Genomic DNA, 72089 nt, shown 5'->3' with positions numbered 1-72089 from the left:
TGAGCAGAAATAAATAAAATAGAGAACAAAAAAATTCAAAGAATCAACAAAACATAAAGCTGGTTCTTTGAAAAGGTTAATAGAACTGATAAACCCCTGGCCAACCTAACCAAAAGAAAAAGAGAATCAATGCAAATTACTAAAATCAGAAATGAAAAAGGAGTCATCACCACAGATAGTGAAGAAATTCAAAGGATTATCAGAAACTACTTTAAAAATGTATACTCCACTAGACAAGAAAACAATGAAGAAATCAATAGATTTCTAAACACAGTTAACCTACCTAAACTGAACCAAGAGGACATAGCAAGCCTAAATCAACCAATAGCAAACAATGAAATAGAAATGTCAATAAAAATTCTTCCATCAAAGAAAAGCCCAGGCCCAGATGGGTTTCCAGCTGAATTCTACAAAGCCTTCAGTAAAGAACTAATACCAATACTTCATAACTTATTCCAGGAAATTGAAAGAAATGGAACTCTCCCAAATTCCTTCTATGAGGCCAGTATCACATTAATCCCCAAACCAAATAAAGATACCTCAAGAAAGGAAAACCACAGACCAATATCTTTAATGAACATAGATGCAAAATTTCTAAACAAAATACTAGCCATACTCATTCAAAACCATATCAAGAGAATAATACACCATGACCAAGTTGGTTTCATCCCGGAAAACAAGGTTGGTTCATCATACACAAATCAATACATGTCATCCACAACATAAATAGAATCAAGAATAAAAACCACATCATCATAGCAATAGATGCTGAAAAAGCCTTCGAAAAAATCCAACACCCATTCATATTAAAAACACTACAGAAAATTGGAACAAAAGGAACATACCTCAACATCATTAAGGCACTATACAACAAACCCAAAGCCAACATTATACTGAATAGGGAAAAACTGCAATAATTTCCCCTAAAATCAGGAACAAGACAAGGATGTCACTATCACCACTCCTCTTCAATATAGTCCTTGAGACTCTTGCCACAGCAATAAGACAAGAGAAGAAAATTAAAGGAATTCAAATAGGAAGAGAGGAATTAAAATTATCCTTATTTGCAGATGACATGATCCTTGACCTAGAAGACCCTAAGAACTCAACCAAAAGACTTCTGGAATTAATTAACAAATTCAACAAAGTTGCAGGATACAAAATCAACCTAAAGAAATCAGAGGCTTTTCTTTATACCAACAATGAATCCACAATGAAAGAAATAAAACAATTCCATTCACTATAACCTCAAAACCAATAAATAGCTAGGAATAAACCTAACCAAAGATGTAAAAGACCTCTACAACAAAAACTATAAAACATCAAAGAAAGAAATTGAAGAAGACCTTGGAAGATGGAAAGACCTCCGATGCTCATGGATAGGCAGAATAAATATCATCAAAATGGCCATTCTGCCAAAAATGATTTATAGATTCAATGAAATTCCCATTAAAATACCAACTACATTCTTCACAGACCTAGAAAAATCAATCATGAACTACATGGAGAAAGAAAAGACCCAGAATAGCTAAAGCAATTCTCAGCAACAAGAATCACGCAGGAGGCATCACAATCCCAGACTTCAAACTATACTATAGATCAATAGTAGTAAAAACAGCATGATACTGGCACAATAACAGGTACACTGACCAGTGAACAGAATAGAAGATACAGAAACAAATCCACATGCCTACAGTCAATTAATCTTTGACAAAGGGGCCAAACTCATACGCTGGAGAAAAGACAGCCTTTTCAACAAATGGTGCTGGGAGAACTGGCTATCCATTAGTAGAAAGATGGAACTAAACCCCTATATCTCCCCATGCACAGGAATCAACTCGAGATGGATCAAAGACTTACAAATAAGACCAGAGACTGTGAAGTTATTAGAGGAGAACCTAGGCTCATCACTACAACATATAGGCACAGGCAGTAACTTTCTCAACAAAACCTCCAAAGCACAGGAAATTAAAGCAAGAATCAACAAGTGGGATAGCATCAAACTAAAAAGCTTCTTCTCATCAAAGGAAACCATCAAGAACCTAAAGAGAAAGCCTACAGAATGGGAGAAGATCTTTACCAGTCACCACTCTGATAGGAGGCTAATATCCAGAATATACAAAGAGCTCAAAAGACTCTGCACTAGCAAAACAAACAACCCAATAAAGAAATGGACAACTGAAATGAATAGACACTTTACAAAAGAAGAGATACAAATGGCCAATAGATTCATGAAAAGATGTTCCTCATCATTAGCAATCAGGGAGATGCAAATCAAAACTACACAGAGATTCCATCTAACCCCAGTCAGATTGGCAAGCATAAAGAAATCAAACAGATCCTCGCCAGCATTTACTATTGTTTGATGCCATTTATTATTGTTTGATACCATTGTTGGTGGGAGTGCAAACTAGTTCAGCTACTATGGAGATAGGTGTGGAGATTCCTTAGAAAACTGGGAATAGATCCACCATATGATCCAGCTTTACCACTCCTGGGTATTTTTCCAAAGGGGTTGAAAACAGAGAACTACAGCAACATATGCATACCTATGTTCATAGCAGCATAATTTATAATAGCCAAAATTTGGAAACAACCTAGGCCCCCATCAACAGATGAATGGTTTGCAAATTTATGGGAAATACACACAGTGGAATACTATTCAGCTATAAAGAAGAACAAAATCACGTCATTCGTAAGAAGATGGAAAGGGCTGGAAAGCATTATGTTAAGTGAGATCAGCCAAACACAGAAAGAGAAGGGACATATGTTTCCTTTAATATGCCCAAACGAGTGCGCATTGGGGATACCAGAGGGACTCCAGATAATGGAAGGGAAATCTCAGCAAAGTTTGAATGGAAAACTAAGAGAGGAAGGAGGCTGAACTTGATTGATGAGCGGCTATTTCCAAATAGGTGTAAAAGTACAAATATAGCAAGGTTAGCCTGGGTATTAAGTATCGGGAAGGGGGAAGGGAAACGAGGTGGGGAGAGGGCACCAAATACAGATTAAATGTATAACATTTACTTTCAATAAAATAAATTTTAAAAAATGGGCAAGTGAACTAAATAGACACTTCATGGAAGAAGAAATTCAAATGACCAATAAATGCACAAAAAATGCTCAACATCATTAGCAATTAGAGAGTTGCAAATCAAAACTACCCTGAGATTTCACCTAACTCCAACTACAATGGCAAGCATTCAAAACACAAACAACCACAAATGCTGGCAAGGATGTGGAGAAGTGGGAACTCTAAAACATTGTTGGTAGGATTGCATATCAATGCAACTATTTTGAAAGACAGTATGGAGGATCCTCAGAAGAATGGGAACAAACTTACCACTTCATCCAGCAATACCACTTTTGTGTATCTACCCAAAAGAAAGGCTACCATACTACAAAACTAATACATGCATATCTATGTTCATAGCTGCATAATGCACCATTTTCAAACTATGGAACCAGCCATGATGTCCATTACCAAATGAATGGATAACAAAACTGTGGGATATGTACACAATGGTATTTTACTCAGCCATAAACAAAAGCATCATTTACAAAAACAATTATATCATTTACAGGGAAATAGATGGAATTGGAGGACATTATGCTAAGTGAGATTAGTCAGTCACAAAAAAGAAAAAAAATCAGATGTTTTCCCTAATATGAGAAAGCTAGGGAGAAATGGGTAACAGGAGGAACTCTAGATGGAGAAGATCCTACAGAGGAGCAAATAAGGTGACCTAATTGAGGGGATGTGAAGGGGGAAGAGGGAAACTCTCTAATGCTCATGATGTACTTAAACAAACATATCAAAGTCAATCACTAATCCAGGCATGGGAATGAGAGATAGAGAGGGAGTAGGATGGGGATTGGGTATGGGCTAATTGGGTGATGTGTGCATGTATGTCTACACAAGTCTTTTATCCCATTAAGATGTATGACTACAATGCACCAATAGAAAAATTTAAAAAGAGCTGGGTGTAGTGGTGCACGCTTTTAGTCCCAGCACGTGGAAGGCTGAGACAGGAGCATTGCAGAGGTTCGAAGCCAGCCTCAGTTACTTAGTGAGGCTCTCAGGAACTTAAGACACCCTGTTCCCAAATAAATTTTAAAAGTGGATATGAAGGTATATCCTGGAGGTAGAATGACTCTGGGTTCTATCCCCAGTACTGCAAAATAAAAATAAAAATAAAAAATCTCAGGAAGAAGGAGTGATTTTCCTGTGCAAGGTAACTGAGAGATCAAAGTTAGAACCCAAAATGGCCTTTGCGAGCATTATTTCTCAAAGGGTTGGAGAGAAACTTTATTAGACTGTGAGAAGAGAAACTTAACATCACATATGGACAACTTTTATGCATTTGAAGAAGAAGAAAATGACAAAGAGGGCAGAAGTTAAGGGGTGGCTTCACTGGACAATAGGAAGCCATGATAATATTTAAGCAAAAAAATGAAGGACACAAGAGGGGAGATTTTGAGAATGTAATTTTCACCAAAATGTGAGAACATATGAAGTAGCAGATACTTACTTACACCCCAAGTTTTGTTGCTCTGAGTGCTTACTGTTCTGACTTACAAGGAAAGCCAACACTAAATGATTTTTTTAATTGATGCATTGTAGTCATACATCTTAATGGGGCACACAATGGTAGAGGCACAGCTACACACATTACTCATTTATCCCTTGCCCAATTCCCAGCCCATTCCTTCCCCTATTCCTCCTTCTTATGTTTGGCTTGCTGTTTGACTTTGATATGTTTGTGAATGCACATTATGTACATTAGGGAATTTCCCTCTTCTCTCTCCCACCCTCATCAGTTAGGTCACCTCATTTGCTCACCTATGGTTTCTCCTCCTTTATCTAGAGTTCCTCCTGTGACCCTTTTACTCCCTAGCTTCTGCATATTAGGGAGAACATTCAATATTTTACTTTTCGTGACTGACTAATCTCACTTAGCATAATTTTCTACAGTCCCATCCATCTGAGTATCTGCCCAAAAGAATGGAAGCCAAACTACCAAACTAACACACGCATATCTATGTTCATAGCCACACAATTTATAATTGCCAAACTATGGAACCAGCCAAGATCTTTACCAAAAGATGAATGGATTACAAAATGATGGGATATGCACACAATGGAATTTTACTCAGCCATAAAGAAGAAAAATTAATAGATTTTTTTTCTTCCTCAAGTATATGCAAGGATCTGTAAAGGTACTGGTCACTTGATACCATCCCCATCAGACGTATCCATTCTTGGCAAAAACCTGGCTCCAACAGGTCCATGCTGATGCCATTTAAGTCTCTTCACTCTCACCTGTTAGTCTTTGTTTCAAGGATTGTAGCTACCAGTGAATGGTGCTGCTGAAAAGCACCTGCCTCATTTGTGTTCGTGTTAAAAAGAATAGTACTCACAGCCCTCCGGGCACTGGGGTCTGGTTAACTGTCTACTTGTATTGGCTTCCATTAGACCTCTTCTGGGTCATCTAGAGATTGTCCTACAAAGCAACAACTGCTTCACACACCTCCTCTCCCTGGTTGTTGTGGAGGTTATGGAGTGTGTGTGTGTGTGTGTGTGTGTGTGTGTGTGTGTGTGTGTGTTTGTGTGTGTGTGTGTGCATGTGATGTTCACTAACAATAGCTGCTAATCATTGGGTATTGTCTTTGTGCATTCCTTATGTAATTTAGTTTTTGCAAGCTCTGATGTAGATTACAATCTCTGATTGATTTCTATCTCCCATTTTATAGCTGAGGAAACAATAATATGGACAAGTGACATAACTTAATCAAGTTCACAAATCTAATACATATAGGGCAGGGTATATATGCAGGAAAGTCTGCCATGAAAGCTAAGCTTATAACTACCACTCTCTTCTGCTTGGACTTTGTGCTGAAGCTTACTCTCCCCTTAAGATGTGCTCTCTTATCCTTTTCTGAAACTTGGTCACAGATTCCACTCTAGTTTTCCAGAAATAATTTTATGGCTAGTGTTATAGTAGGAAAAAATAGACTCAAGTTCTCAAACCTGTGCAAATTGGTGGGTATTAATAGTTAGACTATGGAAAGAGATGTGACTAATTCTACTCACCAGCAAGAACTGGGTCTAAAACCAGCCAGGGTGCAAGTATACCTGTTCAGCATGATACCTAATTTCTCCCATCAGGAACACAAGAGCCAGGGCTTCTACCAACACAAATATCTTGATATTTGTGATAGCCAAATATTGATATAAGCAAGGTAAGTAGGATAAACTGAAATCTTCCTTCTCAGCTATGTAAGACTGTACTAGAATGTCTGCTGTTTTTCAATCTTAAAGCAGAAAATTCTAGGCCTATAATAATCATGTTATATTTACCTTTTTTCCTTATAGAGATATTTCAAGAACAAGGATCCATTCTCTGCCTACCTATGGCTTAGAAAATCTTAAGAAGCTGAAGGCCAGGTCAACTTACAACTTAAAAAAGCTTCCTGGTCTGGAAAAGTTTGTGGCCCTTCTGGAGGCAAGCCTTACCTACCCTAGCCACTGCTGTGCCTTCGCAAACTGGAGACAACAAATGTGAGTCTTCTGTCTATCCCTGTATCCTGTGTGGGCATTTCTATGGTGTAGGACTTAGTTATCACATCTACATATCTCTTCATAAAGAGGCTTTCTGTAGAGAGAATTCCCATACTAAAGCCCTTGAGAATATTTTAGATCAAAGAGTCAGTATTGTGAAGGGTGAAGGAAGGCTGTACTCAATTTTTTAATAGATCCACAGAAACCAGGCTTGGTGATGCACACCTGTAATCCCAGTACTTGGGAGGCTTAGAAAGGTGAATCAGAGATTCAAGGACAGTCTCAGCTAGTAGTGAAACTTTCATCAACCTAGCAAGACCTTAGGTCCAAATAAAAATTATATAGTGCTGTGGGTGTAGCTTGGAAGTACAATAATGGCCCTAGGTTGAATCCCCAGTATCACACACACACAAACATACACACACAAATTGGTTCAGAAGAGAGGGCTACCCACATAGTATACCATATAATAAATATTAAAAACACATAAAAACATCAAACATAGTGCCTGACTCATGGCTGATACTTAATAATTTCCATTTTCTTTTTTATTCATTATTTTTAAATTTTTTTTATTGGTTCTTTGTATTTATACATCATAATGGGTTAAAAAAAACTTTTGTAGACATAAATGTACACATCACCCTGCCAGCCCCCCCCCAAGTCCCCACCCCAATCCCTTCACATCCCTCCCTCCCATGCTTGGCTTAGTGGTTGACTATGATATGAATAAGTACATCATGTGCTTTAAAGAGTTTCCTTCTTCCCCCTCCAATCCCCACATTTAGGTTGCCTTAATAGCTCCTTTATAGGATCTCCTTTTTAACCTGGAATTCCTCCTATGACTCATTTCACCTTAGCTTTTCATATTAGAAAAAATTTTTTATATTAGAAAAAGCATCTGATTTCTAACTTTTTGTGACTGACTAATCTCACCTAGCATAATATCCTCCAGTTCCATCCATTTCCTTGTAAATGCTGCAATTCTGTTTTTTTTTTAAATGAGTGAGTAAAATTCCATTGTGTACATATCCTACAGTTTTGTAATCCATTCATCTCTTGATGGACATCTTGGCTGGTTCCATAGTTTGGCAAGGGTGAATTGTACAGCTTTGAACATAAATACACATGCATTAGTTTGGTAGTTTGTTTTCATTTCTTTTGGGTAGGTAGATACCCAGAAGTGGTATTGCTGGATTGAATGGTAAAATTGTTCCCATTCTTCTAAGAATTATCCATACTGTTTTCCAAAGTGGTTGCAGTGATTTGCAATTCCACCAAAAATGTTTTAGAGTTCCCATTTCTCCACATTCTCGCAGTTAATCTCTTTGAGTATTTTCCCTAGCTCTGGTTTTTAAGACATAAATTCCTTCTGCTTCTGTTTTTCATGGAAGCTTCTTATTTCCCCATCTAATTTGATAGATAGTTTTGCTGGGTAGGAATTTTTGACTGGAAGCTGTTTTCTTTCAGAGTTCGGAATATGTTACTCTAGGCCCTTCTTGCTTTTGTGACTTGGTTTGGAAAGTCTGGAGTTATTCTAATTGGTTTGCCTCTGAATGTCACTTGGCCTTTTGTTTTTGTTGCCTTCAAGATTCTCTCCTTGGCTTCTACATTGGTCATTTTGACTTCTATGTAGTGTGGGGAACCTTTTCTCTGATCTTGTCTAAAGGGAGTTCTATAAGTTTTCTGAACCTTTGTATCGACCTCTTGCTCTATGTTTAAAATTTTTTCTGCTATTACTTCTTTGAAAAGATTGTTGACCCCTTTGATATTACCTTATTTTCCCTTCTCTATGCAAAGTATACTTAGGTTAGCTCTTTTAAGATGGGCTCATATTTCTTCAATGTCCAATTCCTGCTGTAGAATTATGTTTTCTAAGTTATAAAGTATACATTTGGTTTTGGAGTGATCATCTTCTAGGAGCAAGATTCTATTCTTCATGTGGTCTATTCAATTGTTTAGTTTGAATTGATGCCTTTTCTTCAATGATTGTATCCTTTATTTCTTTCAGGCTTTCTCTAAATTCTTTTCTAAAATCCTGTATTTTTTCTACAGTTACATTCCTGATTTGATCATCTGGAGATCTCTGCATTTCTGTATTATCAGGTTCTTTTATTGTGGGGTAGTGAGAGCTCATTGTTCCATTTTTGTTCCTCCTTCCCATGATTTCAGAAGTTTGTACCTATTGCTTTGGGTGCATTTCTATCAGTCTCTAGATGTCAGCTGGTATATTCAAGGGAAAATTGTATTGCATTCAACAGTGAGTAAGGAGGGAAGTGAAGGAGTAAATGGTATGAGGATATGAGTTTGGTAAGGTAATATATACTAGAGATTAGAGATAGTACAAATGTAGTAGTATTCTAGTAACTAATGTAGAGTTTCTGGTATAGTGATATGAAGTGGATTTAATACATGACAAGGGAGCAATAAAAAGAAGAGAAAGATATAAAAGGGATAGAGAGGAGAGAGTAGGAATGTACAAGGGAAGAAGCTTGTAAGAGGATTTGGGAAGAGGGTTAAAAAAAGCAACAACAAAAAAACATAAAAAACACCACAACCCCCCCCCCCCAAAAAAAAGAAAAATGTGTAAATTGTCACACACAAAAAAGAATGCCAATAACAAATTAATGCAATTCTATAAATAAATGACTATTCAGCAGTCTCTCTCTCTGTAGATACCAAGTGCCACTGGCACCTTTCCCTCAATGAGTCCAGTTCTCTGAGTCTTCTCAGTCTATGCAGATGGTTGATACCAGTGGGGCTTAATTTAATATTGAGTGAAGTGCATCCTCCACACTTTCTACCAATTTGGAGTCTAAGTCTCTCCCTGCCTCTATTTTTAGTGTATGACTCTGAGACCAAACTCAATGTAGGAGTCTCTGTTCTCCATAGCTAGAGCTGGGCTAGTTTGACTTCTCCCTGTTCACCACAACTGGGATGTCTGTGGTGTTCCCAGAGATGCTACTCATTGGGTTTAGTGTTAAGCATAAGGCTACCCCTACACTTTCCACTGATCAAAGCCTGAGTCTGTCTGAGCTTGTGATATGATCAACAGCATATCCCACTCCCACCTTCTCTGGGTTCTTTTCCATATCACCACGACTTCACTTATTGTGCTCTGGATTTCTGGAGGGTATTGTAATCTCACCTGCCACCACACCTTCCCTGGGTTATACCACAAAGTCTCAGACCCAGAGACTTAGTCATGTCTGTGCAAGACCCTGAGGGTGCCGGGCAGGGCATTTTCCCTTGGGGAACTGTGACTAGGGGGTGGTAATTTCTGCTACCAGTACTCCTTTACTGGGTACTCAGACCCAAGGAGTTTATCAAAGCTGCATGAGTCCCTGGGGGTGCAGCACTGGGATTTCCCCTTTAGGGTCACTATTTCACTTACGATTGAGGTGAGTACTCAGCTGTAGCTCTTGTTGGTGTGGTGAACTCACCGCTGCTGCTGACAATATGGCATTGATGCCATGCCCTCAGTTGTGAGGCTGTCATATTTCTTTTCTGATTTTGAGCTCTGCTCTGAATCCTTGAAGGGTGTGATGTCCTGGCTGATGGAAATTTTAACCAGTCTTTGTGCTTAAAGAACTGCTGAATTACATCTGACTGGACTACAGCTGGTCAATTCAGCTTCTTGTTTTCAGCCCTGGAATCTGGATCTGTGTGGCAAGATGGTGTCAGTGCGGCAGCCGCCACCGCATACACAGGAGGCATGTTTCTTTTCTGCTCTCTGGTTGTTCTTCTAGTCTTCTTTTTCTCTGTCCCTTGTATTTTTAGCTTTTATTTTTCTGTTGATAGTATTTTCTGGCTCTATGGAGATTGTCAGCAGTATTCTTAGATGCTGCTTTACTCGGTCACCATCTTCCCTATCTACTCCCACTTTCTTTTGTACCAGTATTAATTTATCCTTCAATTTTATACTTTGCACTCCACAAATGCTCTATGCTACTAACATCAAAATCAACTTTAGAGAAGCAAAAGTGCCATACCTGAGAGTTAGGTGCACATATATAACACATCTCGAACACCATAAAACTCTTCTAATCTACTTCCAGATCTTAGTAATGCAAGGGGAGGAAAAATATTGGGCCATCTCTTCATTTAGTCTTTCAAGAGAGGCCAGTTAAAGGAAGTGTAAATTTAAAGCACATAATATAAACATATCTAAGTCCCAGTACATGACTGGTTAAAAAATTGAGGGAATCATAGATAAAACTTGGAGAGAGAAGAAGGGCTGTGGTTTTGAAGATTATACATGTTTTTGACATTTAAAAGATCCATCAAATGTAAGAACTTATCGAATATGAGTAGTTCTCAAAGCTCCATCCTCTCCTAAACTCAGTGATACAACCCAAGTTATACTTGATCAAATGCTTCCTTTCTACCACTCTTGCACAGTATCCCAGCATTAGCGCAGCTGCCTGAGATATTATCTTCCTTTTTAAAAACCTCCTCAATTATTTCACCCTTAATATACATTGATCTGCAAATGTGGACATATTTCCCTCCAAAAAATAAACTACACATTCAGTGCAATACCCATTAAATTACCAAGGTCATTCCTTACAGACATAGAAAAATCTGTCCTTAAAATTATTTGGAACAACAAATAAACCAGAGTAGCCACAATAGTTCTCAGAAACAAAAACTGTGTAGGATAAATCACAATATTTGACTTGAAACTATACTACAAAGACCTAGTAATAAAAATACAATGCTACTGGCACAAAAACAGACACAGACAAATGGAGCAGAGTAAAACTCAGAAAAAAATTCACACACTTATGGCCAATTGATTTTTGACAAAGGGACCAAAAACATACACTGGAAAAATGATAGCCTCTTCAATAAATGGTGTTGGCAAAACTTATATGCAGAAAACCATAAGCAGAAAAATGGAAAAAAATCCCACTTCCTAACCATGCACAAGAGTCAATTCAAGATGGACCAAACACTTGGAAATCCTACCAAAGACCTTGCAGTTTCTTGAAGAGGGCATAGGTTCAACACTTCAACACATAGACACAGGTAAAATCTTTCTCAACAAGACACCAAAGGCACAAGAAATTAAAAGGTTGATCAATATGTGGGATGACATTAAACTGAAGATCTTCTGTACAATAAAAATAAACTATCAAGAACCTTAACTGAGTGCCAAGAGAAAAGGAGGTTTTTGCCACCTACTCCTCCAAAAGAGGGCTAATTTCTAGAATATACAGAGAAACTCAGCACTAAGAAAACAAATAACCTAATTTAAAAAATGGGTAAGTGAACTAAATAGACACTTCACAAAAGAAGAAATTAAAATGGCCAATAAATGAATGAAAAAATGCTCAACATCATTAGCAATCAGAGAGATACAAATCAAAATTACCCTGAGATTTTTTTTAACTTCACCTAAAATGGCAATCATTCAAAACACAAACAACAACAAATGCTGGTGAGGATGTAGAGAAGTTGGAACTCTAATACTTCATTGGTGGGATTGCAATTTAGTGCACCCACTTTGGAAAACAGTACGGAGAATCCTCAGAATAACTGAAACAAACTTATCATTTGATCCAATACTACCAATTCTGGGTAGGTATCTACCCCCCAAAATGGAAACCAAACTACCATACTAATGCATGTGTATTTGTGTTCATAGCTCCACAATTCACAATTTCCAAGCTATGCAACCAGCCAAAATACCCATCAACAGATGAATGGATTACAAAACTATGGAATATATACACAGTGGAATTTTATTCAGCTACAAAGAAGAACAAAATTACATAATTTACAGGGAAGGGCTGAAACTGGAGAACATTATACTAAATGAGATTAGTTAGTTATATAATATAAGAAAGGAGGTGTTCTTCTTAGTATGCTGAAGCTAGGGAAAAATGGGTCATAGAAGGACTCTAGATGAAGAAGGAGATACTATAGATGAGCAAATAAGGAAACCTAACTGAGGAGAAAAAGAGGGAAGAAGAAGGAAATTACTTAATGTATATGATGTACATTCACAAACATGTCAAGAAGTCAATCACTAAGCCAAACAGGAGAAGAGAAGGGGGGAGGTAATGGGATAGGAATTGGCTAAGAGCTGAATGATGTGTGCATGTATGTCTCTAAAATTTTGTACTCCATTAAGATGTATGACTACAATGCACCAATTAAAAGACAACTACAAAAAACCAACCAAATAGGTCATACATGCCTTAAAAAGTTTCAAAGAAACTGGGAACACCCCAACCCATTTAAAGAATTTGAAGAAAAAATGAGCTGCTTTTCAGAAACTGCATGCAACACTGGGAAAGTATCCAGAATCAGGCACATCTCACAGATGTGCTCAAAGGCCAGATAATTTTTTTTTTTGGTGGTACTGGGGTTTCTGGAAGCCCTTCTACCTCCGGGCTACACTCCCAGACCTATTTTTACATTTTATTTGGAAACAGGGTCTCTTAATCCAGCCTGCGTGGCTGGCTTCGAACCTGTGCAATCCTCCTGTCCCCGCCTCCCTAGCGCGGGATTACAAGTGTATGCAAACATGCCCGGCGTCATGTTCTTAATATTTTTAGATGCTCTATCATGTGGGTAGCCTTCTCCTGTGAACCCGTGTGTGTGTGTGTGTGAGAGAGAGAGAGAGGAGAGAGAGAGAGAGAGAGAGAGAGAGAGAGAGAGAGAGAGAGAGAGAGAGAGAGAGAGAGAGAGAATGAATGGGGTTCTATCAACCATAAGTGAAAACCTTACATTGCCTCCCAACAGAAAACCTTCCCTGACCCCTGTAGCCTACTTAGCTCTCACCCCTCTAGGCCCCTGGTATAACTTACCATCAAGACCTGAGGGGTTTCTGCAAGGGGAAATTCCATTTATTTCACAACATATCAAAATATGGATGTTGGTTTTTTTTTGGGGGGGTGGGTCTGGGGATAGAACCTAGGGGCATTTGACCTCTGAGATACACCCCCTGCCCTATTTTTTTATTCTTAATTTTGAAACAGGGTCTCACTAAGTTATGGAAAGCCTCAATAAGTAGCCGAGGCTGTCTGCAAACTGCGATCCTCCAGTCTCAGCCACACAAGTACTTGGATTACAAGTGTGCATCACCATGCCCGACTAGATGTTGGTTTTTACATTTAATGTCTCTCTCTCTCTCTCTCTCTCTCTCTCTCTCTCTCTCTCTCTCTCTCTCTCTCTCTCTCTCTCTCTCTCTCTCTCTCACACACACACACACACACACACACACACACTAAAATTATCATGATTTTTCAGAAGAGAATCTCAGGGTTGTTTTTCTAAAATTTATGCATTGTTAAAATTATAAACCATTGGAAGTATGGTTTGGTGATGAGGTTCAAGTTTAAAGTGATGCACTGTGTCATAGGGTTCTAAGTGAATACACAGAGCTGAGGGCCCAATAAGAATTCAATAAGTACTGCCATTCATCATTCATCTTCACATTGCTGACATTTGCTGAATATTTATTGCAGGTATTATCTCATTTAATATTACAAAGGTAATATTGTTGACATTATTCCATTCTCACAGAGGCAGTGACTGAGACTCAGAGATAGATATTAAAAAACCTGATCAATGTTGACCTAACTCAGGTCCAAGCCCTCAATTATGTTTGAATCCAAAGCCAGATGTTTTGTGATGCTCAAAGTCGAAGCTCTGGGATATTATAAGCATTTGTTTATTGATTAATCAGTGTCCATAAGTACTATATTTTAGGTACTGGGGATGGAACCCAGGAGAATTCTACCTCCAAGTTATAACACCAGCCCTATTTTTTTTTTGAAACAGGGTCTCAATGATTTGCAAAGGGCCTCACTAAATAGCTGATTCTCTTGCCTCAACCTCCCAAATTCTGGGATTACAAGTATGCTCACAAGTTCTATTTTTTAAACTGACCCTAAGCTGAATTCCAGACTTTTAATATACTTAGGATTTCCCAAGGTACTGCAAAGGCAAGACTTTACTTCTCTTGCCTACCACCATTGTTTTTCTTCTCATCTCAGAAACATACATTGCTTGCCTTGCCCCACTACTACCTTATGTCTGTGTGTCACTTCTGTATCAGGAAACAGAAGCATCAATATTTAGAATATAGTGGCTGCAGCAGGAACCATCTGCATAGCCACAGAAGCTGATTATAAACCCTAGGAAGTGAAAGCTGTCTCTAGATGGTTAAGTCAGGTCTCATTCCAATAAACCAAATTACAATAAGCAAGCACCAGGTTACTTACTGTCTATTCCTAGGACTTGGCTACAGTTAATCCAGTGACAGGACTCAGGAGTCACAAGTTAGACTAGGAACCACAGAATAGCCCTCATGTCCCCTATATCCCCATCCCAGAGATTGCCTCCCCTTTGTTGTAAGATTACTTACTAATCCAGATTTTCTGCACTCCAGTCCCACTCACTTTTACCTACCTGTATGTTAATTGTTTAGCTTCATTAGTGAAACCTATTACTGAATTGAGAAGCCCTATCACCTTTTAAAACAAAAGATGAAGCCAGGCATGGTGGCGCACGCTTGTAATCCCTGCACTTTGGAGGCTGAGACTGGAGGATCACACACATTCAAAGCCAGCCTCAACTACTTAGTGAGGCTTTCAACAACTTAGAGAGACGCTGTTTCCAAGTAAAATATAAAATATGTCTGGGAGTGTAGCCTGGAGGTAGAATGCCCTTGGGTTTCACCCCCAGTACCACAAAAAATAAATAAATAAAACAAAAGATGAAAGAATCCCTTGGACCAAAGAAAAAGGGTTTCCTGACAATTCATTTTTCAGAGATTAAAGAGGTGAGTTTTTTTCCTTTAAAAGTCCCTCTCACTGGGGCCAGGAAGGAAGTTCAGCCATGTATGTAAAACACTTAGTAAGCACTTGTCCTTTAGAAGCAAATAGAGGCTGTACCTCCTGCATTCCTCCAGCCACCTGTCTCCTTCTTGAGGGCTTTCAAAAAGTTTTAGTTACTATTATGTTCCAACTTCTGAGATTATGTTAATGTTGGAGAAAAATTATTATTAAATGTTGTGAATGTACCTCATTGGGAGAGAAAGAGGGTGTGTGTGTGTGTGTGTGTGTGTGTGTGTGTGTGTGTGTAGATTTTCTTCCACTCAAAAATACTTCAAATGTGAGCTGGGTGTGGTGGCATACACTTGTAATCCCAGCATTCTGGAGGCTGAGACCAGAGGATAGTATTTCGCAGACAGCCTCAGCTACTTAGTAAGGCCATCTTCAACTTAGTAAGACCCTGTTTCACAATAAAGAATTAAAAAAATAGGGCAGGGGTGTAGCTCAGAGGTCAAATGCCCCTGGGTTCCATCTCCAGACTCACACACACACACAAATACTTCCGATGTGAACCCTATCCATTCCTCAAACCTTTGCTACATAAGTATTACCTTCTGTATGTACACACAAAGAATTGGTAGAACATTTATGTGTTTATGCATGGGATGAACATTTATCATCTGGATTTCATTCAAATCTTTCTTCAAAAGTGCCTCCATCCTATTGGCAAAGTCAATGGTTTGGATCTAGAAGGAAAATCAAGATAAGAGAGTGAGCCCAAGGAAATCCAGAGTCCCCAGATGTTATAGTCTTGGAACAAAGTACATTTTTATAACCCCTTTGAAACTTTCATTTTCTCTCTTGGGCATCCACTCAGGAATTACTTACTATGAGACAACCAAGCTTACCTTGAAGGAAAAACTCATGCCCTTTGCTGTTATGGTTTGAAATGGTGGGGGTTATTTTTCTTATTCAACTAAGGTTGGTTGAATAGAAAAATTAAAACTAACAGGCAGCTCAGTGTAGCTTTAACAAATCTTTATTACAAAATTAGTAGGAAATAGATATGTAGAAAATAGAGAAGAGAAGGAATAAGCAGCATTCTGACCTGTATGCTGGAGAGCCCGAAAATGGAACTCTGGCCCCTTTTGAGGACTCGAACCTTTAAATAGATTTTGTATTGGTATCTTTCTCATCAGTGCTACCAAGGCAATGGGCTAGTTACTTATTCCTTAGCCAGGTGGTGCCTCTTTGTCTCCAGACAATGCACTTACTAAGTGCAAGGGTCAAGAATCTACCTGGCCCTCGGCTCTATTGTATTGAGCAGTATTAGTTGCTCATCAACTAGGGTGCTTTGAAGCCACACACAAAGTTTACCTTTCCTATGCCCAAGCTAGATCCCAGAGGAGAGGAGGTAAACAGAGGCACCAGCTGCCTCTGTTGTAATTTTAGGGCTAAAGGCTTCAGTTGACTCTAAGGCTTTTACTATAGGTTAATGATTAGAATGAAGGGCAAAAACAAAGAGGAACTCTGAATTGTAATCGCTGCAGCCCCCTCCCTGCCTGAGTGCTTGCACAGCACCTAAGCTCTGACTATATTTTACATTTTGGAGATTATAACAGCAATTTTCCAATACCAGCAAATTGATACATTTTGATGCCTCTTCCCCGTACTGTTACATTTACTACTTATAGACTCTTGGGAATGAGTAATAAAGAACAGGACCCATGCATAACATTTCAGGCAAATTAGCTGGCTTCCCTCTAGCCTGAGTACCAACAAGCCAAACAATGAGGCTGGCTGAGAACTAACTGTAGACTCTGATTCTCTAATTTGTGTACATAAAAGAGTTCTCATTTGTGTCAGAGAACAGACTGGTCTTCCAATAATTGCAGCAGAGTAAAAAAAATAAAGGAACATGTCTTTCCCAAGCATATTAATAGATAGCTGAATGGAGACTGAGAAAGGAAAGAGGTAGAGATGCTACCAGATCTGTTAATTATTTGCACTTACCAGCAAAATTTAGCTAGTTCCAGGTGCCTTCCTCCCCACATTCAGGTTGTGGCCAGATGGTTTCCCCCATGGGCCATCCGACTCTAGAAATGTTATGTTCATTTACAGTAAGTTGTTATGTTCATTTACATTAAGCAGCATTAGCCCATGAGCTCAGCCCCAAGGGCAGACAAGATGTTAGAAGAAGGAAAAACAATCTCAGGAAGAAACTCCATTATTTCTACCCTGTGCAAAGATGGTAATGTATTTGCCATTCCATATTCAGAATGTTGGTTGTTGATTCTATTCCTTTTTCATTTTTTCTAGCTCTGAGCTTCATCCAATTTGCAATAAGTCTATTTTAAGGCAAGAAGTTGATGATATGACTTTGGCCATGGGTCAGAGAGTACCTTCAACAGAAGATGATGAGTCCGGTTACAGTAGAAGATTTGACATGATGTACAGTGAATTTGACTATGACTTATGCAATGAAGTTGTTGATGTCACCTGCTCCCCTAAGCCAGATGCATTCAACCCATGTGAAGATATAATGGGGTCTAGCATCCTCAGAGTCTTGATCTGGTTCATTAGCATCCTGGCCATCACTGGGAACATCACAGTGCTGGTGATCCTGACTACCAGCCAATACAAACTCACGGTTCCCTGGTTCCTTATGTGTAATCTGGCCTTTGCTGATCTCTGCATTGGAATATACTTGCTGCTGATAGCATCAGTTGATATTTATACCAAGAGCCAGTACCACAACTATGCCATTGACTGGCAAACTGGAACAGGCTGTGATGCTGCTGGCTTTTTCACAGTGTTTGCCAGTGAGCTATCTGTCTACACTCTGACAGTCATCACCCTGGAAAGGTGGCACACTATCACCCATGCCATGCAGCTGGACTGCATGGTGCAGCTCCATCATGCTGCCAGCATCATGGTTATGGGCTGGATCTTTGCTTTTGCAGTTGCTCTCTTTCCTATATTTGGCATCAGCAGTTACATGAAGGTTAGCATCTGCCTGCCTATGGATATTGACAGTCCTTTGTCACAGCTGTATGTCATATCCCTCCTTGTGCTCAACATTCTAGCTTTTGTGGTCATCTGTGGCTGCTACACTCATATATACTTCACAGTGAGGAACCCTAACATCATGTCCACCTCTAGTGACACCAAGATTGCCAAGCGCATGGCCACACTCATCTTCACTGACTTCCTGTGTATGGCGCCCATTTCTTTCTTTGCTATTTCTGCCTCCCTCAAGGTGCCCCTCATCACTGTATCTAAGGCAAAGATTCTGCTGGTTCTGTTCTACCCTATCAACTCCTGTGCCAACCCTTTCCTTTATGCCATATTTACCAAAAACTTTCGAAGGGATTTCTTTATTCTGCTGAGCAAGTTTGGCTGTTTTGAAATGCAAGCCCAAATTTATAGAACAGAAACCTCATCCAATGCCCACAACTCGAATCCAAGGAATGGCCACTGCTCTTCAGTTCCCAGAGTAACCAGTGGTTCCAGTTACCTACTTGTCCCTCTAAGCCATTTGTCTCAAAACTAAAACACAACATGAAAATGTATCTGTATGTTGTCTGACAATTAAGTCTTGTAGGCCAAGGAAGAGCTGACTGTGTTTCTATATATTTCTATATATATTTAAGTTAATCTTTCTAGCAATTTGTAAACCAAATTGATCAGGAACCATCAATTTCATGTTGATGCATTAGAAAACTGAATTACTTTTTAATCTCTTTTTCTTCCCTTCCCCTTTCCGTAGACCAGCTCCCTGGCTCCACTGAAGAGGAAACTGAATTATTAATAATAAAAATAAAATAATACAACACTACACATTTGTTTTATACTTTATAATATTCTAATTGCTCTTGTTCAGATTTTATCAACTAATCTTTATAAAAAGTCTCATTTAACAGGCAGGGAAAGGAAATAAGGAAATAAAGATTTAAAAAGTTCAGTGACTTGTTTAAGATGTTTGAATTATAAAAGTTAGAGCCAGAATTAGGTGTTCTGACTCCCAGAGAACTTTCAAGAGAAGTTCTCACAGTATTCATTCATTTATTCAACAACTTACTGAGAACCCAGGCAAGGCCTGGTTGCACTCAGTACTTGGGAGGATGAAACAGAAAAATTACAGGTTTGCATCCAGCTTCAGAAACTTAGTGAGAATCTGAAAATTAGTGAGAATCTTTTCAATATAAAAAATAAAATAGGAATGTATAGCTCAGAGGTAGAATGTCTCTAGGTTAAAAAAAAAACACACGACACTCTTGTAAATGGTCAAATTGAATTGGCTGAACTATATTTCCCATGATTCCCTCTCTCATGTGTTTCCAGTTAGAGTGGGTCGCAGGGAAAATTTGGGGGAAAATAAGAAGTCAGAAGAAAGTGACAAGCCAGGTATGGTGACATATACTTGTAATCCTAGCATTTTGGAGGCTGAGACAGGATTATGATGGTTTGATGACAGCCTCAGCTACTACTAAGTGAGACCCTTTGCAACTCAGTGAGATTCTATTTCAAAATAATAAAAATAGGGCTAGGGGTATAGGTTGAAGGAAGAATGCCTTTGGGTTCCATCCCCAATACCACCAAAACTAAAAAGAAGAAGAAAATGATAGCCATTTTGTAACTCAACATATTTTGTTCCTGATGCTGATTCAGTTTATCTCTGTGAAGCTGTGTATGCAATCACTCCACCTTCCCCTGGGTCCTCCCTCAGCTTTTCTGACTCCTGGGTCATGGGTGTGGGTTTAGGTCTATGATGGACCTATTCCTGCAGTATGCTTTCATCACCAAGGTCAGAAGCAATGAGAATGAACACAGTGCTCTGTTTGTCTCCTTGGGGTTGCACATTGTTCTTGTGGCCCCCAGAATGTTCATGATCTTCCCTGTATGATTTTCTGCCCTAAGGACTTTAAGCTACAGCATCAGGAATACAAACAACATCCTTACAGAAACTGCTCAGCCAGTCCCTAAACTGCACAAGCCATTTTTCTGTATTTATCACCTACATGTATGTATATATATATATATATATATATATATATATATATATATATATATGACTAATTTTGCTTCTCTGGTTTAATAACAGAAGATATACCTATTATTTGATAAGATTTTTATCAGACTCCATAATAAGCCAAGACTCAACCTCTCTAGGCTGTTTATTTCTTTATAAACTAGTGGGTTATATAACTAACTTTTGGGCTCATTGTAAAGAGTAGACAAAAAAAAATGATTATAAAGTGCTTAGTTCTGTAACTGAATTGGTATGTGTTATTTTGTTTGCCTCCTCCAAAACCAATGCATGGACTAGTAACAGCTTTCCTCTCCTCAGTCTAGCACTCCTTCTATTAAAGCATATTGCTCCTGATAAATAAACATACTTCCTATGTCTTCTCTCATAAACAACCCCATATGAATAATTGAATGACAAATACCCACCATAAATTTCACTGAGCACTGTGACTTGGCCAGCCCATAAAGCTCTGAGGCTCCACTCTGAATAACTTCTTTCAGTGTCAAAGACACTGAAAAGCCAACATTTCAAAAGTTCATTTCAAATGCATTAATAAAGTTTTTATAAAGCCAGAAGAAAAAGCAGGGAGACTTCTGGGAAGATGGCGACGGAGGAAAGCGGCACTTACAAGTCCCGCTAACAATCGAACTTTACCACAAAACCAGTGCCTTTCAGAGCCAAAAACACCACCAGCAAAGAAATAAAAATGGTAAATACAAGGGACAGAGAAAAAGGGCTGGAAAAACAAGACACCAGAAAAAACCAGCCCGAAGTGCCGCGCCCGCTGTGGCACGGAGCGGCCGGAGCAGCCGGAGCGGCCAGAGCCACAGTGCAGAGCAGTCGGAGCCATGGCGCTAAGCGGCCGGAATGGCCGGAGCAGCCAGAGCCACAGCACGGATTGGCTGGAGTGGCTGGAGCCGCGGAGCGGAGTGGCCGGAGCAGCCGAGCAGAGTGGCCAGAGCAGCCGGAGCGGAGCAGCCGGAGCGGCCAGAGTGGCCAGACCCGCGGTGCAGAGCAGCCAGAACCGTGGTGCAGAGCAGCCAGAGCCACAGTGCAGAGTGGCCAGAGCGGTGCAGCCCACATCTCGCCTAGCAGCACCAGGCTCCAGAGAGGAGGGAGACTCAAAACAGAGCTCAAATCCAGAGAGGAGGTACTCTGGCCTCACGGCCTAGGATGCAGAAGCAGCGTCTTACAGCTGGCGGCATCGGCGAGTTCACCGGACGGCCCTAGACCAATCCACTCAAACAGCCACCAGGCACCTGAGAGGAGGCATGGACAGCGAGCCGAGGTGAACAGGTGCTGAACAGCCCAGCAGCAGTCAGCAATTTTGTTGGCACAGGGAACATCTAAAGCTCCCAAGGGTCGAGCACAGCACAACTGGCAAGGACTCAGAGCGGAGCTCAAAACCAAAGAAGAAATACGCCGCATCATGGCTGAGGGCGTGGCAGTGGTGCCATATTGCCAGTGGCGGCAGCAGCGAATCCACCGAATTGACTACAGCTCCATCAGCGCACCCAACAACTGTGAGTCAAATTGCAGCCCCTGGGGGAGAAATCCCAGTACTGCACTCCCAGGGACTTGTGCAGTCTCCCTGGGTTGGAGATTTTAGCAGGGCAGCCCAGTGGGGGAGTGGCAGTGGCAGAGATATCATACCATAGTCACAACTCCCCACTGGAGAACGCCCAACTTGGCACCCCCCACGGTCTAAGCAGCCTTGATTGACTCCCTGGGTCTGAGACTTTGTGATACAACCCAGTAAAGGAGTAGTGGTGACTGAGATACCACAGACTCGAGATCCAGAGCATCTTAATTGAACTCATGGTAACTCAGGGAAGAACCCAGAGAGGGCACAAACTTCCAAAATCATGGGAAAGAGAAATAACAATGGAGCAGTGAATGCCAACAACCCCACAACATCAGAATCTGATAACACAGAAATCCAAAGATCTCTAGAAGATCAAATTAGGAAAATAACTAGAAATAATAGAGGATTTTCGAAAAGAATTTAGAGAGAGTCAAAAAGAGATAAAGGATGCAATTAATGAAGTAAAGGCCTCAATTCAAAGTATAAACAACAGATTAGACCACATGGAGAATAGAATCTCACTTCTTGAAGATGGTCATTCCAAAAATAAACGCATAATTTCTAATTTAGAAAAAAAAAACCAACAGCAGGAATGTGACATTGAAGAAATATGGGCCCATTTCAAGAGAGCTAACCTAAGAATAAATGGAATAGAGGAGGGAAAAGAAGGTGAAACCAAAGGGATCAACAATCTCTTCAAGGAAGTAATAGCAGAAAATTTTCCAAACATAGAGCAAGAGGTCGATACACAGGTCCAGGAAACTTATAGAACTCCCTTTAGACAGGATCAGAGAAGAGGAACCCCACGCCACATAATTGTCAAAATGACTAATGTGGAAGCCAAGGAGAGAATCTTAAAGGCAACAAAAACAAAAGGCCATGTAACATTCAGAGGCAAACCAATTAGAATCACTCCAGACTTCCCAAACCAAGTCATGAAAACTAGAAGGGCATGGAGTAACATATTCCAAACTCTGAAAGAAAACAACTTCTAGCCAAAAATTTCCTACCCAGCAAAACTATCCATCAAATTAGATGGGGAAATAAGAAGCTTCCACGACAAACAGAAACTGAAGGAATTTATGTCTTCAAAACCAGCACTAGAGAAAATACTCAAGGAGATTAACTGCAAACAGGAAATGGGTAATACACGCCAGAACCAAAGAAACAAGAATTCCCATCCAGCAGACAACTAAGCAAAGAAGAATACACAGTATCTCAAACAGAAATAAGATCTTAACATTTTGGGAATTAAAAATTATCTCTCTATAATCACACTGAATGTAAACGGCCTCAACTCCCCAATAAAAAGACATAAAGTGGTAAAATGGATTAAAAGCCAGAATCCATCCATCTGCTGCTTACAAGAAACACACCTTACAAGTAAAGATAGAAAAAAACTCAAGGTAAAGGGCTGGAGCAAGGTAATCCATGCTAATGGTACTCGAAGACAAGAAGGAATAGCAACTATGATATCAGACAAGTTAGACTTCAAACCCAAACTTATTAGAAGAGACAAAGAAGCTCACATTTTCCTGATAAAAGGAATAATCCAGGAAGAGGAAATAAAAATAATCAACATCTATGCCCCAAACATAAGTGCAGCTACTTTCATAAATCAACCTCTTTGTGACATGAAGTCACACATAAATCCCAACACAATAATACTGGAAGACTTCAACACACCTCTCACAATACTAGACTGATCTTCCAGACAAAGGGTCAGTAAAGATGTCTCAGAACTAAAGAACACCATTAACCAAATGGACCTGTTGGACACATATAGAATATTTCACCCAACTACAGCAGAGTTTACATTTTTCTCAGCTGCTCATGGAACCTTCTCCAAAATAGATCACATCCTGGGTCACAAAATGAGCACTAGCAAATTTAAAAAATGTTACATACTTCCCTGTGTCATTTCAGACCATAATGGAATGAAACTAGAAATCAACTATAAGAAGACACAGAGAAACAACATAAACATGTAGAGACTGAACACCACACTTCCGAATGAAGAATGGGTCATAGAAGATGTAACAGGTGAAATCAAGAAATTTCTAGAAACAAATGAAAATAAAGAAACAACATATCATAACCTCTGGACACTTTGAAGGCAGCATTAAGAGGAAAATTTATAGCACTGAGTGCTCACATAAGAAAAACAGAAAATCTTCAAATAAATAGCCTTATGACCCACCTAAAGCCCTTGAAAAGCAGGAACAATTGAATCCCAAAGCCAGCAGAAGATGGGAAATTATTAAAATTTGAGCAGAAATTAACGAAATAGAGAATAAAAAAAATACAGAAAATCAACAAAACCAAAAGCTGGTTTCTTGAAAAAATTAACAAGATTGATAAACCACTAGCCACCCTAACTAAAAAAAGAGAGAATCAACCCAAATTATGAAGATAAGGGATGAAAAAGGAGACATTACTACTGACACTGTAGAAATCCAGAGGATTATCAGAAACTACTTTGAAAAACTATACTCCAACAAAATGGAAAATCTGGAGGAAATTGACAACTTCCTAGATAAATTCAACCTTCCTAAACTGAGTCAAGAAGATATAGAAAATTAAACCAACCAATAACAATCAAAGAGATTGAAACAGAAATAAAGAGCTTACCATCAAAGAAAAGCCCAGGACCAGATGGTTTCCCAAGTGAATTCTATAAAACCTTTATAGAAGAACTGATCCCAATACTACTCAAACTATTTCGGGAAATAGAAAAAACCGGGACTCTCCCAAATACATTCTATGAAGCCAACATCACACTAATATCCAAACCGAATAAAGACAGTTCAAGGAAGGAAAACTACAGGCCTATACCTCTGATGAACTTGGATGCAAAACTATTAAACAAAATACTAGCAACACGAATTCAAAACCACATCAAGAAAATCATTCACCATGACCAGGAAGGGTTCATCCCAGGGATGCAAGGCTGGTTCAATATACAAAAATCAATCCATGTAATTCATCATATAAACAGAATCAAAGACAAAAACCACATGATCGTCTCAATAGATGCTGAAAAAGCATTTGATAAAATTCAACATCCATTTATGATAAAAACACTGCATAGAATTGGAATAGAAGGAACATATCTCAACATTATTAAGGCAATCTACAATAAGCCCACTGCCAACATCATATTAAATGGGGAAAAACTTCAAGAATTCCACCTAAAAACTGGAACGAGACAAGGATGTCCACTCTCACGTCTCTTCAATATAGTACTAAAGACTCTAGCCAGAGCAATAAGGCAAGAAAAGGAAATCAAAGGAGTACAAATAGGAAAAGAAGAACTTAAGCTTTCACTATTTGCAGATGACATGATACTATATTTAGAAAACCCAACAAACTCAACCAAAAGGCTTATAGAACTGATCAACAAATTCAGCAAAGTATCTGGATACAAAATCAATCTTAAAAAATCAGAAGCTTTCCTGTACACCAACAATAAATCCACTGAAAAAGAAATTCAGAAAACACTTCCACTCAGGATCTCCCACAAAAAACTAAAATACCTAGGAATAAACTTGACCAAGGAGGTAAAAGATCTCTACAAAGAAAATTATAAAACACTGAAAAAAGAAATCGAAGAAGATCTTAGAAGATGGAAGGATCTTCCATATTCATGGATTGGCAGAATAAATATCATTAAAATGGCCATCCTCCCAAAAGTGATCTACAGATTTAATGCAATGCCCATTAAACTACCAAGATCATTCCTCACAGACATAGAAAAATCAGTCCTTAAATTTATCTGGAATAACAAAAAGCCCAGAATAGCCAAGGTCGTACTTAGCAACAAAAACTATGCAGGAGGAATCACAATACCTGACTTTAAACTATACTACAAAGCCATTGTAATAAAAACAGCATGGTACTGGCAAAAGAACAGATATATAGACCAATGGAGCAGAATAGAAGACCCAGAAACAAGTCCACACACTTTCAACCAATTGATTTTTGACAAAGGGGCCAAAAACATACACTGTAAAAAAGATAGCCTCTTCAACAAATGGTGTTGGCAATACTGTTTAACCATATGCAGAAAATTGGATGTTAATCCCACTTTTTCACCCTGTACAAAAGTCAACTCACGATGGATCAAAGACTTGGAAATTAAACCAGAGACTTTGAATCTCCTTGAAGAGGGCATAGGTCCAACACTACAACACATAGGCACAGAAAAACATTTCCTCAACAAGACCCCAAAGGCACAACAAATTAAAAGGAGAATCAATACATGGGATTGCATGAAACTGAAGAGCTTCTGTTCAGCAAAGGAAACTATCAAGAATCTCAATCGAGATCCAACAGAATGGGAGAAGATTTTTGCCACCTACACCACTGATAGAGCACTAATATCTAAAATATACAGAGAACTCAAGAAACTCAACACTAAGAAAACAAAGCATCCAATAACAAAATGGGCAAATGAACTAAATAGACACTTCACAAAAGAAGAAATTCAAATGGCCAATAAATACATAAAAAAATGCTCAACATCACTGGCAATCAGAGAGATGCAAATCAAAACTACCCTGAGATTTCACCTAACTCCAACTAGAATGGCCATCATTCAAAACACAAACAACAACAGATGCTGGCGAGGATGTGGAGAAGTGGGAACTCTAAGACATTGTTGGTGGGATTGCAAATTAGTGTAACCACTTTAGAAAACAGTATGGAGAATCCTCAGAAGAATGGGAATAAATCTACCATTTGATCCAGCATACCACTGTTGGGTATCTACCCAAAAGAAAAGAAACCAAACTACCAAACTAATGCATGTGTATCTATGTTCAAAGCTGCACAATTCACCATAGCCAAACTATGGAACCAGCCAAGATGTCCATCAACAGATGAATGGATTACAAAACTGTGGGATATGTACACAATGGAATTTTACTCAGCCATAAAAAACAACTCAATTACATCATTTTCACGGAAATGAATGGAACTCGAGGACATTATGCTAAGTGAGATTAGTCAGGCACAAAAAATAAGAAATCAGATGCTTTCCCTAATATGTGAGAGTTAGGGAGAAAAGAGGAGCAAATAAGACAACCTAAAGGAGGAGAAAGGAGGGGGGAAGAGGAAAATCTCTAAAGCTCACAATGTACTTAAACATATAGAAATCAATCACTAAGCCAAGCAAGGGAGGGAGGGACGGGGAGGGAATGGGGTGGGATTTGGGTAGGGGTTAAATCAGCGATGAGTACATGTTTGTACACACACGTTTTTTCCCCAATAAGTTGTATGAATATAATGCACCAATAAAAAAAATAAAAAAAGAAAAAGCAATTATCTCTGTCCATTATGAACATCCAGTGAAAAAGAAAATAATTTCCATTTTAAAAAGTATAGAGCTTCACCTTCTTACACAGTAAACACTAGCCACATGTGGTTATTGTACACACAAAATGTGGCTAACCTAAATTTATATGTGCTATAAGTATAAAAAATATGAGATTTAAAATACTTGATACAAAGGAATAAAAATATATAAAATAGCTCAATAATTCTTATACTGATTACTTATAAGAATAAGACTGTTTGAAACATATTGGTACAAATGTAATACACTTGAAATTAGTTTCACCCATTTTTTACATTTTAATGTGGTTTCTGGAAGAATTTAAATTGCATATGTGTTATGCATTTGTAAATTGCATTACACTTCTGTTGGAGAGCAATGGTCTGGAATTCCATAAAATCAAAGGGCCTCCAGCATGTTCATGATCTTCCTTATATGGTTTTCATGTGGCACAATCCTCCCAAACCCACACACTCTACTTTGCTGCGCTGTTGAGCTGACCTAGCTCCATTTGCAGTCAGTCTCTTCCTCATTGGTGGTTTGTGGACAGAGACAATATATTTATGAATCTGGACTCAAAAGCATGTAGAAGCTAAATTATAAGTATGATCAAGTAGTAACTATCTCACAATGGCTTCAATAGGCAAGAATATGTTCAGATACAAACACATATCAAGAGAAGCTTAGAAGACATTTCTCCCACCATTCTGTCACTCTAATATTTCTTGGTAAGAGTTAAGACACTTTGTAAATAAGCAAATATATTTGGGCATCAGCTAAATTCAGTACTCCTAAACCCATAATACAAGTCTCAAGAGAAAGAAACATATCCTACAGCTCATGTATCAGAACAAAAAACACTGGAATCCAGTATATCAATTAATATTTCCCTAGGAGTGATAATTTGATTGTCTCTTCAAAGATGTGACCCCAGAGCAGTCACCAAAATGGAAACTCACACAATCAAAAAAAGTTTCAAGAGAATATAAGTTTCTTTTTTATAAAAAGCTTTTATTCTAAATCTCAAACACCATAAACAGGACTAATAACAATCTGAGATTTTTTAAATATACATATCTCCAAGGGAAAAGATATTAAGATATTAGCTGCTGGTACAGCTCAAGCACTAATTTCTCAGAATAGATGCTGGTTATGAGCATTTTACTTAGTCATTATGGTACAAACTAGATAAAATGCCATCCCTGTATGTTTCCCTTCCACCCTGACTTTACTCTGGACTGATCTCAGGTCTCATTCTTTAAACATTAGCCTTTGTGTTCCTCATTTTCTTATCTCTGACCAAAATACCTGACAAAGACAACTTAGAACAGGAAAGGCTGAGAGGTTTAGAGGTTAGTCCATGGTAATTTGGCTCCAAGGCAGAAATATCATGACAGCAAGAAGTGGTGGAAGAAAGCTGATCATCTTATGTCAGCAGAGAACCAGAAAGAGAAAGGGACCAGGAATGGATATAGGCCCCAAGGCCATCCCCCCAGTGACCTGCTTCCTACAGCCACACTCCATGTGACCACAGTTACCAACCAGTAAATCCATTCAAATTATTAAACCATCAAGTTGTTTAATCCACTGATGGGGTTAGAGCTGTTATGAATAAATTATTTTACCTCTTAACATTGCTCCATTGTGTGGTTTGGGGGAAGTCTCTCTCTTTCTCTCTCTCTCTCTCTCTCTCTCTCTCTCTATATATATATATATATATATATATATATATATATATATATATATATATATATATGTAATCAACTCTCATAAACTTCTTCAGCTCCATTCTGACTGGACTCTCTATTACCTTACTTTTGTCTATACTTTCTCCATATATTCATTTACTGAATCCCAAGAAGGAGTCAGACAAGGTAAAATTCATCTTAGAGGTGTCAGAACAAAGAGACAAAGTTGGTAAATTCAGAAGCTTTTCAGGGGGCAAGAGTGAAGAAATGAACTGTATCAGACACCTCTGGCAGCAAGGCAGGTGGGCATGGACCAGCTATCATGTGTTCACACAACTGGTTCTCAGTGGTCATGCTGTCACACTGATAGTGTGAAAAGTCAAATAAATAAGGGAAATGGAGTCGCAACACAGTCTGGCACTAAGGTGAACAGCATTTTTACTAATTTTCTTTAATGCCATTTTTCCTCCTGACCAGTAAAGGGCCCCTTGACAGTCATGTAGCTGAGTTCAGCAAAAGTCAGGTAGAGAGAAAACTAAAGTCCATGAAGCAGGCATTAGCCCAGGAAAGCCTAACTCATGGGCCAAACTTGGCTGTGGGCCAATGTGGTTAAGAGTGTATAGAGTACTACCACTGCAGGCATTAGTGGTGGAATTCATGAGGGGTCCAGGGAACTGGTGCCTTCCCGTTTCCACTGCTGAGATAATTACTCCAAGAACTGCTGAAAACTCTAAGGTGTTTCCTCAAGAGGAACACTTTAAGTATATCTTTGCTTAACTCTGCAAGAGCCCATTTCCTGAAAGAGAATAGGCCATAGCTGGCCTTGGTCATTTTTACCGCTTCAACCAGTCATTTCACAAATGAATGCTGGTTATTAATAAAGTAACACAACAGCAAAAAGGCTCTCAAAACTGAGACACCATCCCCCATGCTGTAGAGGCCTCTCTATAACCCTCCCCTGCAATGATAGTGCTTCAATAAAACCTGCCTAATACTCAAGGTTGGCCTTGCCCTCCCCCAGAAGGACTGCACTCTAGTGTGCACATCATAGGCTGAAGGATAGCTACCTTCAGGGTGTTGACAGAGCTCTGATGCAGAGTCTAGAAAGGCCCCATGAGTCCTGTATGGAGTTATGGTGGAAGAAAGGAGTGCTTCAAGCCAATACTTCAATTCTACCTTTGCTTGAGTCCAGCAGGTATTAGTGGCAAAATTCATGAAGGATCCAAGGAACTGGTGCCCTTTCATTCCCGCTGCTGAGACAATAACTCCAGGCACTGCTGGAAGTCTTGTGTTGTCATTGTCATTTAGGACACGTACATGTTGACCCTGCTCTGCTATCAGATCACCTCATCATATTTATTTCATTCAATCATATTTACCTGCCACGCACTATACTTTGGATCTTGAGTGTCCCCAACAGCTGGAGTGATAATGGCTTTTGGGAAGTTGTGACAATTTTAAGAAGTAGAGCCTAGTGGGAGGTCTCTGGGGAATGCATGGGAAGGTAACTGTGAAACACTAATTCCCTCCTTTTTTTTACCTCTGCTGCTTGGCCACAAAGTGTGAGGTGTTGCTCCCTCCACATCCTCCCCCCATGATGTACTACCTTTCCACAGGACTAAAGTAACAGAACAAGTCAGATTTAGATTTTTATTATATCTATTTCTCACCAGAATGCAAACTCCATTTGGTTCTTTTCTATTTTATATATAGCTGTATTCATAAAGTCTGGCATAGTACTTAGTAAACACTGTAAGTTCAATAACTATTCAATGAATGAATGAATAAAATCTTGCAAAGTTATAAGTTAAAATAAACCTCTTTTCCTTATAAGTTGATTATCTCAAATTCTTTGTTAATATTGGCAAAAAGCTGAGAAACACACTTTGACACATGAATCTCCATGTCATTCTGACCTTTTGCTGAAGGATGCTGAAGTGATCTCAGCATCCTTTGGCTAGCTTTGTGACTTCAGCTTTACAGAATTTACTCATTCCTAGAACCTTATGCTTTTATGGACTTTGGCAATTTGTCCATATCCTGACCTTGAGGGTTGCAGAAATAGTACTCCCTTCTAAAGAAACACACTCCCTAAATCTCTGGTTACTCTACTGCCTCCTCTGGAAACATGCCTTGTCTTTCATGCTGCCCTGTGTTTGAACACAACATGCCCCCTGTTTAGAGGGTCCTTCCTACATTTGCTACTGGGAACACCTTCCTCATTTATAGAAACAGCTAAAACATTACCTTTTATTCAGTATACATTTATTGAGAACCTAGCAGGAAGTAGCAATATAGACCTTAGTAGAACGTGTTTCTTCTCCCACAAAAAATTAGCTCAGAAATAGCCCAGAAAAGATGCCTTTGACCTAAAGAACACCATAAACAAAATGGACTGATGCAACACATAAAAATATTCCACCCAACTTCAGCAGAGTTTACATTTTTCTCAGCTGCTTACAAAACTTCTCCAAAATATACCACATCCTTGGCCACAAAATGAGCACTAGGGAATTCAAAATATGTGACATGCTCACCTGCATCTTTTCAAAAAACAATGAACTAAAAGTAGAAAAAATATATAAGACTCAGAGTAACCACATAAACACATTGAGATTGAATACCACACTGCTGAATAAAAATATGGGTCATAAAAGAAGTAAGGGGTAAAATTAAGAAATTCCAACTAGGCGTAGTGGTACATGCTTGCAATTCCAGTACTTTGGAGGCTGAGACAGGAGGATTAAAGTTCATGGCCAGCCTCAGCTACTTAGTGAAGCCCTTCACAACTTAATGAGAACCTGTTTCAAAATAAAAAATAAAATATAGGGCTAGAGATAGAGATTGGAGGTAGAATGCCCCAGGGTTTCATCCTCAGTATCAGAAAAAAATTGCAGAAACAAACAAAAATAGAGACACAACATAAAAACACCTCTGAGACACATTGAGGGCAGTATTATTATTGAAAAAAATTCATAGCATTGAATGCCCACATAAGAAGAACAGAAAATTATCAAATAAATAATGTAGTGAAAGACATCAAAACTTGAAAAACAGGAGCCAACTAACCTCAAAAGCAGTAAAATATAGGAAATTATTAAAATCAGAACAAAAATCAATAAAATTGACAATAAAAAATAAAGAAATTCAACAAAACCAAAAGTTCCCTTTTTTAATACACTACTGGAGATGGAACTCAGGGGCATCTACCTATGAGCTACACCTCCAGCCCTATTTTTTATTCTTTATTTTGAAACAGAGTCTCACTGAGTTAAATATGGCCTCACTAAGTAGCTGAGGATGGCCTCAAACTGGAATCGTCCTGTCTAAGCCTCACAAACTCTAGGATTACAAGCATGCACCACCATGCCTGGCTTGGTTTCTTGAAAAAAATAAACAAATTCATAAACCAGTAGGCAATCTAATAAAAAATACTACTAAAATAATAAATCTAATCTAATAAAAATACTAAAATAATAGATTATAAAGGAGATATTACCACTGACAAGGTGGAAATCCAGAGGATTATCAGAAATTACTTTGAAAAAATATCCAAAAAAATGAAAAATCTGGGAGTAATTGACAACTGTCTAGATAAATACAACCTTCTTAAACTGAGTAAAGAAGATATAGAAAGTTTGAATCAATCACTAGCAAAAATATTGAAGCAGAAATAAAGACTCTACCATAAAAAAGGCCCAGGACCCCAAGAAAATTTTTATAAAATCCTTATAAAAGAGCTAATACTCATACTCCTCAATGTATTTCATAAAAGAGAAAGAAATGGGACTCTCTCAAATACATTCTATGAAACCAACATCGCATTAGTACCAAAACCAAATAAAAACAGCTCAAGGAAAGAAAACCATAGGCTTCTATCATTGATGAACTTAGACAAAAACTGTTAAACACAAAACAAGCAATACACATTCAAACCACATAAAAAAAATATGTTTCACCCAAGGGATGCAAGGTTGGTCCAACACACAAAAAACAATCCGAGTAACTTGTCACATAAACAGAACTAAAGAAAAAAACCACATGAACATTCCTGTAGGTGCTGAAAAAGTATTAGACAAAATCCAACATCTATTTATTCTAAAAGCACTGCAGAGAAACAAAACAGAAGGAACATAAGGACAAAATACAATAGGTCCACAGTCAACCTCATATTAAATGGGGAAAAACTGGTAAAATTTTTCCTAAAAACAGTAACAAAACAAGAATTTTCATTATCACTTGAGAATAGATCTTGAGAATCTAGCCAGAGCAATAAGGCAAGAGAAGAAAATAAAAGGAGTAAAATAAAAAGAAAAACTAAAACTATGGGTATTTGCAGATGACATAATACTATACTTAGAATACCTTAAAAATGCAAACAAAAAGCTTATAGAACTGATTAACAAATTCAGCAAAGTGTCTAAATACAAAGTCAATCTTTAAAAAACCAGAATCTTTCGTTGGGTGTGGTGGTGCACGCTTGAAATCCCCACGCTTAGGAGGCAGCAACAGGAGTATCATGCAGGTTCGAAGCCAGCTGCACTGGCTTAAGAGACCCTGTTTCCAAAAATATAAAAGTATCAAATAGGTCTGGGAGTGTAGCCCGGAGGTAGAAGGGCTTCCAGGAACCCCAGTATCACCAAAAAAAAAAAAAAGAATCTTTCTGTAAGCCAATCATAAATCTACTGAAAAATAAATCTGTAAACACTTCCACTCAGTATATCCAGCAAAAAAAGAAATTAAAATAAAATACTTAGGAATTAATCTAACCAAGGAGGAAAAAGACCTTTATCAAAAAAAATTATACAGCATTGAAAAAAGAAATCTAAGTAGATCATAGGTGGCAGAAAGATCTTCTATGTTCTTGGATAGACAAAATAAACTTAGCAAGATCCTGTTTCAAAATTTTTTATTGGTGCATTATAGGCATAGTAGTACATGTCCAGTCCTTGGGAGGCTGAAACAGGAAGATTGGAGGCTTAAGAAAAACCTCAGCAACTTAGCAAGACTACAATTTAGTGAGATCCATTTAAAAATAAATAAAATGGTGCTGTAAGTGTAGCTTAGAAGGTAGAATCTACTTGAGTTCCATCACCCATACAAAAATAATAATAATGACAGCATTGCATGACTGGCAAGTGGCTACAATAGACTTTCCTTATTCAATCATTCACCTATTTGATAATGTAATCATTAATTCATTTGATAATTATTGAACTTACAGTGTTTACTAGGTATTATGGCAGACACCATGGATACAGACATATACACAATATACAAGACCCAGATAAAGCTTGCATTCTTGTGGGAAAGACATATAATAAAAAACTAAGTCAAGAAAGATTCAGTATAACAGATTGAGCAGTGCTATAAATAAAAGAACAGATGAATGTAATCTACAGGATCTGAAAAAGGGATGGATGTTATCTGAGACAGGCTAGTCAAGGATCTGTCTGATTGCAAACCACAGGTCTTTCCATAATCCCTTCTGTTCCTCCCATGTCTCTTTGAACTTTACTGGCACCCAATTCTGGTCCCATGTATTCTACCACTCATTTTAAGTCTACCAAATGTTTGCAAACCTTACCATTGCCATCAGCTTTTAGATTCTTTTCCTAAGTTTATGAAAAATTATATAATGATCCTCAGGCTCAACAGAATAAAAAGGGTGTCTATGCATATATTGATTCATGACCAAAAAGAAGAGGTCATAAGGAAATTTTTGTGTAATGTGTGCTTTGCTGACTCTGGTAAATTAATTAGGTCACTGTGATCTGCAGATTGTGTGAGTATGCAGAATCATCCTCCCAATTATGTACTTTGAAGGAGGTTAAGACTTACTGTTCCTCTTCTTGCCTCTCTTTCTTATTTCAAATCCAGACTCTACTCTCTATTATTGTCCTCTGGAACCTGAAATTCCCACCTCTATTAGTAAGTTTTCAGTCACTAAAAAAATACCCAACACAATCAACTTAAAAAGAAAAGGCTTATTTGGGCTCATAGTTCCACCCCCAGATAAGATGACACCATTTCTTTGGGCCTTCGGTAAGAACAAAGCACCACTGTGGGAGAGTGTGGAAAGAAAAATGCTTGCATCACAAGCCAGGAAGCAAAAAAGAATGCAGAAGAGATGGAGGTCCCACAGTCCCCTTTGATGGAACAACCCCAATAACCTACATACCACTTCCTAAGATTTTCATTATCCCCTAGTAGGGGACATTCAACACAAAGGTGGAATGGCACTACCCTATTAAATGCATGGTAATGGGAAGAAAAGAAATCCATGCCTCCAGTGACTTACTTTAAAATTTGTGCTTTATCCCTTACATTTCTTGTGACTTTGAAGAAACCATGTAATGTCAAAAATTTTCATATTCTCTTAGGATAAATTGGGGGAATGCCTCTCATAAAAATGATATGTGATTTAGTGTATTAAAGATTATCAGAAACTACACAATTATAAATACTAGTCCAATTGAAATAAAAAGCTGCTTAGAAAATGCATGTAACTAATGTGATTTAATGAGCTGAGATCCTGCCACTTTCTGTTGCTTTACTCTTAGAAAATGAGCACAAAGGGTTGGTGTGGTTTGGAAAAGAGAGTCAAGGTGCTAAGAATTATGATGGGACTGCATGAAGTTAGAGCTATATGGACAGTCATATAGGAGCATTGGGATCATAGGTGCTTGAGGGGAACAGTCCAAAGAAAATGAAAGAGCACTGAAAATATGCCCACACAATGTCATAGAACTTGAACTTCTCTAGTGGCAGAGTCCCAAAAGAAAGCCAGTGTCCAAGGTGAGTCCTGGTATAATAGTCATTACTAAGGATACATTAACAAGGCATGATTACCAACAGAAATATACTTAGAAACACATGACTACCATCCTAGAATGCACAACTATAAACTCTTTATGCAAGCATGTGGAGTATAATAATTGAGAGTTGACTGGCCCAGACCTGAGAAATAAATTCATAGGAAAATGGATAATATTCAAAACACTAGTAAGCACAGAAACAACTTATAAGTAAATGTAATAAACTACTGATGCTTAAAAATAACTGCCTTTCAGTTGCTTAAAAAGAAAAAGTCAAGCCATATAAAACATTAAGACTTTAGGGCGTTTTAGATGAGAAAAGAAAGGTAAAACAGTTTTAGATGTAGAAAATTTAGTTAAGAATTTATGCTAAAAATTAGCCAGGCTTGGTAGCTATAATCCCAGCTACTTGAAAAGCTAAAGTGGGAGGATTACACGTTTCAAGGGCAGTCTGAGCAATTCAGTGTGATCTGTATCAAAGTTTTAAAAATATAAAAGCTGTGGATATATCTCAGTGGTAGAAGACTTCTGAGTTCCATCGCCAACACTACAAATACATTAAAAATATAAAGGAACACGGGCTAAAAATTAAATAGTAATCACTAAAGAGAAACACTACAAAATAAAAACAAGAGCTACAACTATAAAAACTTTTAAGTTAAACAGAAAATTGTCCTTATGACCTTTGGTAAGCCAAGCTTTTCTAAGCACGGATGATTTTTAAAGATAAATTAGACTTTATCAAAATTAAACATGTATGTTCACCAAAAGACACATTAAGAAAATAAAGAGGCAAGACAAATCTGAGGAAAATCTATCCTCAATTCACACACCTGATGTTGTACTTATATCTATAACACATAAAGAATGTCTACAAATAAACACAAAAGAATAAACAATACAACCAATAAAAATGGGAAAGCAGCACATCTATTGTGTGACCCAGAAACTCCACTTCTTATTTACACAAAATAAATTCTAAAATATATCACAAAAAATGTATTACATATATAGCAACCTTATTAATAGAAACCAAAATTGGAAACAATCTAAATGTCCATGAGGAGGTGAATGAATAGTTTGAGGAATAATGAAATTCTATTCAGCCATAAAAAAGGAATGAATTGCTGTTATATACCACAACAGAGCTGAATAAGTTTTAATAATATTAAGTGAATAAAGCTAGATATAATAATAGTAAGTGAATAAAGCTAGATATACAACATTATATACTATATAATTCTACCTACATTAATTTAAAAATAGAAAAAGTAATACATAATAACAAATTCAAAACTGGTTGTCTTAGGGGTAGAGCATTGATTGAAAGGGTAGAATTTTGTGGTGATATAAATATTCTACATCATGTGTGGTATTTATTTAGATGCAAACAATGATAAAACTTACTCAAATAAGCATTTAGGATCTATTCACTTTATTACATATAAATCATGTCTATTTGTTAAAACACAAGGGTGTATTCATTTTGAGTCACCCCCTCATGTCATTTTGGCATGGGGCTGTATTTCTATTTTCTGTATTTCTATCTTTTAATAAACTTCTTTAAATCTTCAGCAACTGTCCAAGCTATGCATATTTATTCTTACCTTAGGACAAGAACCCGCAGTTTTATTTCTGTTTTTGGTTGTTTTGGGTTTTGTTATGGGTTGGGGGCAAGTGTTGAGGAGATAGAAAGGAAATAGGCAGATAGGGAAAAGGCCTTGGTAGAAAAAGTTAATTTCCTGAGTTCCCTGAGGGGCAACAAATGCCTGAAACTCCAAAGGCTCAGAGATAAGAAGACCGGAGCTTCACAAAGCCATCCTGAGTTTCCTGAGAGACAACAGATACCTGAAACTCTAAAGGTTCAGAGATAAGAAGGTCAAAACTTCACAAAGTCATCCTGAGTTTCCTAATCAACAAACCCACCGAGCAAGTCTGGCATTCCTGAAAGGAGACCCTTCAAAGAACTTGCAAATGTCTAATGCAAATTCTCCTTGGAATCCCAAAGTCACCCTAACCACAAACGGACTTGCAAGCGGTCAGGCATTGGCCAGTCAGATGGCAAAAGTGGGGGACTTCCCGCTAGGGACCCCCTCCCCTTTTGGGGAGCTGTTCTCTCTCTCTCGCAGGTCAGGTCGTGTTGGCCCTGAGAGAAGGTAGAGTGCATCTGAGGGCACGTGGCTCGGGCGACTCTCGAGTAGTGACCTGAAGGCCTCTGCTGGACATCATGGCTGACCAGGCCCCTAGGGGTGACCTGTACCTCTTTTCTGGCAGATCGCGTGGACTCTGGGAGAAAGTAGTTTGCAACTGATGGGCACTTGGCTCGGGCAACACTCGGGTAGTGACCCTGAAGGCAGCTGCTGGACCCTGAGTTCCAGCCCCTTTGGGGGTGCTCAGCCACCCTTGCCCCATTCCCTGCTGCTTCCAATAAACCTTTTACTCCCCTTCAAAAAAAAAACACACAAAAGTAGTCTAATTATGTTCTCTTTCTAACATTAGAAATATAGTAAAGGAAGATGGTGGCTGCCAAACAGAACAAGCATTTCTCGGGGAAGCCCTGGACACCAGATTTTGGTGTAATATTAGGAATTGGGCAGCTTAAGGACACACTTTCAACTATGACTTCCTATCTAGAATACAGGAGAGGGAGTGGATAATGGTGGAATTAGAAGCAAAGGGACAAGAAAGTGCCCAACACACAAGAAAAGAAATTTTAGTAAAACTTCCCAGAAGAGATCAGAGAAAGGACCACTCCAGTTGCGCATGCTGGGGTCTCTTATCAACACACCTCATAAGAAAAATGAGCCAGGCATGGTGGAGGGAGCCATGCAGTGCCGGGCAGGGAGCCCAGTCACGGTCCCGGGACTTCAACGTACCTGGCCACCCTGCTCCGCAGTGCTGCACCGGGGCTGTGGTATGTCCTGATCAGCAGACCCTGCTTTATACGGTGAGGCTGTGGCCTCCAATCTTGAAAGGGATATAATTCATTGCTCTTGAGTGCTCAAACCCACAACCTCTTCAAATCACACATACTGTCTTCTGTTTAAAAAAAAATATTGGAGAGGGGCCAAGATGGCAGCGGCAGCAGCCAGGACTCAGGAGATCCAGACAAACTTTAACCAATTCACTTGGAACCTTTAGAACTAAAAACCCCACAAAGGGGGGCTGACCCTGCCACTCATGCTTAAGAATTCTGGACATTATATCATGGAAGGAACTCAGGGAAGAACCAGGGGAAAGGTGGCTCTGATGGAGTTGCGCAGGCAGGGCAGAAGAACTGCCATGAGGCAAGGCTGGTGCTGGGGTCAGCGAGGCCAGGATCAGAGCCTGCTATGAGGCAAGGCCGATATCGGAGCCTGCCGAGGGGTGAGGCTGGTGCCCCGGGCCAGGAAGGCTGGAATCAGTGCCTGCCATGAGGCAAGGCCAGTGCTGTGGCCTCTGAGGGCGGGATCAGTGTCTGCTGAGGGGTGAGGCTGGTGCTGGGGTCAGCGATGCTGGGATCTGAGCCTGCTGTGAGGCAAGGCTGGTGCTGGAGCCTCCAAGGCCAGGATCAGAGCCTGCTGAGGGATTAGGCCAGTAGCGGGTCCAGAGAGGCTGGGATCAGGGCCTGCTGTGAGGCAAGGCCAGTGCTGGGGCCTCCGAGGCCAGGATCGGAGCCTGCTGAGGGGTTAGGCTAGTGCTGGGGCCAGCAAGGTCAGGATTGGAGCCTGCCATGAGGCAAGGCCTTTGCTGGGGCCTGCAAGACTGAGATCAGGGCCTGCCAAGGAGTTAGGCCAGTGCCAGGGCCAGCAAAGCTGGGATTGGAGCCTGTGGTGAGGCAAGGCCAGTGCTGGGGCATTTGAGGCCGGGATTGGAGCCTGCTAAGGGGTGAAGCCAGAGCTTGGGCCACCGAGACTAAGAATGGGGCCTTCCATGAGGCAAGGCCGGTGCTTGGGGCCATCCAGCAAGGCCGGGATCAGAGTCTGCTGGGGGTGCCAGGCAGGCACCGGGGCCTTCAGCAGCAGGATCAGAACTTACATACATAGAGAAACATCACAGAAAATAGAAAATCAAATGCTTTCCCTAATATGCAAAACCTAGGAAAATGGGTAATGGGAGGAGATCTCATTGTAGAAAGGGCCCCATGGAAGAGCAATCAAGTTGACCAATCAGAGGATATGGGATGGGGAAAGATGGAATCTCTTTTAAAAGCATGATATATGTAAACAAATGAATGAAAGTTAATCACCAAATCAAGCATGAGATCCAGGGAGGGGGAGGGAATGGGATGGGAAGAGAATGAGGGCTAATTGGATGATGTGTTCTGGTATACCCTCACAAGTCTTGTATTCCATTGTGATGTTTGACTACAATGCACCAATAATTATATGTATATTTAAGAGAATATTCAAAAATATAGTAGAAGAGAGGAAAAACTAATAAAAACTACTAGATGCAAGGAGCAAATATAGGAAAAGAAAGAAGAAAGGTGAGACTCTAATAAAAATATAAGTTTATTTAAAGAAAACCTGTGATGAGGAAGACAGTGATAGAGTAAGACCTGTAAGATGAACTTATCTTTAACTCATCTTGGAAACTCTGAGTGGATCAACATCCCACATCCCAGACTTATTTCATGAAAGATGGTAACTTAAGACAGAAAAATTCAAGAATATCTACAAGGATGCTTTTAAACACCAAGGCTAAAAAGAAAAAAGAAGCAACAAATCCCTGAGCAAGTGGAGTCACAAGAACAGTGGCCTAAATTGCTGACCATCAGGAACTTTGGAAACCCCAAAAACTTATGCCCAGCAACCTGAGACCTTCTATACAGACAGTGAAGGCACCAGACACAAAGTTGCACAGCCTCCTGGCAGTACCAGATAGAAAAAGATGACAAAATTCACCATCTTGTCCATTCTTATCTCCCTGGACTCACTATGCATCCAGCAGCAGAAGTGAGTGTACATTCCACAGGTAGGTGAATGCATGCCCTACAAAGTGAGTAACTGAAAAAAGACTAAAAAGAGGAGGTGGGAATAGTCAGACCTCAGTTGCATGCTGCATATAAGGTTCTGAGAGAAACACTACAATTAGGAGTAACAGACTAACCCAGCCTTTTCTTTGGCGAGTACAGATTCCCCATGCTTGCTTCAGAATAAGCCCCTGTGCTTGAGGCCCCTACTCAACACTCACACAGAGAGAGACACTGATCCAGGATCTTGCCAGAGGCCCTAACACTGAGGCTACAAACTGCTTTTTTATAGGTTTCTGTGCAAGCAGGAACACTTGGAGCATGTTCAGGAACCTACAGAAATAAGTGGGGCTTAAACAGATAAAAACATCCCTACAGATTCAAGATGCCAAGTACAAAAGTTTTGCTGTTGTTTTTGTTGTTTGTTTGGAGTTGTTTCTTTGTTATGTTTTTGCTTATTTGGTTTTTTACATTTGCTGTGTTTGTAGGTTTTTTCATTTTGCATTTTTCTCTCTTTCCTCTTTTTTTATTTCAGGGCTGAAGATTGAGCTAAAGCCCTAATGAACACTGGATGAGTGCCTAAACTACACCCTAATTCCCCAACCTAGAAGAGCCTCTTTTCAGCAGCCAGCAGTTAGGGACAACCCCCTCTCTGCTCCTCTAACCACCTCTACCTTATTAACAAAGTAGAAAATCCAGCATGCAGGTGAGCAGGCTTGAGCCAGAGTTTTGAAGCAGCATTCACATCTCTTATGAGCAATCCTCAATTCAAGAAGAAATAAAAATCAGTAATTAACTTTCCAAAGCCACAAAGGGATTCAGCTGTTCTCCAAAAAGGAAATTTTACTAATTCTTAAAGAATTCTTAAAATTTTTCTTTTTTACTTTCCTTTTTTTCCTTTCCTCTTGTGTGCATGTGTGAGAGATGATCCATGATTTGTTTTGTTTGTTTAATTCCCAATAAACCTATTTGCCTGTGCCTTGTAATTTTTCAGGTTTTATCACTATACTGTTTATGAGAATTTTCCTTTATTTTCAATATATGTTTATTATCCTTTTCTAACCTCTTATTCTACTTCATTATGTTTTCTACTTTACTCTCTTCTTGCATCTCTCACTCTATCCTCTTCTTTCACACTCACATTCACCATTGTTTATAATGCAGTTTGCCCTTGTATATACCAGATGACTCCTCTAAATCCCTACTGCTAAGACTGGATCTGATAGGTGAACCAACAGGATGAACTTCCTGACACTAATAGGAGCTGAAAAACAGAGACATCCAGCACCCCACACACAGAAGTTTAAAGTTGCACAGGACCCAAACTGTACTGGTTCACACCTCAGAGACCTACAGGGTCCTGATTTTTAATAACTGTGATTCATCTGCACCATCATCACACCAGACAGAGTCCTGGAGTAGCTGCAACCTAGTGCTGGTTATCTGTAGGCAAAATAAAATAAAGCACTGTATGGTGATAAATACTTAATATAAAGCTGAAAATACCTATATACCTGAGGATATCCCATGCTCTTGAATAGACGGAATAAATATCATCAAATGGCCATCCTTCCAAAAATGATGTGCAGATTTAATGCAATTCCTATTAAAATATTATGGTAATTCTTCACAGATATATAAAAATCAATCCTTAAATTCATTTGGAACAACAAAAGACTCAGAATAGCCAAAATAGTTCTCAGGAATAATAACTATGCAGGAGACCTCACAATACCTGACTTCAAACTATACTACAGATCCAACATAATAGGACCAACAATTCCAACATATAATCATAGGCAAAAATTTCCCCCAACAAGACCCCACAAGCACAATAAGTTAAAATGGGGATTAATACATTGGATTGCATTAAACTAAAGAACTTCTCTGCAGCAAAGCCTCAAGAGAGAGCAGACAGAATCAGAGATCTTTGCCAGCTAATCTTCCAATATAGGACTAATATCTAGAATATACAAAGAACTCAAGAAACTCACTGCCAAATAAACAAATTAACACAATATGAGCAAGTTAAATAGAAACTTCAAATGGCCAAGAAATACATGAAAAATATTCAACATCATTAGCAGTCAGAGAAATGCAGATCAACACTACTCTGAAATTTCTCTAACCCCAATTAGAATGGCAATCATTTTGGCAAACAGTGTGGAGGATCTTCAGAAGAATTTGAATGGATCTACTATATGACCCAGATTTACTACCCCTAGGTATCTACCCAAAAGAATTAAAGCCAGACTACCATAGCCATGCATAAATATCTGTGTTTATAGCTCCACAATTTGAAATGTCCATCAACAGATAAATGGATTACAAAATTATGTGATACAAACACAATGGAATTATACTGGAGATTAGTCAGTCACAAAAAAGAAAATGGTTGGATGTTCTCCTTCCTCTGTGGAAGTTAGGAAGAAACTTAGACACAGGAGGGACTTCAGACAAAGGAGGAGAAACTTTGGTGAAGGAGAAGGTCTAGCCAAGTGAGATTGGAGAGAGAAAGACTTGAAGAGAAAAACACCTTAATGGACATAATGTACATACACAAACTTATGGAAATCAATCAATGTTTTGAGAATGGGGCAGAAGGGAGGAAGAGAAAGCTGGGTGGGAACTTGGGGGTCACTCAAGGAGTACTCTGTGCATGTATACCTCTATCACCCTGAACTTTGTCAAGAAGTATAATTGTAATGAACCAATAAAAAAGAAAACCTAAAGAAATAAACAAATAAAACATCTATCTATCTATCTATCTATCTATCTATTTATCTATCTATATTTCTGTTTCCTTTCTTTTTTATTGGTGAATTGTAATCATATCTTAATGGGGTACAAGATGGTAAAGGCATACATATGCACATTACTCATTTAGCTCTTTCTCACTTCCCACCTCAATCCCTCTCTTATTTCTCCTTCTCATGTTTGGCATAGTGATTGACTTTGATATGTTTGAGAATGTACATCATGTACATTCGAGAATTTTCCTCTTCCCTCCTCTCATTCCCCTCAGTTAGGTCGAGTTTTCAATATTAAAGGATAACAATTTATACCCACATCAATGTGTAACTTGAATGTAATTTCAACATAATTAAAAACTTTAATTCATGAGTAGAAGCTTATGAATATTTTGAGAACATTTTAGCTATGACACATCATAGATTTACAATTTCCACCTTTAGAAATGTGCCCAAAGGAAAAGCTTTACTCTTCTGCATAAAAAGATATATACAAGAATGACTATTTTAATATACTTTTCTTGGTACATTGTAGTCTCACATCATAGTATGTGATATGGACATACATGCAACATACTTCCCCCTGGATCCCTCCCCACTCCCTCCACTTCCCCTACATGATAGAAAAAACACCAATAAATACATGAAATACTTTTAATTATTTCCTTCTAATATATACTTTGGTGTTTTTAGGCATCACATCATAATGTAGTTGAGAACCATAGGGACATACATGCACACAGCACTTGGTGAGCTTCCAGCTTCATCTCCACTTCCCTTTCTTTCTCCTACATAATATTAAGATTGGCACTGATAAAATCACATATGTATATAATGTCATTGAAAGTGTTTTCTTCATTATTTCTCCTCCCCACCACCACCTTCATACCTGAGATCCCCTTCATCACTTCATTGGGTTTTCTCCTCCATTATCTAATGTCCCTCTTATAACCTAGCTTCCACATATGAGAAAAATTTATGGTTTTTTACTTTTTACATCTGGCTAATCTCACTTAACATGATGTCCTCTAGATTCATTAATTTTCCTGTAAATGACATAGTTTTTTTTTAATTGCTGAGTTGAATTTCATTGTGCATATATCACATAATTTTGTACTCCACTCTTCTGTTAATGGATACCTAGATTGGTTCTATAATTTGGTTATTGTGAATTTTGCTTCTATAAACATAGATATTCATGCATCATTATAATATTCTGATTTTAATCCTTTTGGAAAGATGCCCAGGAGTGGTACAGCTGGATGGTATGATGGATCCAGCTTTTAATTATTTCTGATTTCTGATTTCCTTTCTTTTAGTTGGAGAACTGTTCTATATGAAGTTAGATTTTAGGGATTTAATGATAATTTTTTGTGGGATAATGTGAAATTTAATTTTTTAAAAGTCAGTCTATTTTTAAAGTAACCATTATAAACTCAAAATAATACCCATTCTGTGCTTCTTCATTATTTCTTCACCTTTATTCCTAGACCCATTAAGTCCTCCCAAATTCATTTTACTTCTAGTTAGACTATATACTTCAAGAGTTCTTTCAAAATAATTTCTTGGTAGTAACTATTATTAGATGCTGTATTCCCAAAGATTTCTACATTTAAACCTCATATTTAAAAAATTATTTTGCCTAATATAAAACTCAGTACGTGGTAAATATTAATTCACTGCTTTACCAAATATAGTATAGCTATTGAAAAGTATTAATGATTTCCTTGTTCCTTTGGGTTTATATGCTTTTTATCTTTGAAAGCATGAAGAATTTTTCCAGTGCATTTTAATAACAGTCCCAGAATTTCAGTCTACTAATATATTTTTAGTGTATCCATTCTTATATGTAGCACATCCAAAGGAAGATCTTTATTTTAGCAAAAAAAAAAAATATATATATATATATATATATATATATATATATATATATATATATATATATATATATATATATATTCTCCCATTTGTTCCTATTCATATTTGCTTCTGCCTGTTTTCTTTTTCAATATTCTCATTTCTCTTAGCCTACCTAACTGAGGGGATGGATGGGATGGGAGGGGAAAGAAGAAAATTCTCTAATGCACATTATGTACATTAACAAACATATGAAAGTCAATCACTAAGTCAAACATGAAAAGGAGAGAATGGGAGGGAATGAGTTGGGAATTGGGTAAGAGCTAGTCAGGTGATGTGTGCATGTATGCCTCCACTATCTTGTACCCCATTAAGATGTATGACTACAATGCACCAATAAAAATTTTTTAATATTCTCATTTCTGTATCAAAGATTAATTACTATGCTTATTTTAAATTATTATTCAGCCAGGTGTGGCAGTGTATCACAAGTTCAAAGAAAGCCTCAGCAACTTAGTAAGGCTATCATAAACTTGGAGAGACCCTGTTTCCAAACAATGAAATAGGGCTGGGAGTGTAGCTCAAAGATAGAATGCCCCTGGGTTCAGTTCTTGCACTATCACCAAAAAAAAAAGTATTGTTCATTCTGGTCCCTGTTTTCTTTGGTTCTTTGGCTTATTTATTTTGTTAAGTGTCTCCTATAAAACTTTTATTCCTCATATAGGTCACTATTGATTAATAGTGAACTTGCAATTTCATCTTTTATGCCCTTATATTTATCAACTGCTTCTGCAAATAATATATACCTGAGGAAACAGTAATACTTCAGCTTTGTTTGTTCTCAAGTTAAGTTCAAGGATGATGCTTTTGAGGTAGAAAGTTTCAGAGGTTGCTTCTTATGTTCTTATAAGAATGGGTAACTTCTATTGTAATTGATACTGAATTGGAGGAGAAGGCAGTATTCAAGTATTGTCTCTATTGGTTTCTCACTTCCTCCGCTCCAGAGCAGCCCTGAGGCTACTCTTCTACTTCTTCCTGGTATAGTCTCTTTTATTTTCACAGAGACAGACAAAAAGTCAGGACCCACAGTAATGTAAGAAAGAACACACTAGTAAGCTCTCAGCCAGACATCCCAGGCTTGTCTTTTTTCCTGCCCATCATTCTTCTCACCCAGGGCACCAAACATATTTGTCTTCTTGAAGGATTTCACATTTTTATGTTATCTAATAAAAAATTGCTGGGATTTATTGATTTTACTTTGTTCCCAAATGACATCTGTATTGTTGGGTTCAGAGAAGAAAACTAATACCATGCGAAGACTGAGTCATGTAGGACTTCAAATGTACTAACTTCAAGAAGAGAAAATTTTTAATTAAACTATGAGACAAAGGTATATGTGACTGAATACAGGGTTAGTTAATGTAATAGTTATCAATTCAAGGTATAGAGCTTTTCTAATCATTCTTCAACCTAATAAAAATTTTCAGAATGAATTAATTTGATCAAAGATCACCATGGACAATAGAGAGAGAATATTTGGCTACTTTTAATAACTATTCAAAGGCAGTAACTCTTGAAAGGACTGGATTATGTACCAGTATTGGGAAGAGGCTTCAAAATGTATTAATGTGACAGTATTGGGAAAGATTTTCAATTTTCAAAATATATCTTTGGATTAAAAAATAAAAGCCAGGAACTTCAGGGAAAGGGCTGCAGGATTCCAGGAATGGAGGGTGATTAGCAAGACAACAGAGATAGTCCCTGGCCTTTTTTTCATTGTAAAGATAAGATTTCCCAAGGATTTGGAAGGATACCTTGAACCTTCAAGAGATCCTAGACTTTGATAATCATGGGAGGATGCCATAAGCCTTCAAGAGATACCAGAATCTGATTATCAATTAACACATTTGGAGCATAACAAAAGGCATGGGGGTCTGTGCCAGAGAAAGTGCTGGTCTATCAAGAGAACTTCCCCCCTGACCCAGAGAAAGTGGCAGGTCTATTTGGGTTAGAAGACTCATTAAAAAGTACTCTGTCCAGTCATCTTCAGTGACTTCATTTTGGGTCATCCCAGTATGTCACTTTGTGGTATAATGCTTTATCTTTCCCTCTTTCTAATGGCATCACTTTGTTTCAGGCCACCCTCCTATACTGTGATAATATAGGGCTTTAACAGTATTTTTTTATTTCTATCTTTTTAATAATGAACTCATTTAAGTCTTCAGCAAGAGTTTGGACTAGTGTATATCTATCCTAAGTCTGGACAAGGACATGCATTTATGGGAACAGTTTCGAGGAGCCTAACAGAGGTCCCCAGGAACAGTTCCCCCAAACTATAACAGATTATATCCCATAAGACACTATTCTTGCCTTCATTTATCTTTTCTTGGTGCATCTTTCCAAGCTTCCATAGTTCTTGATCTGTTATTTTCCTTTCCCGAAATATCAAATTTTAACTTGTTCTAATTTTATTTGTTCTATTCCAGCTAGAAAATATAGACAATAGTTAGGATAAAACATTGCCATGAGTTTTATATCAGAAAAGTTATAACCTAAGTTCTTCGATGAATGCTGGGTAATCACTAATCACTCTGAGATTGAGCTGGACACTTCTTGTCAATCAGTTATGGAAATTCAGGATTACAAAGGATATAATCCAATTCCTTTTCTAAGCCAAAGGCAACTTGGTGTTTGCAAAGTATCTAGTGAAGAACTGTTGTAATTTGACTCTTCTAGAAATTTACCCTGCTGGAGACACTATTTTCTCTTAGCAAAATTTCACATAGATTTTAAGCCAAATTACCTCCAGATGAATGAATAAGGTATCTCACATGCAAAGCACTTTGATTAAGCATTAAATAACAACACTGTCATTATTAATTCTACTGATGATAAGATTAAAAATAAGCTCTGAAAACTGAATAAAGCCATATCTCAAGAACTTCATTAAGTTTCTTTGTCGCAAACCAGCTCAGTCTAATTGGGGCGCGAGTCCACTCGCGGTCGAAAACCTCAGCAAAGATGGGGAAGAATTAGAGTGAAGTACTGCAGCCTCTTCTCTTCAGCGATTCTTACCCTTCTAGGAACTAAGAGTTTCTAGTGACGGTGCTCTCTAGAAAGAATCTGACATGGACAAAGGCTTCTTGAGCCAATGACACTTTATTACAAGAACCCCCCAAAATTTATACCCTTCACCAGTAAAGTAATAATAAGGGAAAAGGGAATAAATGCAATCACTGTGAAATAATAATGAATGACATGTAAACAAAGGTAATAAAACTAGTCCTTCAGCTGGCTGTTGGCCTTCGAGAGATTAACTCCGGATTCTTTCCCAGGTCTTGCAGATGAGCAGTTCCAAAGGGCGACCTCCCAAAAGAAACAGGCACGCCCAAGGCTTGGAGACTTCTCGGGGAATCTTCTTTAACTTTCTTGGAACTTTCCATCTTTTGGGCTCATTTCATATAGTGAGTGTGGGGAGATGTGGTGATTCAGGTGGATGTGATAGGGTTTCTTCAGGTGTTGGCATCTTATCTTCTAAATCTGAAAGCTTAAGCAAACTCACAACACAGTTTGGCAGACAAAACACCACAAACAACACCACAAAGTTCTTGGATTTAATTGTCAGATGTATTTCCTTAACTGCTAAACACTCTTCTTTAGACAACGAGCCTATTAAAAGCCTATTCATCTTTAATAATCCATTTCCCTGTCACAAACCCTCTGCAACCTGCTTCTAGCCTTCTAATACCTTTCTTTCCCAGTTGGGACGTTCTTATGATAAGCTCTTCTCCATGCAAAAATGCTTTTCTTACTCTTATGGTATTTCCTTTCCTTCATACATATAAATTTAGAATGCCTGTCCTTTATTTTGTCATATTCATTCCTAACCATGCGGCCAGTCTCTCTGTCTCCGGGAATGCTCATACTGGGCGTCAAAGTCAACAATCTTTTTCCTTGGCTCTATTGTATTTGGGCAACTAAGTTGTTCATCAACTAAATTGCTTCAAAGTCACACACAAGGTTTTATCTTCTCTGTCTCTAGGCAGGATCTCAAGGGTAAACTAATGGCTTAACCTAAGTTAGTGATAGGAATGAGGGGAAGTTAATGGCTTAACCTAAGTTAGTGATAGGAATGAGGGTCTGAGACCATTTGTGATTGCTGCAGCTGGAATGCTTATCACAGCATCTGAGTTCTGGCCAGTTTTTCATTATTATTGAGCAGAGCCAAGGACGTTTAGACAAATTTTTAGAGAATTTATTTCCACGGACTCAATTTCTTTCGTAGTCCTGATCTCACATCACCAGAGCAATTCGTGTAGAGAGTTAAAAGGAATCATTACCAAGAAAATAATAGTCATGAAGGGTATCTAAAAGTGGGGGGTACTTTGGCCAGAGACGACACCTCTTTCTCGGGGCTTGTGGAGTGGGGTCTCAACACATAGATGCCGAGGCAGCAGGCATCTCGGCATTTCTTGACTATAAATTTGGGACATAAGGCTATCATTATGGTTTGTTGTAAGGATTTAGTGACAGTTAAGGGTATCCTGATCTATCAATATTATTAACATAATTCCCAATGATAATGAGCATTTTATACTTATCCACCTTTCCAGGGCTCTAGACCTAAGAAGACAGGCACAAAGATATACACCTACCACAATATCATTATAGAACTTTCCTTTGTCCCCTTCTATGTTTCTAGCCAATAGCAAAGGCTCAAACTCATAGTTTTCTCAATGTGAAAAAATGACTTCTAGGAAGAAAATTATTAAAATCAGAGAAGAAATAAATGAAATAGAGAACCAAAAAACAATTCAAAGAATCAACAAAACAAAAAGCTGGTTCTTTGAAAGGTTAATAGGAGTGACAAACCCCTGGCCAACCTAACCAAAAGAAAGAGAGAATCAACTCATGTTATTAAAATCAGAAATGAAAAAGGAGACATCACCAAAGACAATGAGGAAATTCAAAGGAATATCAGAAATTATCTTGAAAATTTATACTCCAATAGACTGGAAAACATGAAAAAAATTGATAGATTTCTAAATACATATAACCTACCTAAACTGAATTAAGAGGACATAGAAAGCCTAAAAAAAACAATAGCAAACAAAGAAATAGACAGCAATAAAAATTCTGCCATAAAAATCCCAGGCCCTGATGGGTTTCCAGCTGAATTCTACAAAACCTTAAGTGAAGAACTAATAGCGATACTTCACAACTTGTTCTGGGAAAGTGTAAAAGATAGAATTCTCCCAAATTCTTTCTATGAGGCCAGTATCACATTAATCCCCAAACCAAATAAAGATACCCCAAGAAAGGAAAATTAAAGACAAATATTCTTAATGAACATAGACGCAAAAACTCTAAACAAAATACTAGCTATACACATTCAAAACCATATCAAGAGAATTGTAGATCATGACCAAGTTTTATCCCAGGAAAGCAAGGCTGGTTCAACATATGCAAATCAATACTCATTATTCACCACACAAATGGAACTGACAATAAAAACCACATGATCATATCAATAGATGCTGAAAAAGCATTTGACAAAATCCAACACACATTCATGTTAAAAGACACAACACTTCAGAAAATTAGAGTAAAAGGAACATATTTCAACATCATTAAGGCAATATACAATAAACCCAAAGCCAACATCATATTGAAAGGGGAAAAACTGCAAGAATTTCCTCTAAAATCAGGAAGAAAACAAGGATTCTCACTAACACCACTCATTTTCAATATACACTTCAAGACCCTTGCCACAGCAATAAGACAAGAGAAGCAAATCAAAAGAATTCAAATAGAAAGGAATTAAAACTATCTTTATTTGCAGATGACATGATGCTTTACCTAGAAGACCCAAAGAACTCAACCAAAAGACTACAGGTGTTGATTAACCAATTCAGCAAAGTTTCAGGATTCAAAATCAACCTAAACAAATTAGTTGCTTTTCTTTATGCCCAAAATACATCCACAACAAAAGAAATAAAGAAAACAACTCCATTTACTATAACACCAAAACTAATAAAATACCTAGGAATAAACCTAATCAAAGATGTAAAAGACCTCTATGAAGAAAACTATAAAACATTAAAGAAAGAAATTGAAGACCTAGGGAGATGGAAATATCTCCCTTGCTCATGGATAGGCAGCTTAAATATCATCAAAATGGCCATTCTGCCAAAAGTGACCTATAGATTCAATGAAATTCCCATTAAAAAACCAGTGACATTCTTCATAGACCTAGAAAAATCAGTCATGAATTCTATATAGTGAAAGAAAAGACCTGGAATAGCCAAAGCAATCCTCAGCAATAAGAAACATGCAGAAGGCATCACAATCTCTGACTTCAAACTATACTATAGAGCAATAGTATAATAACGTAGTAAAAACAATATGGTATTGGCACATCAGGCAGATTGACCATTGAAACAGAATAGTAGATACAGAAACAAACTCACAAACATATAGTCAATTAATCTTTGACAAAGGGGCCAAACTCATATGCTGAAGAAAAGACAGCCTTTTCAACAAATGGTCCTGGGAGAACTGGCTATCCATTTGTAGAAAGATGGAACTAAATCCTTACATCTCACCATGCACAGGAGTCAACTCAACATGGACCAAAGACTTAGAAATTAGACCTGAGACTGTGAAGTTATTAGAGGAGGGCATAGGCTCAACACTCCAACATACAGGCAAAGGCAGCAACTTTCTCAACAAGACTTCCAAAGTACTGGAAATTAAAACAACAATTAACAAGTGGGATAGCATCAAACTAAAAAGTTTCCTCATATCAAAGGAAACCACCAAGAACCTAAAGAGAAAGCCCACAGAATGGAAGATCTTTACCAGCCACCACTCTGATAGAGAGCTAATATCCAGAATATACAAATATCTCAAAAGACTCTACACTAGCAAAACAAATAACCTAATCAAGAAATGGGCAACTGAACTGAATAGACACTTCACAAAAGAAGAGATACAAATGGCCAATAGGTACATTAAAAGATGTTCAACATCATTAGCCATCATGAAGATGCAAATCAAAACTACACTGAGATTTCATTTAACTCCAGAGTGGCAAGCATAAAGAAATCAAATAACAACAAATGGTGGTGTGAATGTGGGGAAAGAGGAACTCTTTTACACTGTTGGTGGAGTGCAAACTAGTTCAGCTGCTATGAGGATCAGTGTGGAGATTCTTTAGAAAACTGGGAATAGATCCACCATATGATCCACCTATACCAGTCCTGGGTATTTGTCCAAAAGGGTTGAAATCAGAACTCTACAGTAACATATGCATACCCATGTTCATAGCAGCACAATTCATAATAGCCAGAATATGGAACCAACCTAGGTCTCCAACAGATGAATGGATTACAAAGTTATGGGAAACACACACAATGGAATTATATTCACCTATAGAGAAGAACAAAATCATGGCATTCAGAATAAGATGGAAAGATCTGGAGAACATTATGTTAAGTGAGATCAGCCAAACACAGAAAGAGAAGGGACATATGTCTTCTCTAATATGTCCAAACTAGAGAGTATTGGGGATATCAGAGAGACTCCAGAAAATGAAGGGGAAATCTCGGCAAAGCTAGAATGAAGGATATGAGAAGAAGGCTGAGGTTGATTCATGGAGGAGCTATATCCAAATATGTGTAAAAGAATGAATATAGCATTGTTAACTTGGAGATGCATTGTTGAAAGGGGGAAGGAGTGCAGGCGCGGTAGGGAGAGGGCACCAAGTACAGTCTAAAAAGATGCCATTTTCTTTTTTTAAATTTTTTATTGGTGCACTGTATTCATATATCATAATGGGATAAAAAAACTTGTGTAGACATACATGCACACATCACCCAGTTAGCCCCTACCCAATCCCCACCCCATTTCCTCCTGATCCCTCCTTCCCATGCTTGGCTTAGTGGTTGACATCTAATATTATAGCAATTTATCCAAAATTAACAATGATAATCTCACATAACAGATTCATTTGTTTGATATCTATCTTTTGATGACTTAGAGATAACATTTCAATATTTCTTTTTGCTTTCTTTCTTAACAGAGGATATTTTTTTCTTTTTTTAAGGTGAATCTGTCATACATTTATTTATTTATTTTTCAGAAAAAATCCATTCTACCATGAAATATGAACTCTAAATGCCCAAAACAATCTCAAAAAAGAACAAAGCTAGAAGATGTACATTTTCTGATTTCAAACCTTATAAAGCTACAATAATTGAAACAGTTTAGTACTTCTATAAAGGCAGATATATAAACCAGTGGAATAAAATAAAAAGCCTAGAAATAAATTCTTTCATATATGGTCAAGTTCTTTTTGACAAGGTTTCCAAGAACATTTGGTGAAGGAAATAATCTTTTCACTAAATATTGTTGAAAAATAATAATTACATAAAAAAGAATAAAATTGGACCCTTACCTAACACCATATACAAATATTAACTCAGAATAGATAAAAGACCTAGATGTAGATCTTAAGACTATAAACTTTTAGAAGAAAACCTGGGTGATAAAACTTCACAATATTGAAATTGGCAGTGATTTCTTGGATATGATTTCAAAGGCACAGGCAACAAAAGAATAAAGAAACAAGCTTCCTAAAACATAAAAAATATTGTACATCCAAAGACAATATAAACAGAGTTAAAAGTTACTGATAGAATGGGATAAAATGCTATATCTGAAGGTATATTAATATTCCAAATAGAAATCCTAAAATTTAGCAACAATAAAAGCAAATAATGCAATATAGAAATAGGTAAAAGACTAAAATAAATAATGAATCGCCAAAGATAACCAATCTTAGTTGTCTGCTGGATGGAAAATCTTGTTTCTCTGTTTCTGGTGTGTATTACCTATTTCTTCTTTGTAGTTAATCCATTTGAGTACCTTCTCTAGCACTTGTTTTGAAGACATAAATTCCTACAGTTTCCGTTTGCCATTAAAGCTTCTTATTTTCCTATCTAATTTGATAGATAGTTTTGCTGGGTAGGAAATTTTGGGCTGGAAGTGGTTTTCTTTCAGAGTTTGGAATATGTTACTCCATGCCCTTCTGGCTTTCATGACATGGTTTGGGAAATCTGGAGTGATTCTAATTGGTTTGCCTCTGAATGTCACTTGACCTTTTGTTTTTGTTGCCTTTAAGATTCTCTGCTTGTCTTTCACATTGGTCATTTTGACAGTTATGTGGCGTGGGGGACCTCCTCTCTGATCCTGTCTAAAGGGAGTTTTATGAGTTTCCTGGAGCTGTGTATCGACCTCTTGCTCTATGTTTGGAAATTTTTCTGCTATTATTTCTTTGAAGAGATTATTGATCCCTTTGGTTTCACCCTCCTCTATTCTGATTATTCTTAGGTTGGCTCTCTTAAAATGGGCCCATATTTCTTCAATGTCAGATTCCTGCTGTCAGATTTTTTTCTAAGTTATAAATCATGCATTCATTTTTAGAGTGATTATCTTCTAGAAGCGAGATTCTATTCTCCATGTGGTCTAATCGATTATTTATACTTTGAATTGAGGTCTTTGCCTCAATGATTGCATCTTTTATTTCTTTTAGACTCTCTCTAAATTCTTTTGGAAGGTCCTGTATTATTTCTACAGTTATATTCCTGATTTGATCTTCTGTAGATCTCTGAATTTCTGTGTTATCGGGTTCTGATATGGGGTTGTGGGCATCATTGCTCTATCACTGTTCCTCTTTTCCATGATTTTAGAAGTTTGTGCCTTACCTGGGTCACTACAACTTCAATTAGGGTGCTCTGAATCTCGAGTCTGTGGTAATCTCAGCTGCCACTACTCCTTTACTGGGTTTTATCGCAAAGTCTCAGACCCAGTGAGTTAATCGAGGCTGCGCGAGACTGTGGGGGTGCCGGGCTGGGTGTTTTCCCACGGGGAGCTGCGACTAGGGTGTGGTATCTCTGCCACTGCTACTCCTTCACTGGGTTGGATTGCAAAATCTCAGACCCAAGGAGATTATCAAAACTGCGCAAGTCCCTGGGAGTACAGTACAGGGATTTCTCCTTTAGGGGCCCCAATTTCACTCACGATTATTGTGCGCACTGATCAGGAGCTATTGCAGGATGTGGTGAACTCGCTGTCACTGCTGGCAATATGGCACCACTGCCATGCCCTCGGCCATGAGTCTGGTGCTGCTGACAATATGGTGCCACTGCCACGGCCTTGGCCATGAGGCTGGTGTATTTCTTTTCTGGTTTTGAGCTCCGTTCTGAGCCCCTGGAAGGCATGATGAGTTTGGCCACTGGGAGTTTTAGGCATTCTTTTCGCTGAAAGAACTGCTAATTGCACCCAAATGATCAGCAGCTGCTCACTTCAGCTCTTTGTTTACCTTTCCTCTCTGGTGCCTGGTGCTGTGAGGGAAGATGATGCCGGTGTGGCTCTGCTGCCACATTGCTGGCTTGATCTTTTCTGGTCTCTGGTTGTTCTTCTAGTCTTTTTTTCTCTGTCCCTTGTGTTTACATTTTTTATTTCTTTGTTGCTAGTGTTTTCTGCCTTTGAAAAGCACTGATTTTGTGGCAATAGAGATCGAGTTTTATCAGGTCTCATAAATGCTCCTTTTCTCCATCGCCATCTTCCCATTTTTACTATGTTCCACATATAAATTAAGGGTAATATTTTTAAAATGCACAATGACTAACAAAGATTCTTTGTTGCTTTCTTTCTTATTCTAAGGAAACAGAAAACCTCTAACTCTTTTTATATCACTGATGTAACAGAAGATAATTTTGAGGGAAATTGTCCCACACAAAAGTTAAGCATCATGACACAAAAGTTAGGTATCATCAACCATTTTTATAATGAAGATATTGAAGCCTTTGGAAGTTAAATGTTTCACCATATAGACCTCAAGCATGTTGCAATGGGTAAACTAGAATGTAGGTGCTATTTTTTTCTAAAAAAAAAAAATAATAGTATCCCCATCCCCCAAACTATAAATTTTTAACAAGATTCTCTATTATTCCAAATTCATCATAATTTGTACAAATTAATCAGAAGAACACTAATACCCTTCAATTTTTATTAGTTCAAATCTCATTAACCATCTTATTTCAATGTAAAAAATCTTCCCATTTCAACTACACAACGCTGACCTATGCCATGCAGTGATCAATTCACCATGCCAGTACAAGATCTTCATCTAGTGGTAATAGTAGTAACTGCAGGCTACACAGCACACTGCTTTTAAATTGGTGCATTGTACTCATATATCTTAATGGAGTGCAGAATGGTAGAGGCATGTCACTCATTTAGCCTTCCCCAACTCCCACTCTCTTCCCTCCCTCATCTCTTCTTATGTTTGGCTCAGTGATTGACTTTGATATGTTTGTTTAAGTACATCATGTACAGTTTTCTCTTCCTCCCATCTTCCTCAGTTAGGTCACCTTATTTACTCATCTATAATTTCTCTTTTTCCATCTAGAGTACCTTCTATAACCCATGTTATCTCTACCTTCCACATATTAGGGATAGCATCCAATTTTTTACTTTTTGTGACTGACTAATCTGACTTAGCACAATGTTCTCCAGTTCCAGCTATTTCCTTGTAAGTGATGTGATTTTGTTTTTCTTAATGGCTGAATAAATTACTTTGTGTACATATTACATAGTTTTGAAATTCATTCATCTGTTGATGTACATCTTGGCTGGTTCCATAGTTTGGCAACTGTGAACTGTGCAATTGTGAGCATAGATATGCATGTATTAGTTTGGTAGTTTGGTTTCCATTCTTTGGGGTAGATACCCAGAAGTGATATAAATGAATTACACAGTAGTTTCATTTTTATTCTTCTGAAGAGCCTCCATACTCTTTCCAAAGTGGTTGCACTAATTTGCAATCCCACCATTAATGTATTGTAGTTTCCACTTTTTCACATTCTTGCCAGCATTTGTTGTTGTTTGTGTTTCGAATTATTGCCATTCTAGTTGGAGTTAAGTAAAATCTCAGGGTATTTTGATTTGAATGTTTCTGGTTGCTAATTATGTTGAGCATTTTTTCATACATGTATTGGCCATTTGAAGTTCTTCTTTCTTGAAATGTCTATTTCACTTGCCCTATTTCTCGGTTGAGTTATGTATTTTCCTACTGATGAGTTTCTTGAGGTCTCTGTATATTCTAGCTATTAGTACTCTATCAGAAGAATAGTTGGCAAAAATTTCCTCCCATTCTGTCAGCTACCTGTTAAGTTTTTTTGTTTTGTTTTTGGCAGTACTAGGGATTGAACCTAGGGGCATTCTATCTCCGAGCTACACCTTCAGCCCTATTTTGAAACAAGGACTCACTGAGTTGCAAAGAACCTCACTGAGGCTGGTTGTGAACACAGATAATCCTGTCTCAGACTCCCAAATGCTGGGATTACAAGTATGTGCTGCCATGCCTGGCTCCTTCTGTTGAGGTTCTTGATAGTTTTCTTTGTTGTATAAAACTCTTCTTTTTAATGCAATTCCACATATTGATCTGCCTTTAGTTTCTTGTGCTTTGGAGGTCTTGTTGAGAAAGGTTTTACCTGTGCCTGTGTGTTGTAGTGTTTCTCTTCAAGTAGCTGCAAGGTCTCTGATCTAATTTCCAAGTCTGTGGTCCATCTTGAATTGACTATTGTGCAGGGAAAGAAAGTGGGGTTTATTTCCATATTTCTGTGTATGGTTAACCAGTTTTGCCAGCCAGCATCATTTGTTAAACAGGCTATGTTTTTGACCCCTTTGTAAAAAATCAATTGGATGTAAGTGTGCAGATTTCTTTCAGCATCTTTTATCCTGCTCCATTGGTCTATGTATCTGTTTTTGTTCCAGTAGCATGCTGTTTTTATTACTATGGCTCTGTAGTATAGTATGAAGTCAAGTATTGTGATTCCTCCTGCATGGATTTTGTTGCTGAGAACTACTTTGGCTATTCTGTTTTTGTTGTGGTGGTGGTGGTAGTGGTTGTTCTTGTTGTTGTTGTTCCAAATGAATTTAAGGACTGATTTTTCTATGTCTGTAATGAATAACCTTGGTAATTTAATGAATATTGCATTGAATCTGTAGATCACTTTTGGAAGTATGGCCATTTTGATTATATTTATTCTGCCTATCTTTACATCTTCTCAGGTCTTCTTTGATTTCTTTTTTTAGTGTTTTAAACTTTTCTTTCTAGAGGTCATTACCATCTTAGTTAGATTAATTTCTAAGTATTTTATTTTTTATGGAAATGTTTTGTTGGAAAACTTTTGAGTGGAAATGTTTTCTGAAATTTTTTTTCAGTGAACTTATGGTTGGCATACAGAAAAGCTTCTGAATTTTTAATATTGATTTTGTATCCAGACACTACTGAATTTGTTGATAAGTTCTATAAGCCTGTTGGTTGCATCTGCTGGGGCCTCTAAGTAGAGTATCATGTCATCTACAAACAGCAATAGTTTTAGTTCTCTTCATATTTGTACTCTTTTGATTTCCTTCTCTTACCTTATTGCTCTTGCTAGAGTCTCAAATACTACATTGAAAAGAAGTGGTGATAATTTACATCCTTGCCTTGTTTCTGTTTTAAGAAAAATTTCAATCAGTTTATTCCCCATTTTTTTTGTTAGTTGACATGACATTAATATGACATTGCCTGTGTGACTACTGTCTTTCTGATGACTATTGTCTTTTTGATGATGAGGTATGTTTCTTCTATTCAAAATCTCTGCAGTGCTTTTAGCATAAATGGGTGTTGGATTTTTTCAAATGCTCTTTCAGCATCTATTGAAATTATCACGTAAATTTTACCTTTGTTTCTTTTTATGTGATGAATTACAATGGATTAATTTTTGTATGTTGAACCAACCTTGCATCACTGGGATGAACCCTACTTGGTCATGGTGTATGATTTTCTTGATGTGGTTTGAATGCATGTTTCTAGTTTTTTGTTTAGAGGTTTTGTGTCTAAGTTCATAAAAATATAAAGGCCTATAGTTTTCTTTCCTTGAGCTGTCTTTATTTGGTTTTTGTAATAATATAATATTGGCTTCATAGAATGTACTAGGGAGAGTCCTATTTCTTTCTATTTCATAAAATAGATTGAGGTGTATTGAAATTACCTCTTTTATAAGGGTTTTATAAAATTCACTTGAGAAACCATTTGATACTGAACTTTTGTTTGATGTTAGGCTCTTTATTGCTGCTTCAATCTCTTTGATTGCTATTGGTTGGTTTAAATTTTATATATCTTCTTGACTCAGTTTAAGAAGGTTGTACTTATCTAAAAAGTTGTCAGTTTTCTCCAGATTTCCTATTTTGTTGGATTATAGTTTTTCAAAGTAGTTTCTAATAATCCTCTGGATTTCTATTTTCAAATTTGGATTGATTCTTTCTCTCTCTCTCTCTCTCTCTCTCTCTCTCTCTCTCTCTCTTAGTTAACTAGTGGTTTGTTTATCTTGTTAATTTTTTCAATAAAACAGTTATTGGATTCCTGTATTTTTAATCTACCTCATTAATTTGTGCTCTAATTTTAATTTCCTGTCTTCTCCTGAATTTGGAGTCAGACACTACCTGCTTCTCAAGGGCTTTGAGTTGTGTCATTAGGTTATTTTTTGGTAATTTTTTGTTCTTATTTAGGCACTCAGTGCTATGGATATTTCTCTTAATACTGCCTTCAAGATGTCCCAGAGCAGTGGAAGTCATGTGGGTGCTGGAGCTTTATCCAGGCACTTCACAAATGACACGAAACTGCTTCTGCTCCCGAGAAAGATAGAACAAAATGAGTATTTTCTGTCATCAAGCCCACAGGGATACCCCACCTGGATAATTACCTAAGAACCATCAAGAACTGTGTGAAGTTACAAGATGAATACAGCACAGTGTTGTAAAACATCAGTTGTACATTTGGACCTTCACTCCATCACCATCACTCAAGACCCCAGCAGAGCATCCCCAGCATCCCTCAAGACCTTCAACAGAGCATCCTGGATGTGACTGCAGCTCCCCTTGCCTGCAGGACAAACCCAGAGAAAAGCATACTTTTCCAACAGCCCCAGGTGTCTGAATATGCACAATTAAATTGAATCCTTACCTGCATAATCACAGTTCTTTGATTACAAGATTTACACCAGTGGAAGGAAAAGATGGCCAAGAAAAAGCAGGATGGGACAGTGGGCCTGGTCACATACCCCCTACTCCAAGCAGCCAACATTGTGTCCTACAAGGACACACACGTTCCTGTCAGGGAGAATCAAGTCCAGCACATGGAACTAGTCCAGGATCTAGCACAAGGTTTCAACAAGAAGTATGAGAAGTTCTTCCCAGTGCTCAAGTCCATTCTCACATTGATGAAAAAGAATAAATACCTCCATGACCCTTCTGCTAAAATGTCCAAATCAAACCCTGATAAACTGGCCACCATCTGAATAACAACAGACAGCTGGGAAGAGAGACTGTAGAAGTTCCACAAGGTGGTGACAGACTTCACCTCCGAAGTCACCCACCACCCCATGGACAGTGTTGGCATCTCCAACGAGGTTACAATCCAGCAGTGGTGACTGGGCACGTGGTGGAGGAGGTGGTATGCCGCATTTCAGGCCTCAAAACCACCTGCTACAAGCTCCTGATGGCCAACATTTTCATCCAAAAATTTGCTCCCATTAAGAGTGAGATTGAAAAACTGAAGGCAGACAAGGTACATTTAGAGAAGGTTTTATGACTTGGGTCAGCCAAAGCTAAAGAATTAGCATATCCTGTGTTTCAGGAGGTGAAGAAACTGGTGGGGATTCTATAGGAAATGTTAGGTGGTCACAGCAGGCTTTTGTGTCTTGCAGTCTGGGCACTCCAATAAAACCAGATGTCCTTCAAAAAACAAATATATATATATATATATATATATATATATATATATATATATATATATATGTATATATGTATATATGTGTGTGTGTGTATATATATATATATATGTATACATATATAGAGAGAGAAAGTGATGATAGATGATAGATAAATAATCATATACACACACATCTATGGTATAGCTGATCACTGGCTTCATTTGTTGAATAATGATGCTTTGTAGCCTCACTCAAATAAAGAAATGCTCTAAATCTCCTCAAAAAATACTGTTATCAGAATCAAAACAAAACATTAAAGAAGGCATAGCTGTCACAATCCTTGAACTACATGTATCTGTACAAGTGTGATTGAGGTGAGCAGTAACTTGGGAAATGGGATATGATGTGTGCTCTTTCTGGAATATTTACTGTAACAGGTGTTCACTTGGTCTACCTTGATCTATTTTTTTCTCCTGTGGTGCTGGAGGTTGAAACCAGGGGCTTTCTGCCTCTGGGCTACACTCCCAGACTCCTTTATATTTTATTTGGAAACAGGGTCTCACTAAGTTGATGAAGGCCTCAATAAGTAGCTGAGGCTGGTTTTGAACCTGCACAATCCCCCTGTCTCAGCCTCCCAAGTACTGGAATTATAGGTGTGCACCACCATTTCCAACTAACCTTACCTTTTTAAAAGCAGCATATAGAGATCTGAGGTTTATAATCTCTTGGATGCTATTTGATCCAATTTGTATTCTCATCTTATAAAAAGAGGTTGACTATTTGTCACTAAGGTGGTACCTTCTTTAATATTTAAGCTCTTGTTTCTTAAGGAACCAGAAAACTGTTCAGCAAATTATTTGATTTTTAATTAACAGATATAGGACACAATCTTCTGAAAATGTTGTATTATTTCAATTTGATTTATTAAACAAGAGCCCTGAATTGTGGGGGTTTTTTCAGTATTAGAAATCAAACCAAACCCAGAGCCCCACACAAACTGGCATGTGCTATCACTGGGCTACACCTCTAGCCCATGAATTATGTTCTTAGTCACATTTTTGCATTTTTTAGTCTCATCAACCTCCTATGAAATATAGGAAATAAATTGCTGGTTTTTGTAGTACTGAGGATTAAACCCAAGGGCCTTCTACCTCTGAGCTACACTCCTAGCCTGTTTTTTTTATTTTTTTAAACAGGGTCAGGCTAGTGTGATGAGAGTCTCACTACTTGCCAAGGCTATCCTCAAACCTCTAATCCTCCTGTGTCAGTCTTGCAAATATTGAGATTACTGGTATACATCACCATGCCTGACAGGAATTGCCATTTTACACATGAGAAAATTTGAGGCTTAGCGAGTACAATTAGTTCATACAATATCACTCACTAGGAAGAAAATTCAGGACTAACACCTTAATTCTTTCTTTCTAGCAAAGTTTTTTGTTTTGTTTTTTTAATATCTGCACAAAGCTTTGAAAGGCAGCATGTTTGAGTCTCCAAACACTCTGATTTTGAAGAATCCAGATTAAAACGACTTTCACTTTTAGCCTATGTGTGTCCTTAAAGCATTTGTGGGCTTCTTGTTTGCAGCACACACTTGGGTATTATGTTTTATCCATTCAGCCACTGTATCTTTTGACTGGAAATTTTAATCCATGTATACTCAAGGTTATAATTGATAGGTAAGGACTATAGAGAATTATCAAGTCACAGAGGCATATAACAAGATAAAAGTAACAAAAGAGCTACAACAACCAGAAAGTTGATGTTTTAATATCAGTAACTCAGCCAATATCTGCCTGTTTTAAATTTAGATTCCTCTATTTTTAGTCACATTTTCCCCTCAAAACTGCAAAGGCAGGTCCCAATTTCTCTCTTCTCTGCTTATTCCAGGAATTGAAAAGTATATTCTGCCTGACTCCAGTAGGAGTAAAGCCTAAAACAACAGATATCCCCAATGAAGGGAAGCTCTTATTTCACCTGTACCTCATTCTAAGAACAACAAATCACCCAACACCTACCTTCTCTGCACTTACCTTTCCTGCATCTGAGAATGAAAATGGTAACCCTGACCACACACCAGGACCTGATAGATTGATTTTGTGAGTGAAATTGCTTGTAACTTTTTTTAACATTAAGTATCATAGTCACCACTATGATGTTGGGCAATGAATTTTTGCTTGTACTAGGAGGAAGATCCCAGAACCCAAATTAAAAGATCCTTTTAAGGATTCTTAGAGCTAGGACAGTGCATAGGAAAAAGAATTCTCTCTCTCTCTCTCTCTCTCTCTCTCTCTCTCTCTCTCTCTCTCTCTCTGTGTGTGTGTGTGTGTGTGTGTGTGTGTGTCTTTCCCTCCTTCAAAGGAACCTTATCATGAATACTAGAAAATGTCAAAATTAAAGATGGATCTATCAAATAAAAAATGTTCCAGAGGTTTTGATATGTTGTATCTCTATTTTTATTTTTTCTAGAAATTTCTTGATTTCATCCCTTACTTCTTTTATGACCCCATTCTTCCTTCAGCAGTGTGATGTTCAGGCTCCACATGTTTATGTGGGTCTTCTTATAGTTAATTTATAGTTTCAATCTACTGTGGTCTGAAAAGACACAGGGAAGTGTGTCACATATTTTGAATTTGCTAGTGCTCACTTTGTAGCCCAGCATGTGATCTATTTTGAAAAAGGTTCTGTGAGCAGCTGAGAAAAAATGTGAACCCTGCTGTAGTTGGGTGGAATATTCTATATATGTTTAATAGGTCTACTTGGTTTTTGGTGTTTTTTAGGTCTGAGATATCTTTACTGACCTTTTGTCTAGAAGATTGGTCTAGAGGTGTGAAAGGGGTGTTGAAGTCTCCTAGTATTAAATTTTATGTGTGACTTAATGTTACAAAAAGTTTGTTTTATGAAAGTAGCAATACATATGCTTGGGGCATAAATGATGACTATCATTATTTCCTCTTGCTGGACTGTTTCTTTTACCAGTAAAAAAAAAATGACCTGCTTTGTCTCTTCTGACAAGCTTGGGTTTAAAGTCTAACTTGTCTGATATTATAGTTGCTACTCCTGCTTGTCTTCAAGTTTCATTGGCATGAATTACCTTGCTCCAGCCCTTTACCTTTAGCTTGTTACTCTTTATACTTAAGGGTGTTTCAGGCAGAAGATAGATTGATTCTTGATTTTAATTCATTTTGCCACTTTATGTTTTTTTAATTAGGGAGCTAAGTCCATTTATATTCAGTGTATTTATTGAGAGATAATTTTTAATTCCTAACATGTTGAGTTTTAACTTCTGTTTGAGGTAGTGTTTGTGCTTCTTTGCTTAACTGTTTGCTTGATGGAAATTATTATTTCTTTAGTTCTGGTATACATTACTTATTTCTTCTTTGCAGTTAATTGAGTATTTTCTCTAGTGCTGGTTTAGAAGACATAAATTCTTTCTGTTTCTATTTGTTGTAAAAAAATTTTTATTTCCCCATCAAATTTGAGAGATAAGTTTGCTGGGTAGAAATATTGGGCTAAAATTTGTTTCCTTTCAGAGTTTGAAATATGTCATCCCAGACTTTTCTGGCTTTCATAACTTGGTTTGAGAAATCTGGAGTGATTCTAATTGGTTTGCCTCTGGACGTCACTTGGTCTTTTGTTTTTATCGCCCTTAAAATTCTCTTGTTGGCTTCTACATTGGTCAGTTTGACTATTATGTGGTATGGTGAACCTCTTTTTTTATCGTGTCTAAAGGGGATTTTATAAGTTTTCTGTATCAGTATATTGACCTCTTCTTCTATGTTTGGAATTTTTTTTTTATTTGAAGGAAAGACATCAATACAAACTATAAACAACAAATTAGACAACATGGAGAATAGAATCTCAGTCTCAGAAATTGATCACTCCCAAAACTGAATGCATAGTGTATACTTTATTTTTATTTATTTATTTATTTTTGCGGGTCTGGGGATGGAACCCAGGGGAATTCAACCTCTGAGCTACACCCCCTGACCTATTTTTTTTTTTTTTTTTTTAATTTATTTTTTTATTTTATTGGTGCACTGTATTCATACATCATAGTGGGATACAAACTTTTGTAGACATACATGCACACATCGCCCAGTCAGCCCCCACCCCATTCCCTCCCCATCCCTCCTTCCCATGCTTGGCTTAGTGGTTGACATCTAGTATTATAGCAATTTATCCAAAATTAAAAATGATAATCTCACATAACAGTTTCATTTGTCTGATGCCAAGCTTTTGATGATTTAAAGATAACATTTCAATATTACTTTTTGCTTTCTTTCTTACCAGAGCATATTTTTTTCTGTTTTTTTGGTGAAACTATCATATATTTATATATTCATTTTTCAGAAAAAAATCTATCCTAATATGGAATATGAATTCTAGATACCCAAAACGATCTTGAAAAAGAACAAAGCTAGCAGATATATATTTTCTGATTTCAAACCATATAAAGCTACAATAATTGAAACAGTGTAGTACTGTTCTAAAGGCAGATATATAAACCATTGGAGTTAAATACAAGCCTAGAGCTAAATTCTTCCCTATATTGTCAAGTTATTTTTGACAAGGTTTCCACGAACATTTGGTGGTGGAAATAATAATCTTTTAACTAAATATTGTTGAAAAATAATAATTACATGGAAAAGAATAAAATTGGACCCTTACCTAATCCCATATACAAGTATTAACTCAAAATAGATAAAAGACCTAAATATAAATCTTAAGACTATAAACTTTTAGAAGAAAATCTGGGTCATAAAACCTCACAACATTGAAATTGGCAGTGATATCTTGGATATGATTTCAATGGCACAGGAAACAGAAGAATATACAAACTCCCTAAAAAATAAAAAAAAATATTGTATATCCAAAGACAATGTAAACAGAGTTAAAAGTTACTAATAGAATTGGATAAAATATTTCCAAATGCTATATCTGAAGGTATATTAATATTCTAACTAGAAATCCTAAAAATTAACAACAATAAAGTCAAACAATACAATTTAGAGATAGGTAAAAGACTAACATAAATAATGAATCTCCACAGATAACCAATCTTAGTTGTCTGTTGGATGGAAAATCTTGTTTCTCTGGTTCTGGTGAGTGTTACCTATTTCTTCTTTGTAGTTAATCTCTTTGAGTATTTTCTCTAGCGCTGGTTTTGAAGACATAAATTCCTTCAGTTTCTGTTTTTCATGGAAGCTTCTTATTTCTCCATCTAATTTGATAGAAAGTTTTGCTGGATAGGAAATTTTTGGCTGGAAGTTGTTTTCTTTCAGAGTTTGGAATATGTTACTCCAAGCCCTTCTGGCTCTCATGACTTGGTTTGGGAAGTCTGGAGTGATTCTAATTGGTTTGCCTCTGAATGTCACTTGGCCCTTTGTTTTTGTTGCCTTTAAGATTCTCTGCTTGGCTTCCACATTGGTCATTTTGACAATTATGTGGCGTGGGGATCCTCTTCTCCGATCCTGTCTAAAGGGAGTTCTATAAGTTTCCTGGACCTGTGTATCAACCTCTTGCTCTAAGTTTGGAAAATTTTCTGCTATTACTTCCTTGAAGAGATTGTTGATCCCTTTGGTATCACTTTCTTTTCCCTCCTCTATTCCAATTATTCTTAGGTTAGCTCTCTTAAGATGGGCCCATATTTCTTCAATGTCAGATTCCTGCTGTCGGATATTTTTTCCGAGATTAGAAACCATGCGTTCATTTTTGGATTGCTCATCTTCTAAGAGCGAGATTCTGTTCTCCATGTGGTCTAATCGGTTGTTTGTGCTTTGAATTGAGGCCTTTACTTCATTAATTGCATCCTTTATCTCTTTTTGGCTCTCTCTGAGTTCTTTTCGAAGCACCTCTATTATTTCTACAGTTATTTTCCTGATTTGATCTTCTAGAAATCTCTGATTTTCTGTTTTATCAGGTTCTGATGTTGTGGGGTTGTGGGCGGCATTCATTGCTCCAGTATTATTCCTCTTTCCCATGATTTCGGATGTTTGTGCCTTCTCTGGGTTCTTCCCTTGGGTCACTATAACTTCACTTAAGGTGTTCTGGATCTCGAGTCAGTAGTATCTCAGACCTCACTACTCCTTTACTGGGTTTTATCACAGAGTCTCTGACCCAGGGAGTCAATAGAGGCTGCTTTAAACTATGGGGGGTGCCAGGTTGCACGTTCTCCTATGGTGTGGTATCTCTGCCACCACCACTCCCTCACTGGGTACAGTGAGTACCTCAGTGAGGTACAGTACTGGGATTTCTCCTCTGTGGCCCACAATTTGACTCACTGTTCTTGAGTACGCAGATGTAGCTGTGCTGGATTCGGCGAATTCACTGCTGCTACCGCCGCCGGTGGCAATATGGCGCCGCGGCCACGCCCTCGGCCATGAGGCTGGCGTATTTTTTCTTCTCTGGTTTTTATTTCCACTCTGAATCCCTGCAGCGTGGGCTGAGCTCAGCCACTGGGAGCTTTAAATCCTCTCTGCGCCGAAAGATCCCGCCTGGCTGTTCCGCAGCGGCTCACCTCGGCTTGCTGTAGCCATCCGATGAGTTCGCCGCTGCCGCCGGCAGTATGGCGCTGCTGCCGCGTCCTCGGGCGCGTGTGTCTCCTCTGTGGCCCTGAGCTCTGTTCTCAGTCAGCTTTCTCTCTGGAGCCTGGTGGTTTTTTTGTTTTTCTGTTGATGGTGTTTTCTGGCTATGAAAGGCGCTGGTTTTGTGGTAATGGAAATTGGTTGTTAGCAGGGCTCTTAAGCCCTGCTTTTCTCGGTCGCCATCTTCCTGGAAGTCCTCTATTTTTTATTCTTTATTTTGAAACTGGGTCTCACTGAGTTGCAGAGGGCCTCACTAAGTAGCTGAGGCTGTCCGCGAATTGCAATCCTCTGATCCTCCAGTCTCAGCCTCCCGAATCCTGGAATTACAGGCATGCACCACCATGCCCGGCTCATAGTGTATAATTTAGAAACAACAATTTGACAGTATGAATTGGACATTGAAGAGATATGGGCACATCTTAAAAGAGATAACCTAAGAATAGTAAACATAAAAGGGGTCAACTAAAGGGATCAACAATCTTTTTCAAAGTAGTAATATCAGAAAATTATTAAAACACCAAGAAAAAGGTTGATCCATAGGTACAAGAAAATTATAGAACCCTTTTAGACCAGATCAGAGAAGAAGTTCACTATGCCACATAATAGTCAAACTGGCCAACACTAAAGCCAAGGAGAGAATCTAAAAGGCAGCAAAAACAAAAGACCAAGTGACATTCAGATGCAAACCAGTTAGAATCACTCCAGACTTCCCAAACCAAGTCATAAAAGCCAGAATGGCCTGGAGTAACATATTTTGAGGATTGTCTATTCAGCTCATTTGTCCATTTTTTATTGGTATTTTTTTAGTGTTAAGCTTTTTAAGCTTGTTGTATATTCTAGATATTAGTCCTTTATCAGAGAAATAACTGGCAAAGGTATTCTTGCATTCTGCAAGCTCTCATTTTAAACTCCTGGTGGTTTTATTTGCTGCACAGAAGTTAATTTTAGGTTGAGAAGATCCTATTTATAAATTGTTATTTTAATTTCCTAAGTTTTAAGGTTCTTATTTAGGAAGTGTCTATTAATACCTATATACTGGTTTATTGATCTTATGCCTACTAATAGTAATTGAAAAATTTATGGCCTAATTTCTAGGTCTTTGATCCATCATAAATTGACACTAATGGAGAATAAGATGTTATAGTTTAATTCAATTCTTTCTCAAATGAAATAATTTGAAATGCCTGTCTTTTTTTTCAGTATTTAAGTTAGCAAATTTATTTATTTTTTTTGTTGTTGTTGTTCCTGAGGATGGAACCCAAGGACATTCTACCTTCAAACTACACCCTAAATTTTTGTATTCATTTATTTTTTAACAATTTTTTATTGAACATAAGTAGTATACATTTATACTATATTTGGTGCCCTCTCCCCCCCGCCCCCTTCCCCCCCCCACCAATGGTTGTCCAGGTTAACCATGTCTTATTCATAATTTTACACATGTTCAGGTGTAGAACCTCATTAATCCAGATCAGCCTTTCTCCTCTCCTATCTTTCCATTAAAACTTAGCTAGTATTTCCCCTCTAATATCTGGGGTCCTACTGGTATCCTTTGTGTTTTCTAGTTTGGGCATATTAGAGGAAACATGTGTATCTTCTCCTTCTGTGCTTGGCTGATCTCACTTAACATGATGCTCTCCAGGACTTTCCATCTCCTTGCAAATTATATAATTTTGTTCTTCTTTATGGCTGAATAGAATTCCATTGTGTGTATTTCCCACAGTTTTGCTATCCATTCATCTGTTTGAAAAGATTGTTGATCGCTTTAGTTTTGCCTTTTGTTCCCTTTTCTATGCCTACTATTTTTAGTTTAGTTCATTTAAGATGAAACCATATTTCTTCAATGTCCAATTCATGCTGTCGATTGTTTTTTCTAAATTATATACAACTCATTCATTTTTGGAGTGATCATCTTCTAAGAGCAATATTCTATTCTCCATTTGATCTAATCCATTTTTATAGTTTGCATTGATGCCTTCATTTCAATTATTGCATCCTTTAATTCTTTCAGGATCTCTTTAAATTCTTTTTGGAAATCCTGTATAATTTATACTGTTAAGTTTCTGATGTTTTACCTGCTGGCAGTCTCTGAAATTCTGTGTTGTCATGTTCTGTTATTGTGGGGTTGTGAGAGCTCATTACTTCCTTGTTATTCTTCCTTCTCATGATTTAGATGTTTTTATCTGTTGCTTTTGATAAATATCTCTCAGTCTGTAGGTGTCAGCTGGTATATATAAGAGCAACTTGAGTTGCATTCAATGATGAAGGTTGAGTGAGGAGGAATGGGAAGTCATAAATGCAAGAATATGGTAAAGCCACAGATAGGACTGAATAGAATGAGAATATGAGTTTGGTAAGGTAGTACATAGTAGAGTTTAGAGATAGTGAACATGTAGTAGGATTTTAGTAACCAATGTAGAATATTTTGTATAGTTATATGAAGTGGATTTAATACAAGATAGAATAAAGAAAAGAAAAAGAAAAGGCATAGAGAGAAGAGAGTCCGATTGTACATGGAAGAGGCTTATTAAAAGGGTGGCGAAGAGAGCAAACAAACAAGCATACACACACACAAAAATAAAACAAAACAACAACAAAATAATGCAACCATACAAATATATGAATATTCAACAGACTTGGCCTCTGCAATCTCTCTCTGTGCAGATGCCAAGTGTAATCAGCATTTTTCCTGCTGCAAGCCTGGTTTTCTGGGTTTCTCTCTGTCTATGCAGATTGATGGTATTAATGAAGATGGATCTAGATCCTTAGTCTCTCCCTGCCTGTGTAAGTTGTGGGTTCTCCTGGGACCAAACCCAGTGTATACATAGGAGTCCCTATTCTCCACAGCTGGGGCTGAGTAGGTTTGACTTCTCCCCATTCACCACATTTGGGTGCTTTGTGGTATGGTAATCTCAAAGGTTCCTTTAGAGCTCTGAGCCCGAGGGACTGTAGGCCTTTTTGTCTGATTGTCTCTGGGTACTATTTGCTAATCTGAACCTCTGCTATATCCAACAGCAGACTCTATCCCCACCTTGGCTGGGTTGAAACACAAAGTCTCAGACTGACCCTTCAAGTTTATCAAGGCTGTGAGATTTCCTGTTGCCATGCTGGATGGTCACCTGCAGATACAATGGATTCACTTACAGTATGGTTGAGCACTACTCTGGAGTGAACTCAGCTGCCACTGCTGCTAATTGTAGCCAGTGTATTCACAAGAGGAAATAATGTCTTACAATTTCAATGAGCTGCAGCGTTTACACCATTTCAAGTAATTGTTGTTATTGTTTTTATTCCAGTGGGTCTCTGGCAGTCCTGGCATGTTGAGGCAAGATGGTGCCACTGTGGCACACATGGCTGTAGCTGTTTGAGGTGGGCAGGGTCCTTTTCTCCTCTCTGATCAGCCTTCTACCTTTTTTTCTGCTTCCTTTCACTTGCTGTGCTCTTTTGAAATTTATGCTGGTTTCTTTTTCTTTCTTTCTTTTTTTTTTTGTCAGTATGCTGTTTTCATAGCAATAGAGACCAAGTGTCAGCAAGACTAATAAGTGCTGGTTCCCTTAGTCGTCATCTTTCCAAAGTCCCTTACATAGCACATTCTAAGATGCTCCACACCCATTATCATCCCTTAGCTCCCTACCCCAGCCAAGTTATTTTCAGCAAATTTCCAGAAATAACTTTTTTAAAAAATCTAGAATTTCCCACTATATGAAACATATTTTTAATTATTTTGAAATTTAGACATGTACTAAATCAATACATTTAGATCCATACATCAGTATAGTTTCTATCCTGTCAGTAGACTGTTCTTAGCAGCCTAGAACTTTCAGATGAACACTAGATATGAACCATGTTGAGTGTCACTGTACATAATCAAAGATTTAGGAAAGTTTTGTCTTATTTTATTAAATTTTCTCTAGAGTCAAGCATTGCAACTTCAAGGAAACACATCTCAAGCAAAACAAGCTGTTTCCTTATGAAATTATCAGGACTAATCTCAATTTCATGTACATGGAAGGGGAAGGAGTGGGCAGGGGGCTGGGGGAGGCTCACCAATTGCTTTGTACATCTATCACTCTGAACTTTATTATGAGACTACAATGCACAAAAATAAATGCATTTTAAAAATACATTAAAAGTAAAATGCAAAATTTGGCTGTTTCTAAAAAATATATGAATTGAGTCCTTTTTCAAACAAGTATTTATTGAGTACCTAATATAGGCTAATAATAATGGCAATAATTCAAAATATATTAAATAAGTATTAAACAGTCCTCTAGCAATCTTGCTTTTGCCCATTATTCATTAGTA

General features: G+C 37.8%; 1 protein-coding gene and 1 pseudogene across 2 annotated transcripts in view; both read left to right on the top strand.

Annotated features, from left to right (window-relative positions):
* FSHR (follicle stimulating hormone receptor) overlaps positions 1-18904 on the top strand; it is a gene marked incomplete at both ends in the record, with an annotated part of 21336 nt that extends 2432 nt beyond the window's left edge. The window contains 2 exons of the mRNA XM_080711365.1: positions 6377-6562; positions 17671-18904. Coding sequence (XP_080567491.1) covers positions 6377-6562; positions 17671-18904 — 1420 coding nt within the window. The remainder of the gene's footprint in view (positions 1-6376; positions 6563-17670) is intronic.
* A 19668-nt stretch (positions 18905-38572) lies between these two features.
* On the top strand, positions 38573-61151 carry LOC308273969 (tryptophan--tRNA ligase, mitochondrial-like; annotated as a pseudogene). Its single transcript has 2 exons — positions 38573-38723; positions 60038-61151. The product of its transcript is annotated as a tryptophan--tRNA ligase, mitochondrial-like (transcript).
* The last annotated feature ends 10938 nt before the right edge of the window (positions 61152-72089 follow it).

Source organism: Muscardinus avellanarius, assembly GCF_963383645.1.
Source record: "Muscardinus avellanarius genome assembly, chromosome: 15".
Taxonomy (NCBI): Eukaryota; Metazoa; Chordata; class Mammalia; order Rodentia; family Gliridae; genus Muscardinus; species Muscardinus avellanarius.
This window is presented reverse-complemented; position numbering and strand designations above follow the sequence as displayed.